At 42.9% G+C, this 70,465-nt stretch overlaps 2 protein-coding genes and 2 pseudogenes across 6 annotated transcripts; 3 read left to right on the top strand and 1 right to left on the bottom strand.

Moving 5' to 3' along the window:
* The first annotated feature begins 5,347 nt into the window (after positions 1-5,347).
* On the top strand, positions 5,348-15,694 carry LOC110301021 (vomeronasal type-2 receptor 116-like). 2 transcript variants are annotated; one of them, XM_021171230.1, is made up of 6 exons: positions 5,348-5,553; positions 9,925-10,207; positions 10,564-11,370; positions 12,465-12,684; positions 13,501-13,629; positions 14,787-15,694. In XM_021171230.1, exons 1-6 carry the CDS (start codon positions 5,348-5,350, stop codon positions 15,692-15,694), a joined length of 2,553 nt encoding a protein of 850 aa, XP_021026889.1. The 2 variants fall into 2 exon arrangements, with proteins under 2 accessions (XP_021026889.1, XP_029337570.1); XM_029481710.1 differs by having other exon boundaries at positions 14,790-15,694.
* A 3,220-nt stretch (positions 15,695-18,914) lies between these two features.
* Positions 18,915-28,155, top strand: LOC110301022 (serine/threonine-protein phosphatase 2A regulatory subunit B'' subunit delta). Of its 4 annotated transcripts, none has more exons than XR_003837587.2 (14): positions 18,915-19,922; positions 21,115-21,312; positions 21,607-21,710; positions 21,886-21,988; positions 22,619-22,693; positions 23,093-23,179; positions 23,583-23,739; positions 23,984-24,032; positions 24,310-24,399; positions 24,784-24,959; positions 25,231-25,349; positions 25,762-25,871; positions 26,104-26,231; positions 26,941-28,155. XR_003837587.2 is itself a non-coding variant. In XM_021171233.3 (13 exons), exons 1-13 carry the CDS (start codon positions 19,680-19,682, stop codon positions 26,165-26,167), a joined length of 1,575 nt encoding a protein of 524 aa, XP_021026892.1. In that variant the 5' UTR covers positions 18,922-19,679; the 3' UTR covers positions 26,168-26,361. The 4 variants fall into 4 exon arrangements, 2 of the variants coding, with proteins under 2 accessions (XP_021026892.1, XP_021026893.1); XR_003837588.2 differs by having other exon boundaries at positions 18,916-19,922; positions 27,064-28,154; XM_021171233.3 differs by lacking the exon at positions 26,941-28,155 and having other exon boundaries at positions 18,922-19,922; positions 26,104-26,361.
* Positions 27,681-33,163, bottom strand: LOC147002177 (uncharacterized; annotated as a pseudogene).
* Positions 33,164-54,026: 20,863 nt separating this feature from the next.
* On the top strand, positions 54,027-55,069 carry LOC147002178 (28S ribosomal RNA; annotated as a pseudogene).
* Positions 55,070-70,465: the final 15,396 nt, after the last annotated feature.

Below are 70,465 nucleotides of genomic sequence, written 5' to 3' on the forward strand. Positions count from 1 at the left end.
TCCTCATCAAAATAGAGTGGAATAGAGAAAAAAAATGTCAGATACATTTGATTTTGTGCAAAGATGATGAGCAGTATGAAACTGAATTCTTGCAGTTCACCAATGTCCTTCTATGACATATTTGTCTAACAGATGGGTATCTGTATATATGTATGATATGCATATGGTTATGTATTATATATGTGTGTATATATATGCATATCTATCTATCTATGTGTGTGTATAAATGTGTATGTGATATATATATGAAGGCTTCTTCAACACTCTTAAGTAGCATGGACTGTCAATAAAAATTTTGAACCTGCACTAGCAATACTTTCCTTTCTCCATCACATATGGATTAGTGTGTGAAGTCACCAATGGACAAGTATGCCAATATAGAGCACAAACATGCATTCACAAAACTGTTTTCTTTCTCACTCATGAAGATACTTTGGAGATGGCTTTGCCTTAATTACCCTGTGTTTATCTACATTCAAAATTGGGTCTCGTGGTATTTTTGATCACTACAGCATGGTACTTGTAAATTCTAGTTAACTGTTCATTAAACTACTTTGTCCTCACGTAAATAAAATTTTATATTTTGTTCTCCTTGCTCTTAATTGGCCATTCAAACTCTGGCTGCTGGAGCCTACAGTAAATCTTATTTTGAGTTAAATTTTCTTTTGCTGTTTATATTGTGCTGGTCAAAACAATTAGTATGTGACTTTCAATGTCATAGCCACTGGATTAAAAATGAAGTACCCACTGGTTTTACTTGTAGCTAACTCTATTATTCCCATTTGTTCCCTCATCATAATAATTCTCTATGCAACCTGGCTGGGGATTTCCATTCTCTCTGTTGATATTGATGTACACTTAGAATAGGCCCATATCATAATTTGTACCTAGTTTACTGCACTTTACTCTCTCTTGGGATACCAGATCTACCTTGCCTTAGTGACCTACACTGTGGCATTCTTGGCTAGGAATTTCCCTGACATATTCAATTAAGCCAATTTCTTGACTTTCAGCATGCTGGTGTTCTCACTGGCTGGGGTATATTCCTTAATGTCCAACATAACACCCAAGGCATGGATGTGGAGGCTGTTGAGGTGTTCAATATATTGGCATTTCACCCACACCTGAGAGGGTGCATCTTTATCCCCATGTGCTTTGCAATTTTGTTAAGGCCAGAGTTAAATCATCTTCAAGATTTATGGAAATTTTTCCCTCTGAACAAATATATTGTGAATTGTAAATGAGACATATAATATTGGTTTGGAAGCACCTATTAGCATTCAGTACATATCAAGATATGTACATTAGATAGTGTTTCTCAGTGTTTCTTTTAATGATTGTGTATAATGGAAAAAAACAAAGCAAAACAAAACAAAACATTAAAAATTCCTATACATTGTCTCATATTATCATCAACTGATTCACTGATTTTCAAGGCCCTGCTCTTGGATATTATTGCACATTGGAAGTGTTCTTTTCCTACTCTAATCCAGAATAACAGTTTACGTGAGCTCAGATACCTTATTCTGGTATCTGTGCGAATGTTTGGCTTTCTTGTTAGAGTTCTAGATAAAACACAGAAAGTGTGCGGATGAATGAATGTTGCAAATGACATGCCAATATCTTCCCCTTTGCAGGAAGGAAGATAAGCGACTCATTACTCATCCTAAGTGATAGAGGAGTAGAACTTAAGAGAGAGAAATATTTTAACTATCACACAGAATATTGCAGAGCATTGACAGAAATCTCAGTAATTATATCATGTATTACTTTTACAGAGGAACTGCTTGCAGTAGGCAGCCTCTGATTTATGAATTCACATACTTTCAAAAAAAGTTCCAAGGGATCAAGTAACCTATATTCCAATTCTTGATTCAGAGTTTACCTACATTTACATTCTCACATAACAACACACTCAAAAAAGCACACATACTTATAACTGAAATTACATAAAATTTTACTTGAGTTTTACAAAGAAACAACATTGGTACACTGATTTTCTTTTGTTCCATTTATTGGATATACATTTTCTCACCTGCTATACCCTGAATATGGATTGTTCTCTATAAAACTCCCAGCTCCTCTCAACATAGCTTTTCATCTGGGTCCACTCCAATTATATCTTTCATTAGAAAGTAATCAGGAGTCTATTGGATATAAATTAAATTTATATTTAAAATATATTGTTCATGTAAGATGAATGTAATGAGGAATATCAGGGATTTATTGTTGTTTTTATTTCCCTAACTAGGACTTTGAATGGTTAAGATCAAAATTCAAGTTATAGCACATACTGGTGAGGACTTGGAGAAAGAGGAACAGTCATCCATTGCTAGAGGGATTGCAAACTGGTACAAGGTCTCTGGAAATCAGTATGGAAATTCCTTAGAATATTGGAAATGGTTCTATCAGAAAGCCCAGCTATAACACTCCTGGGTGTATGCCCAAAACATGATACATCATACCACAAGGATATGTGCTCCACTATGTTCATAGCAGCTTTATTTGTAATAGCTAGAGGCTGGAAACAACAACCCAGCTGTCCCTCAATCAAAGAATGGATAGAGAAAATGTGGTTCATTTTCATAATGAAATACTATTCATCTACTGTAAATCATGAATTTTCAGGCAATTAGATGGAACATAAGAATATCAAACTGTGTGAGCTAACCCTGTCTCCCAAAAGACATGCATGGTTTGTACTCACTGCTAAGTGGATATTTGCCAAAAAGTACAGAATACTCAAGATACACTCCACAGACCTTAAAAGTTTAACATATAGGAAGGTCTAAGTGAGAATGCTTCAATCCCACTTAGAAGTGGGAACAAAAGAGTCACAGGACATAGAGTAAGATGGGGGAGACAGATGGGAAACAGAACTACCTCAGATAGCTGTGGACTGGGGTGCTGGAGAGAAGTCCAGAGAACCAGAGAGAATTGAAATGTACAGCCTCTGGGGGAGTGATGTGGGTGGACCCTCCAGAAAGTACTAGAGATCTGAGAGATGAGAGACTCCCAGGACTCAATGGAGGTAACCTTAGCCAAATTACCCAAAAGTTGGGAAAGGAAATTCAAAGAGTCCATCTCCAGTAGATAGACATGGCCTCAAGTGGAGGAACAGGCTTATCAACACAGAGTCAAAATGTCTGACTCAGAAATTTTCTGTCTAAAATAATTGCAGGGACAAAAATGGAGAAGAGACCAAAGGAAATGCAGTCCACTGACTGTCCCAATTTGTAATCTGTTTCATGGGGGTTCAGGGAGGGGCCAAGGCCTGACACTATTACTGATGCTATCAAGGGCTTTAAAAGAGCATTCTATCACTGATGCCAGCAGTCTCAACCAACTCAGTCCTCTGGGAACTCCCAAAGACTGAAATACCAACCAATCAACATATATGGGCAAGGACCCCAGGCACATATATAGACGAATACTGCCTGGACTGGCTGCAGTGGGAGAAGATGTGACTAATCATGAGATACTTGAGGCTCCAGGGAAGGGAGATGCCTTATATAAGGGCAGATGGGGAGGTTAGTGAGCACTCTAACAGAGGCAAGGGGGTGGAGGAATAGGATGAGGAATTCTGTGAGGGGGAACTGGGAACTTGTCCAATAGCTGGAATGTAAATTTTAAAAAATTAAAAAGAAAAAGACATTAAAGGAATAGACTGATGGCTTACCTGTTTAATAGTTCTTGCTTTTGAAGAAGATCTTAGTTTAGTTATAAAAACCAGTAAGGGTTTTTATAACTACACAACACTCTGTAACTGCCATTCCAGTGTAACTTCTGCCCTCTTTTGGCCTCCATAGGCAGTACATACATGTGGTGCATAGACACACACGTGGGGACATCCAAAACGACTGCCACAGTTCAGGATGGCATTTCAATAGAAATCACAATGGAGTAAAAGAGTCTGCCTCCATAATAGAAAGAATGCACATTCCCAAGTCATTTGACACAGTATACAAATAGAATAGAAAATCACAAGCATCAATATACTCAATGTATCCAATAAGTAGTTCTGCAAAAGTACTGAAAAAATATTTAAACTGACAAAGACATAATTCAACCAAAGTGTGAAACAAATTCTTATTCATGGTAACCAAGATAGTACAATGAACTCCATAGCAAAATTCTATTATAAGCCAATGCAGTATCAATCATCTCCAAAATGCATCTAATGGTGCTGGGTAGATGGAGTTCAAAACCCCAATTAATTTCTAATGGCAACAGAATTCAGTGTAGCCATTGTGGGCACAAATATAAAGTCCTTCAAAAATTAAAAATCAAATCCAACACTCTATCTGTGTCACTCATTGTAATCTAACGAAGTTACATAAATTAGCCTACCAAACATACATCTGGGTTATTGCAATGTAATCCAACACAGTGCAGTATCTACACAAATGCAATTTGAAGTAAATGGAAAATATAAGGTATATAGTAGCATAAGGACTAAATTTCTCATATAAATCACACTGAAATTCTCTCATCTCTTTGAGTAAAAACTATGAAATCATTCTCACTCATCTAAATGAGGTGTGAGCAAACATAAACTGAAGAAATGTTTCATCAAAAGACACAGATTGCCGGTGACCAGAAATCAGGCAAGAGATCAGCAGTATAACTCACTGAAAGTCTACACGGGTACTGATATTGGATAGAAAGGGTGTTGAATTTGTACAGTTCCAGACATTACTGGAAGTGGCATAATCACAGGTTCTCCAGATGACAGAAATCACAGGAAATTTGAGGAGATTTGACAAACATGAGTAGCATACAATAGTATATGTAAAACAGAGAATGCTCAACTCTTGGCTCAATGTTGCATGTGAGACTGGCCTTCCCTAGACCAGACAATGAAAGACATAATGTCCCATGATTCAATTCTAAATCTGATGATATGGAACTTTTATGACCTTCTCAACTCTTATCTTACTACGGAAGTTCTGATGAAATCCACTATCCTGATTTTTAATTGTGTCTTACAAATGGCTGCTGACATTTGGTTTGGCCCAAGATGCTCAGGAGATTGTTCCTGAAGTGTATACCATGGATACTGATGAAATAATGGAAGCTGGGGATGGTTAATGTGATCTTCACAACATGTTTTCAGAAATGTTTTGATCAAAAGTTTTCAGACCTCAGATGCAGAACTTAAGGCCAGGTTTGTCCAGATGTATCCAGGGAGTATGGCACAGGATGAGAGGCATGGAACTATGGAATATAATTAAATGGATCTCCAGACAGCAATAGCCTTTAAATAGACACATAGATGTAAGTGTGTGTATGTGATGTTTGCATAAGAAACGGATTTCACAACAACTCCATCTTAGATCCAACAGACATGAAGAAGCTGTGTGATTTCACTCTCTCCTTCTTGCTCCTGAAGTTTTCTCTCATCTTGTGCACTTCGACTGAACCTAGTTGTTTTTGGAGAATACAGAATAATGAAGATAATAATGGAGATTTGCGAGGTGACTGTGGTTTTGTTCTTCTCACACATGAGGGACCTATAGATGAAAAATTTTATAATTATGTTATCAATTTTAGGTAAGTCATTAAGTTTATTTCTTTCTTCAGTGTCATGAGTTAGAAATATGTAGCTATGTACACAAACTTTGAGATTCTATCCTTTTCTTCTCAGTGCAGCATTAGCAACCACTCAAAATTATATAACACATCACTCACTATTTTAATATTTTGAAATGTGTCACTGTTTAATTTGGTTTTAATACATTGGGCTCCAATTCACATAGCTAATAGTAACAAGTGTACTGGGAGAGTTTGCTGGGACAGATGAACACATTTCATATGAAGAAAAGATCTCAGTGCTCAGACTTCACTTAAAGTATTGGGAAGAATTAGGAAGACTGAGGTGTTAGGAGAAATCTGATAACTTTTTTAGTAGATTGGCATAGTAACATTCACACTAAAAGGTAACATCAAACTGATATGTAAATGAGCCTAAAGAATTATAATCTATTTTTGTGGTATATTTTATTATATTTTTGTATGGATACATAAATTTAAAAGAAATGCATCTTAAAATAATTATCATGTTTAATAAACATTAACATTTGAAAATTTTAAAAATATTCTACAAACATCATGGAAATATTATCACTGAAAGATGTTCTCAGTGCGTATGAAATTAGCATTTTAAAAATTATTTTATTCATTTACATTCTAAAAATTGCCCTTATCCCAGTGCCCAGAGCTCTTAACCCCACCCCCTCTTTTTGGTCTCTGAGAGGGTGCTCCCACCAACTCTTCCACCTCATTCTCACCCCTACAGATACTCCCATACCTCTTACCCCTATCCCCCTAGCATCGCTCTTCCCTGGCACTTCAAGTCTCTACATGATTAGGTACATCCTCTCCCTCTAAGGCCAGAAAAGGCATTCCTTTGCTGCATATATGCCATGGGGCCACCAACCAGCCCATGTATACTCTTTGTACTAAGGCTGGATGTCAATAATAATGAAATTAACATTTTCTTAGTGTTTGACTTCCAAGTTTTTCCTATTTTTATGTTTTAAATTTTTCTTACAGATTAAAAAAAAAATCTCTCATAGAAACATGGATAATTTTAAAGTGATATCATATAATGGCTTTTTATGTATTTCTTTTTTGTTTTATGTTTGTTTGTTTGTTTGTTTTTGTTTTTCAAGACAGGGTTTCTCTGTATAGCTCTGGCTGTCCTGGAACTCACTTTGTAGACCAGGCTGGCCTCGAACTCAGAAATCCACCTGCCTCTGCCTCCCAAGTGCTTTATGTATTTCCTAAAGATTCTGTCTGCAATATTTTATTTTTGTTCACTATGTTTAATTTCCAAAGATAATTTTGTATGTATTGAAGCATAATTTAGTACTCAAACATTAGAATTAGGATCCTGAGTTATGGATATTATTCAATATGTACTAATGATATTTTTAGGGTAGTAAATGATATGAATAGAAAAGTAGAATAAAATATTTTGATGTCCCCGTATTTCCTTTAGACAGGAGCATTTCTGGGTCAAAAGTTTGGAGGTGAGTGGTTGGCCCCATCCCTCAACCAGGGGCCTTGCCTAACCTCTGGATATAGGCTCTACAGGTTCTCTCTCCCCTTTGTTGGGAATTTCAGTTAATGTCATCCCCATTGGTCCTGGGAGCCTCAAAAAAGGGATAACTTTTGAAATGTAAATGAATAAAATATCCAATAAGGAAAAATATCTTGATGTATTATTTAATTCTTAAAGTACTCAATATGATTATGATATTGGTACATAAGACAAATTTCAAATAATAAAACATTTGAAGTAGTTATGAATTTCATATATAGTTCAAGGCATGTTTTTATTATGTTTCTGGGGAATTAGAACTTCAAGACTATTATACAGCAGTCTTACTCTCTAGGACTATAGTCTAGTTCATGCATGACTTTCAGAGGAAAAACAAGCTCTTTATAGATTTTCACAAATATAAAATTTATCATATCAGAGTTACTTATATTTGTTAGCTGAAATTATGTTCAACTGTAAAGATCTCCAATTTCCTGACCTTATTTTAAGAAAGCTAGCATTTATACAGAAATTTAGCATATCTTGTAGTACGAAGTTTAGTGTAATTTAATAGAAAATTTCATGTTTCGAGTAGGGTTAGTTTGAATATGCTTGGCCAACGGAATAGTATGAGTTATAGCCTTGTTGGAGTAGATGCAGCCTGTTGAAGGAAGTGTGTCACTATGAGACTGGGAAATGAGACCTTCTTCCTATCCACATGAAAGCCACTCTTCTAGTGGTCTTCAGATGAAGATACAGAACTCTCAGTTCTTCCTATACCATGCATTCCTTGATGCTGCCATGCTCTCACCATGATGTTAATGGTCTGAACCTCTGAATCTGTAAGCTAGACCCAACTAAATGTCCTTATAATTGTTGCCTTTCTTATGATGTCTGGTCACAGCAGTAAAACCCTAATGAATAAAGAAGTTGATACTAGGGACTATGGTATTGTGATGATAGGGCTGACCAGGCTTTTCTTTGGAAGAGTGTGTATTTGGAAAGCAGTGGAATGCTTTAAGTGTGGCTCAATGAGCTATACTAATAAGAATATGGAAGACTTTGTTGCTGAGAGTGATTTGAACAGAGGTTTCAGTAAAGTTCCAATATTTGGCCTAGAGACTGTTTCTGTGGTATACTGGTGAAGAATGTGACTATTTTATGCCATTGTCTGAAGAGACTACCTGAGGCTAAGGTAAAGAGATTTATATTAGTTGCACTGACGAAGGACTTCTCTAAAAAGCCCAGCAAAGTCTTTGTCTTCTTGATTAGTCCCATAAAGAGCATTCTGTTCAAGCATATCAAGCTTAAAAAAAAAACTAGTACAAAATATATCATTCATATAAAAATAAAGCGACTCTAGGAAGTAAAATAGAGCAGAAATTCTGTGTTCAAGGAAATAAAGAGATTAAAGGAATAATGATCTCAGGGCAAGATCAACCCAGATGAGCTTATTGTTTGTATTTGCAATTGAACAAAGAATGGTTTGGACTTTTAACCTTACAATTCAGAAATAGAGGCCCCATATGTGATCCAGATTTTGAGGCTAGAAGAAACATGCTTTTGGTCCAGATGCTGAGGAACAGTAGCTACAAAAATCTTAGATGCAGGTATGATACTACACAGATCTAATCCCAGGAAACAAAGCCAAGCAGATTTCTGAGTTCATGGCCAGCTTGGGACAGAAAAAATTCTAGATGAAGAAAAGCTGAAGCCCAGATGTGGTAGTACATGCCTTTAGTTCCAGCATTCAGGAGACAGAGCCATGAAAATCTTTCTATTTAAGGTCAGTCTACAGGGCAAACTCTAGGAATGAGGAAGTTGGAAAACAGAAAGCTAGTAATATAATAAGGTGGCAACATGTTCCAGCCTCAGCAAGCAGCAGGACTTGGCAGCATCAGCCATGTGGCTCTGACTTGAAAGTGAAGAATAGAAGGAATGTCTGGGCCAATTGACACAGGTTAGCAGGAAGTAAGATTTTAGCAGTGATTAAGAAGAGACCAGCATTACTAAGGTGAAATCTTCTGGGAGGTGTTTTCTAAGACCACAAAGATGCTGTGTTCTAGAGATACTAAGGTTGTATCCTGTGTGTCAGTTGGATGGCAATGTGTAAGAATCACCCAAGTTGTACTTGTTTTAAAGGTATGAAGTGGCCATAGAAAGAAGCCGAGGCTTGGCACTGTGAGATGCCAGGGAAGGCCATTAGTGAAGGTGCAGCCTCAGTTGTAGTAGATGGCCCAGGAGTAAAGGGGTTATGCAAAAAAAAGGTGAGCTTTGGCACCATAAAAAGTGCATGTGGGAGGCTATTTGGTGAAGTCTGGTTGCTGGAAAAGTCCTCAGAGTATTGGAGATGCCTGTACCATGGGATAACCATCAAGAACAGCAGCAACAGTGAGGTGGTGTCAACCAGAGTCTACAGTGGAAGAGAGAAGAGAGCTGGAGAAGTGACCCAAGGCCTTTGAAAGAGCTCAGAAGATCATGTGTGAATCCCAGACATTGGAACAAAGGCCTTGAAGTTGAAGTTGACTTGGAGACCCCAAGATATTAAAGATGCCTGATTCCGTGGGATTAGAACTCAGACTATTGTGCAGCTGTCTTACTCTCTAGGACTGTAAACTAGTTCATGGATGCCATTCAGAGATAAAACAGCTCTTTATGGATTTTCATGAATATTAAAATTATTATATCAGACTGACCTATTTGGGAGAATTCTTAAGCTGTATTCAACACTAAAGATCTCAAATTTCCCAAGCTTATTTCAAGAAAGATTGCATTTAGACAGAAATACAGCATGCCCTCTAGTACAAATCATACTGCAATTGGACAGAAAATTTAATGTTTTAAACATCCTCTTTAATCATCCATATGCCTTGTTTTAGAATACCAGCAAGAAGATATGAATATTTTTTGGTAATGTTTTTTGCTACTGATGAGATCAACAAGAATCCTTATCTTTTACCCAACATGTCTTTTGTATTCTCACTCATTGCTGGCATGTGTGAAGATACATTGGGATTTATTGATAAAAGGCATTCACCACAAAAATATGCTTCAAATTTTCTTAATTATAACTATGGATTACGGAAAAGATGTGATGTAGTACTTACAGGACCATCACAGACAATATCTGTAAAACTGGCAATTAATTATAGGAGACCAAAGGTGAGAATATGTGACACTGGATGAGTTAACAACCTTTTAATTCCATTCATAGGTGCCTAGGAAGAAAACTTGGTAAGCTTGTGTGTGTGTGTGTGTTGTTATAAATATATTATAAATGATTAAATTATCAGATTGGAAATGTACTGAACAAACACAAAAACTGTTTTCTAGAACATTCAGACTTGTAAGGAAAAGTCCAAAATCTAATAGGAAAATGCATATGATTTTCCTAGCATAATCCTAGCATCCGTAATAGGGGTTCTGAAAGATGAGTAAAATTACTTGTATATAAGTCAAAATTCCTGACAGTCACATTCCTCATGTGGATGTTTGATCCTCTCATTTATATCTTTTAGGTTTTCTTTGGACCATTTAATCCTAACCTGAGTGACCATGACCAGTTCCCATGTATCTATCAGGTAGCAACCAAGGACACACATTTGCCCCATGGCATGGTCTCCTTGATGCTTCATTTCAGATGGAATTGGATAGGACTGGTCATCTCAGATAATGACCAGGGTATTCAGTTTCTATCAGAATTGAGAGAAGAAATGCAAAGACGGGGAATCTGTTTAGCTTTTGTTAATATGATCCCAGAAACCATGCAGATATACATGACAAGGGCTAAGATATATGACAAACAAATTATGGAATCAACAGCAAAGGTTGTTGTCATTTATGGTGAAATGAACTCTACTCTAGAAATCAGCTTTAGAAGATGGCAAGATTTAGGTGCACAGAGAATCTGGATCACAACCTCACAATGGGATGTCATCATAAATAAAAAAGATTTCAGCCTTGATTTCTTCCATGGGACTGTCACTTTTGCACACCACAATGACAGGATTGCTAAATTTAGAAATTTTATGCAAACAATTAACACTGACAAATACCCACTAGATATTTCTCATACTATACTAGAGTGGAACTATTTTAATTGTTCGATCTCTAAGAATAGCATTAGCAAAATGGATCATTTTACACTCAACAACACTTTGGAGTGGTTAGCAAAGCACAAATTTGACATGGTGCTGAGTGAAGAAGGTTACAATTTGTATAATGCTGTGTATGCTGTGGCCCACACCTACCATGAGCTCATTCTTCAACACGTAGAGTCTCCAGAAATGGCAGAACCCAAAGGAATATTCTTTGACTGTCAGAAGGTACAATTTCTTACATTTCATTATGCTTAGATTTATCAATGTGTTCTTTTAAATGGCCCCTGAGAAACTAACATACATTTGTTAGAGATTATTCTTCTCTTCGTAGGAAGATTTCTACACTACAAAAATCCCTAAAGAATCCTTTCCATATATAGAATTATATTATTAATTACCCATGAGTTATATTGCATTTTCTTACATAGGATAACTTTAGTACAGCTTTGCATTCTAGAAGCCATTAGAAATATTATGGTATATTCTTATTTTACATTGCCTTAATTGATATGCATATGTAATCATCTAATGATGCATCTCACTTAGGTGGCTTCCTTGCTGAAGGCCACAGTCTTTAATCCTGTTGATATATATATATATATGTGTGTGTGTGTGTGTGTGTGTGTATAATATATATATCATGCACAAGGATAACATTTACTAAGAGACAATATTTTTGTATCATTATCAGTGAGTCTCATGAAAATGTGTCTAAAGATTTTACCAAATGAGTTGAATATTTGTAATAGGAGCCAAGAGTGTTCTCGTAAGAGGCTTAAATGAGGTCTAGATTAGAATAATTTCTCAAGAGCAATTTTCTCAAAACATGGTATATGTGCTGTGACTAATAGTTACTAATTTCAAGTAACAATTATTTATAAAAACATAAATGATGAAGATTGCATATTTCATTAAGTTTATGCTTGTTTCATGTATGTATACTGTGTGTACATAAATGACACACTACCGCTCTTAGTTTCCACAACTTACAAGTATTCAGACTTCCCACTCATTTTCACATACATGGCTACATTTTCAAAAGATATTTTGACAAATATGTGGACACACACAGATATACAAAAGAACACCAATACATACAACAACATTCTATTTGGTAAGCATTTGTTGTAGCACTTTTTATCATAGAACACTAATAGAAATTATATTAAGTATTAATTAACCATTACATTTTACTACCTAGGATAACTTTAGTACAGCTGTGTATTCTAGAAGCCATTAGAAAAATTAGGTGACATTCTTATTTCACATTGTCTTAATTGATATGCATATGTAATCATCTAATGATGAATCTCACTTAGGTGGCTTCCTTGCTGAAGACCATGGTCTTTACTAATCCCCTTGGAGAACTGGTGAACATGAAGCATAGGGAAAATCAGTGTGCTGAGTATGATATTTACAAAATTTGGAATTTTCCACAAGGCCTTGGATTAAAAGTGAAACTAGGAAGTTATTTTCCTTGTTTCCCATATAGCCAACACCTTCATATGTCTGAAGACCTCGAGTGGGCCACAGGAGGAATATCAATGGGTATACCACAATTTACATCCTTTTCAGTATAACCTAAAATTTAAAATATGAGGGGCTGAAGTGATATCTCTGTCTTTAAGACAAGTTGATGTTTTAAAAGGGACCCATCCTCAATTACCAGGATCAACATTTGATAACCCACAACTTTCTATAAATCTTGGTCTCTGGATTCCATGTTCAATGGCACCCACATGCCTATTTAACCCACAATACAGAAACACATTTACAAAATATATACATACAAACAGTGAATTTATGTCATACTGTGTGAACATGTTTATTTCCTAAAGAAGTACAGCTTATACTAATGAACTAAATATTTGTCAAAATTCAAGCTTCTATTTTAAACTTAGAAAAACTTTATTCTATGAGGTTTACATAGCATGTGTTTTTCATAATGATCAAACAACTCTTCGATCTACCATGACTTCTCTCACCACTCAATTCAGTATCCTTATTTTTTATTTATAAACAATGTGAGAAAAAGTGAAGCCACATAACTATCCCTTTTGGATTTAGTCAGTTTGAGAACGAAATTTCTCAAATCACTACAACCCATATGTTACACACATAATAAACATGAAGTAGTCAATATTGAGTGACTTTCAGGGCATTGCAGGCATATACAAAATGATAAAGTACCTGAAATTGATAAGTGATGCCTGTTAGCACAGATATATATATATATATATATATATATATATATATATATATATATATATCCACATCTGTTAATATGTCATATATGCACATATATGTAATTATGCATATGTTACACACACACACACTCACACATATATATATAATCCCAGGTTCCCTCCTCCATGTGTAGTGTAACATGCACTGCTGGACTCAGAAAAATTCATCAGAAAGAGACTGCAGACTGCTGTTTTGATTGTGCCCAGTGCCCAGAAAATGAGGTTTCCAATGAGACAGGTATATGTTTGCATGCAGAAGAGAAATTTACTGAATTTGAGTATCTTCCCTCTCAAAACTAGGAATGTGAAATGACCTAGATGGAACTGAAGACCTAAAAGTTCTGTGTTTTAGAATTTAATTATTTGAATAGTATCAACATTTTTTCACCCTGCATATAACTTACAATATCTTCTACAAACAACTATGTTCTCTGACAACATGTAGTTACTTATTTTATATTTTGCAGGAAACATTTAGGGGGACAAACATCTGTAAACACTTTTAAAACAACAACAACAACAAAAAAAAAAACAGGCTTAATCTATGTATTTGTTTCATCTTTGTTGATTTTTTTTTTTACAAAGTAACTTCCCAACATGATCAGTCTACAAGTTTTCCTTCTCACCATCCAACTTCGTCCTAACAAAGACCAGATGTTCTTTAATGAAACATTTTTAAGAGCTCACATGGCATAGAGGACGAAGCATTGCTGTCAAAGAATTAGAACATTAGTGAAGCTTTCTAGAGTGCACCCAGAGATGGGACACTTATCAACAATCACAGCCTAGCTAGGGAATGAGGATGCTTGTGATTATGCATAATCTTCATACCATCTAGGTTGGATTGTGTAGTTGTGAAGAAAGAGATCTTATCACAGTGAGGGTGACCTGCATAGGCCTATGAGGCATATAGCTTCATATTCTTTATGCAAACAGCATTTGCATGAGAAATTGGATGTTCTTGTGCCTATGCGAAGATACTAACAAAGGGCACAACCCTCAAAGCCAACAAAATGCATGATGCATTTTATCAACTAGATTTGAGAACTAAGTGCACACTGCACAGGTATGTGAGCAGTCAACTTAAGGTTTGAGGTATTAAATAATCTGAGTTGATTCATATTACTATTCATAATGCACTGAAAAACAAAACATTTTTCTTTCTTTTTGTTTAATAAGTATATTTTTCCTCCTACATTCTCCATGGTGTTTTGTTCCATCACAATGCATAGGTTAACACAGAGAACCCTTAAGTCAATGCTACCTACAGCAATAAGGAATGGAATGGATGCTCATCACCAAAATATTTATTGAGGAATCTTCAAAATAAAACAAATACTCAATTGTTAAGTACATAATGATGCTATCTTATGAGGACTTGTTGTTGTTTGCCAGCAGATATGGAGAAATGTGTGAGCTGTCCAGATGATAAGTTTGCCAACATAGAGAAAACCCACTGCCTCCCAAGAGCCGTGTCATTCCTGGCTTATGAAGATCCATTGGGGATGGCTCTAGGCTGCATGGCCCTGTCCTTCTCAGCCATCACAATTCTAGTACTAGTCACTTTTGTGAAGTACAAGGATACTCCCATTGTGAAGGCCAATAACCGCATTCTCAGCTACATCCTGCTCATTGCTCTAGTCTTCTGCTTTCTCTGCTCATTGCTCTTCATTGGACATCCCAACCAGATCACCTGCATCCTGCAGCAGACCACATTTGGAGTATTTTTCACTGTGGCTATTTCTACAGTGTTGGCCAAAACAATAACCGTGGTCATGGCTTTCAAGCTCACTACTCCAGGAAAAAGGATGAGAGGGATCATGATGACAGGGGCACCTAAGTTGGTCATTCCCATTTGTACCTTAATCCAACTTGTTCTCTGTGGAATTTGGTTGGTAACATCTCCTCCCTTTATTGAAAGAGATATAAAGTCTGAACATGGAAAGATTGTCATTCTTTGCAACAAAGGCTCTGTCATTGCCTTCCAAGTTGTCCTGGGGTATTTGGGCTCCTTGGCTCTGGGGAGCTTCATTGTGGCTTTCCTGGCTAGGAACCTTCCTGACAGATTCATTGAAGCCAAGTTCCTAACTTTCAGCATGCTGGTGTTCTGCAGAGTCTGGATCACCTTCCTCCCTGTCTACCACAGCACCAGGGGAACAGTTATGGTGGTTGTGGAGGTTTTCTCCATCTTGGCTTCTAGTGCCAGCTTACTAGGGTGCATCTTTGTCCCAAAATGTTGTGTTATTTTAGTTAGACCAGATTCAAATTTTATACAGAAGTACAAAGATAAATTGCTTTATTGAAACTTTCATAGTATGAAAATTTTAGGAGATATTCAAAATATTTCTTTTGTCTTAACAAAAGTAGTAATCATAAAAAATTTTAAGTAATATACAAATTTGAAGTTACAAACAGGACATCACTGTCCATTGTTATGCCAATTCCTAAAGTTCGGTGGAAATGGTTTCATTCATAAATACACAAACCTGAAGATGTTGAGAACCAGAAATCTCAATTGAGTAATGGCTACCATCATTTTGACCTGTAGTTTGTGTGTAAGCCATGTACCTAATTAATGATTAATATAAGATGACCCTACTGACTGTAGACAGTGTCACCTCTAAGCCAGTTGTTTTAGGAGTTATAAGAAAGACTAGATAGGATGGACATGAAGCCAGTAATCAGCATTATTCCATGGACTTTCATTGAGTTCCTGCATCCATGTTCTTGTCTTGGCTTCTTTCACTTAATTGTGACCAAGGTGCATAAGGAAATAACACTTTATCATATATCCCTTTTGACTGTGGTGTTTTCTTACAGCAACAGAAACTAAGACATCAGCAAATTGGTAAATTACATTGGTTGGGATTTGGAATATCATAGATTACTGATTCAGCAAAGTTATTGATTTGAAAAGAGAAACAAGATGGAATGTTTTTAGATTGTGGAGCAGAGTTACAACATTGTATATTGGTGATGGCCATCACAGAGGCCTGGAATATTGGAAAAATTTACAATGTTCTATAAAGATATTCAAAATATCAAATAATATAATAAGAAGAGTACAGTATATGAAAAGGATTATGGGGTTCAGTTTATGACTATTGTATAAGGCTCTTGAACCTTATATGAAAACACACCATTTCATTATGAAATATAAGTGTTTCATTCTGTGAGAAAAATCGCTAGTGGAAATAATGCAATACAAATACCTTTATCACAATTAGGTCAGTGAAGTTTGTGATCATATATCACTCTAGATGAAGGATCTCATTATAAATTTTGTTAAAATATTAGTAACTAAAGATAATTCAGTTTAATATCACACACATAACGACACAGATACAAACATACACTTTACTATTTCTGAATATCAGTTCATGAAAGTCAGTGATTTTTTTTCCCTCAGAGTATTATTTGTTGCTTTATTTTTAACTGTTATATGGTAGCTTATTTTTGAGAGTGTATTTTAATTGCTTTTTTCTTTATATTTCCTGATTCCAACACCACATTTGTAACCCTATACTCCTATAATGCACATATAATGCATGGCACTGTCCTTCTCAGCCATCACATGGCCCCTTATATCATTGTTACTGAATGCATATATGTATTTGTATATACATTTTGAAATATAAACTGTAGAGACCATGTAAAATTGCATAGTTTTATGTTCTGATGTCTCATTATTTGGTACTACATGGCTAATCTTTGTTCCCTTCTCTTGCAATGCCAACCTGTCCCATTCCCATATTTACAGTTTCCTGTAAATGACTGTGAGGGCTAGAAGCTTTGTGACCTTTCTTCCTTCCATACTAGCATGCATAGTATAGTGATCCTTCCTCTGATTGTAATTTTGGAGTCATATTCATAAGACATTTTGGTCTACCCATTCCCTTTCTAGAATATTTGTATTCCCAGCCAACTTCCTCATCCTTTGACTCTCAAGATCTTTCCTACCACCTCTTCACATTTCTTTTTGGCTTGGATGAGAGACAATTTTGTAAAAAAGATACATTAATCTTTATTCCCTTTACCTTTTCTTCTGGTACCATGTAGGGTACCTTCTAGCAACTTGAATTCTAGACATTAGAGGTAAAGCTTCTAGTTGGGGACCAGTACAAATTTTCCACACTGATGACATGAGTAAGGTTTGTCTTCAGGACAATCTTCTTTCTACCAGTTTATATAAAACAAAAGCAGCACTCGGGGTTCAGAAATCTTTGTGGAAAAGTGTCAAGAGTTATTGGGTGACTTCAACAAAATAGTATCATTAAGACACAAAATGACTGATAATCATATCAGGTGCGCGTCCGAGGGTTGCTTATGAGTAAAATCCTCCACCCCGGCCGCCTCCCCTCTGCGGGCCCCCGGACCTCGAGCACGCGAGTAAACCGTGAGGCCAGGGGATGACATCAAGTGCGCACAGGCCCCTTCCTCGTGGAACCCCTGACCCCGCCCCGGCCCGCTGGACCCGGGACAGGACCTGAGCGGCAGCGGAGTTGTGTGACGTCACAGGGACGTTATACACCCGCCCCGCGGCCCGGACTGACAGAGTGAGGCCTGGGAATAACCGGAAGGGCTGACGACTGACAAACAGCAGGGACGGGGGCCACGCCCACCCCGGCAGGAAGAAAGTGGTGAGGTCAACGCTTCGGGCCCCATACCCCGCCCCAATCCGGGTGATTGACGGGAAGCGGAAGCCAGGCCACGCCCATGTCGGTGACGTCACCGCGTCCGTTTATTGCCTTGGCCCTGCCCCGTCGCCCCGACCACCGTCGTCCTCCCCCTCCCCTTACCGTCCCCCCCCCCCCCGGGTTCCCGTTTTCAGCCCCGAGCGGCCTGGGCGGCCTCGGCTCGGACCGGACCGTCTGTCAATGACAGCGGCGTGCGTGGCCCCGCCGGCGACATGGCCTGGGAACTCGCGGTCGTCTTCCTGCCAGGAATCCCCGCAGCGCCGCCGGCAATGACGTCACGGAGTGAGGAGCGAGCTGGGGCGGGGCTTCATGCCAAACACCGCGGTGGGCGGGGCCCAAGCAATAATTGCACCACAGCTTTCTGTCCTCTCATGAATATGTAAATGAGAGCCCTGCCCTCCTAATATCGATCGTATCGCGTTCATTTGCATATTCATGATTCTTTTGCATATGCATGAGCCACTCTTCTCCCCCTCAACATGCTCTGTGCTTTCTCCACTCTGGATTATGCAAATAAACCGGGAGGCGGAGGCATGGTGTCGGTGGGCGGGGCCAAGTTCATGGTGGGCTACAGCCTCTACATGACTCTGTGACCCCGGGATCACTTCCTGTCTGGACCTCAGGCTGAGGTCACTTCCTGTTTTTGAATAATTCATGAACTCACAAATCATTTGCCTGTGTGTATGCAAATGTAATGCTAATGATGATGGAGGGGCAGAGCCTGAGGAGCATCCAGGCGTCACACGGTGGGTAACATCAGGGGTGACATCATCTTCTAATCCAGCTTAGGGGGTCGATAAACGAAAGCACCTTGAGAATATAAAAACGAGTTTCATGAATATGCAAACGAATAAGTAAATAGATGCCAATTAGGCACCAATGAGATTTTTTTTAAAGCGTGGGCGGGGCCAGAAAGGCGGTGGGCAGGGCTTCCAAGATGACTGATGGCACCAGGCCATGCTTGCTGTCACACGTCAGGATGCGCATGCGCGAAGTCAGGCTGCTTTGTACTCTCCAGACCAGCACTTCAGCGACGCGCATATGCAGCCTACTTGGAAGTAAACGCAATGCGCATGTGCGCTGCCTGCAGCAGAAACCCAGCGCGCATACGCACTGGGACCCCAAGCCGGCGCACACCCCTGCGCATGCGAGTCCGTGGCCGGAGGAAGTCACTGCGCATGCGCGCACGGCCTCCACGCGGCTACCAGGCTTACTGATACCATCAGCCCGCGCCCAGGCAAGGGATTTTTTTTTTTTCATTTTTTATTTTGGAACCGCGACTGCCAGGCGTTTTCGGCTGCAACCCCGCCCCTTCCGTCGTCGCGTAACCCGTGTCGCCATCACCCGGAGCGCCGCCTCATGGAAGTCACGGCCGACTGAGGTTCCCCGCCGCACGTTCTTCGGGGTTCGCCCGACTCCCCCCCCATCTGTCGCGTCGGTGACGCCATCACTCCCCGCGCCTTTATGTTGATTTTTATTTGGAATCCTCGGCTATCGGAAGTATCCCACCGCAGTTCTTCCGGTCTCTGCCGAGCTCCGCCCCTCTGCCATCAGTCTCTGCCCACTTCCGGCCCGGCACCTTCTGGTTGCCATGCCGCCGCTGACGCCGCGGCTACAGCTGAAGGTGGACGAGCTCTTCCGGCGCTGGCTCGGTGATCCTCACACGCAGCGCGCGCTCAGCCACGCCCTCCACCGCATCCGGGACCCAGGGGCGACCTCTGACCCCGCCGCCGCCGCGACCCCAGATGCGGACCCCGTAAACACGACCTCCGACCCTAACCCCGCCCCCCGACCGCTGCCGCGGCCCGCGCTGAGAACGACGGGACCCAGGACGGTGAGTGCGTGAGGGACAGCCCGCAGGGAGAAGGGCCAGTGCGGGTGAGCCCGGCCTACGTGTCTGCGTACGAAGCCGTAGGAAGTAGATCCTGTCAATCACGTCCGAAGGGGAGGGACTTCCTGTCGTAGAAAGGGAATTGTTTCAGTCAGTCCTAGGAGGCGGTACTTCCGACTGCAGACCGAAAGTCTCTTGTCAATCATTCTGTGGGGGCCCCGACTCCCTCTTGCAGACGTTATTCCCAAACTTGTCCCGGGCCACGCCCACAGCCACGCCCACCGCGGACAGCTGTCCGGCCATGGGCGGAGTCACGTGAACCACAGCGACCCCGTGGGAGAGAAAGGGAAAAGCACAGACCCGAGGGAGGACAGAACCGCGGGTGAACCCCACGGTGACCCAGGTGACGTCATGACTGCGCTTCGGGGTCGCGGATCGCGCTGAACGCGGCCCTCGCGAACTGCTCGGGTCGCCGGGGTCGCAGGCCACGCCCACGGATTCGCAGTCCAGGTCCTACCCTGCTCGAGCCACGCCCACCATGCCGGAGCGCCCGCCCTTGCGTGCCCTGCGCCGTGACCCTGACGACCCAGCCGTGCGTCAGGCGCTGGCGTCGTTGGCTCGGGGCAGTGATCTGGTGTTTCCGTCGCGCTTCCAGAAGTGGCTGCGGGACTTCCGGCAGGTGGGCGGGGTCGGCGACGGCCGCAGGGGTGCGTCAAGCACAGGCTTATGCAAGAGTCGGCCACGCCTCCTGTCTGTGTGAGAGTTAAGGCAGGAGGGGTGGCCGCGCCTCCAGGAAGGGTCTGGGGTAAGAGTGACCGGAGAGGGAGTGGTTGTGTGAGATCGACGGGAGGGGGCGGGGTTGTGGTGAGAGTGACTTCAGGGGGCGTGGTTGTGTGAGAGTGCCTGCAGAGGGCTGGCTTTGCCTGAGGGGCAGGGCTGGGGTGAGTGTGACAGGAAGAGCATGTCTCCGCCTCTGGTGGGCGTGGCTCTAGTTATAGTTATGGCTGTTGGCTTGGCTCTGGTGGGCGAGGATTGTGTGTGACTGACAGGACAGGGCTTGTCGGTAAGAGTGGCTCTGGTTAAGAGTGAGATGAGGGGCGTGTCCTAGCCCCTGGTGGGTGTGGCTTGGCAATGACTGACAGTTTTTCCTCTGCCCCACTCCCCAACCCTGTGACCCCGACCTCTGGCCCCGCAGGTTCATGCCCACAAGAAGGAGGAGCCCTCGCCCCAGTCCCCACCCCCTGGCCACAGCGTCCCTGCCTTCTACTTCCCATGCGGTCGGCCCCCGCTCCTTCCCCAGGACACGGAGGATGTCATCGCCCTCGTGGAGTGCGCGTTCGAGGGGCTGCCTCGTGGGAGGGCGGGTCTGGGCGACATGGCTGTGGTTGCCAAGGTACGTGGGCAGTGTCTCGCGTATTGGGCGGGGCCTTGAAGGTGGGCGGGGCTTCCCCGGGATATGGGCTTCAGGGGATAGGAAGTTGGTGTGTCCCCATCCAGGAAGTCACTAGATGATGTCACTGCTGTCCTTATGGGCCGGGCAGTTGAAAGTGGGCGGGGTTTGAATCTTTAGTGTCCTTCAAGGTGACAGTGACATCTGACCATGCTTCCTCCCTGTCTGTCCATCACCTGCCTGCCTGACCCGGCCCCTTCCTCCGGCCCTGCCTCCTTCCTCCGGCCCCGCCCCCAGGCCTGCGGCTGCCCTCTGTACTGGAAGGCCCCGCTGTTCTATGCTGCGGGCGGCGAACGCACAGGCTCTGTGTCCGTGCACACGTTCGTAGCCATGTGGCGCAAGTGAGTGATGGACAGGGTGGCAGGGGCCTTTGGGGACTTCCTGTGACATCATCTCCCGCTGTCCGCCCACCGGAAGTCACCGCAGCGGGCATGGGTCTCAGGGATGGGGGCGGGTCCAGTAGCCGGGATGAAGTAAGGCTGGCCCTGCCCACCCCTTACCCCACCCACCCCACAGAGTCCTGCTGACCTGCCACGATGATGCTGCGCGGTTCGTGCGGCTGCTGGGCCGCCCAGGGTGTAGCGGCCTCATCCAGGAGGACTTTGTGCCCTTCCTGCAGGTGGGCAGGGCCCCGGGGGACCCCGCCCAGTCTTTCTGGCCGTGCCCTCACACCCCCACAGTGGTTGCTCAGTGATGTTACTTCCTGTCCTCACCACTGTGTGACCTCTGTTTCCTGTGCTGTGTGGGGCCACACCCACCCCGCCGAGGCCCCGCCCTTACGTCTAGGCCAAGCCTCCCTCGCTTGCCACAGCCCTGCTTCACTTTGGGTCCCCACCATGCTGTGTCTTCTACTTCCTGTACTGTGTGTGCCCCCCCCCTTTCTCCTGACCCCGCCCACTCCACTGACCCTTACCTGACAGGTCAGTTACATCACCTGTCCCCGGCCCTGTGTGTCCTCTGCTTCTTGTCCTGTGAGGGGGCCCTGCCATTTAGGCCACGCCCCTGTGTCTATAAGTGATGTCACTTCCTGTCTTTTTCCCTATGTGTTCTCTGCTTCCTGTGCTCTCTGCAGGCCCCGCCCTAATGCCTGGGCCACGCCCCATGCACTGTTGGTGCCCCTATATGTCAGTGACATCACTTCCTGTCCCTTACCCTGTGTGTCCGTCCTCTGCTTCCTGTCCAGTCAATGGCTCTGCCCACCCTGCCCATGACCCCTCTCCCTGACCTCTGACCCCCTCCGACCCGGCAGGATGTGGTGAACTCGCACCCAGGCCTGGCCTTCCTGAGGGCAGCGAAGGAGTTCCACTCACGTTACATCACCACAGTGAGCAAATACTTCCCTGAACACGCCCCCAACCCTGGGACTCGCTCACCCCTCCAAAACTCCGCCCACAGCCCTCTGCCACAACCACAGGGCCTTCAGCCACGCCCACAGCCATCAGATTCCTTGTGAATCCCTCTGACTGCCCTGACCACGCCCCCAGCGTCAGCCATACCCCTGTCTCCGCCCATAGCTGTTAGGTTCACTATGAATCCCTCTGACCCTGCCTCGACTCCGCCCACAGCCCTTGGCCACTCACACACATCCTGTACATTAACTGTGATTCCCGCCCTAGCCCCGCCCCATTCCCCCACGGCCTCGCCCCTGACATCAGGCCATACAGCCCTCACATTAACTAAAGTGATTCCTGCCATGGCTCTACCTCCGACCCCGCCCCTCCAGGTGATTCAGAGGATCTTCTACACAGTGAACCGGTCGTGGTCAGGGATGATCTCACGTGAGGAGCTGAGGCGCAGCAGCTTCCTGCAGGTGTGGGCGGGGCCGGGGTGTGGGCGTGGTCGTTGTTGCGGAATTCCTGTAGGAGGAGCTTCCTTTCTGTGGACAGAACCTCCCAGGGATTGGCAGGGCCTGGGTGTGGGCATGTCCAACACAGGAAGTGGTCTTTCATGAGTCCATGTCCATTAACCAGGCAGTGAGTGTGTCTTATACAGGAAGTAGACATGTCTTAGGGGGGGCATGTCTTAGGTGTGTGTGTTGTAGACAGGAAGTGGGCGTGTTATACAAGGAAGTAGCTGCATCTCAAGTGTCCTGCACAGGAATTGACCACAATTAGGTGGGCGTGACTTAGGCCGGATGTGGGTGTGTCCCACACCGGAAGTGCTCCACCCCTGGGTCGGTGGGTGTGTCCTGACCCTAGCACCCTCCCCTGCAGGCTGTGTCACAGTTGGAGGCAGAGCCTGACATCAACCGCATGACATCGTTCTTCTCTTATGAGCATTTCTATGTCATCTATTGCAAGTTCTGGGAGCTAGACCTTGACCGTGACCTCACCATTGACAGGAGCGATCTCGCACGCCATGGGGATGGGGGTGAGCTGTGGGGGCGGGGTCAGAGGGCGTGTTGAGGAGGCAGGGACTGTGACCCACCACTTCATGATTGGCATGTGGGTGGGGCTTTGTGTTGGTGGGGCCCAGGGGCGGGGACTGGGAGGTCGACCTAGGGCCTCAACCTCGTGATTGGCATGCACACCAACAGCGTGGGGGGGAGTTTGTGCATAGCCTCGGCCTCAGTGGGTGTGGCCACTACCACCCTGACCCTGCCCTGCTTCCGCAGCCATCTCCTCCAGAATGATTGACCGCATCTTCTCAGGGGCCGTCACCAGGTGAGCGTCCCTGGCGGTGGGCAGGGCCTGGGGAGGAAGTGATGTCACCTCTGGCCCCTCCCATCACCAAACCTCAATTCCTGTGATATCATTACTGCCCCCACTTGTCTGATGTCATCACTTCCTGTATGACCCCTTCCATTTCCTTGTGACATCATCTGCAGGCCCTTCCCACCCCTGACCCCTCTCCCTGTGACATCATCACTGCCCCCACACCCTGTGCAACCCTGGCAACTTCCTTGTGATGACCCTGCCACCTGACTCTGTGACCCCGCAGGGCGAGGCTGCCACGCAAGGTCGGGAAGCTGGGCTATGCAGACTTTGTGTGGTTCCTGCTCTCCGAGGAGGACAAGACCACGCCCACCAGGTGAGGGGCGGTGCCCCGGTTGGCCATGCTTGCTCTCTCCTGACTCCGCACCTTGCTGTTCTGTGGCCACACCCACTGACTGGCCACTTGCCAACACAGCCACACCCACATGATGCTGTGACTCCATCCCTGCTCAATCCTGGCTCTGCCCCTCTCTGACTGCAATCACTGATGCCATGACCCCACCCCATGAACTCTGACCCTGATCGTGTCACCCCACCCCGTGACCCTGTTGACCCCCGACCCCTCTAACCCCTGATGCCACCCACAGATGTCATGTTGTCTGACCCTTACCCTGTGACCCCACCTCTTGACTGTGAACCCCCCCACACACTGACCCCGCCCCTGTGACCTCTGACCCCTGACCCTCCCCCCACCCCACAGCACCGAGTACTGGTTCCGTTGCATGGACCTGGACGGCGATGGCGCTCTCTCCATGTTCGAGCTAGAGTTCTTCTATGAGGAGCAGGCCCAGCGCATGGCCGCCCGGGGCGTGGAGCCCCTCCCCTTCCACGACCTTGCGCGCCAGGTGCTCGACCTTGTCGCCCCACGCTGCCCTGGTGAGCAGGCGGCTGGAACGCCGACCAAGGGCAACCTCCAACCCCATGTGGGACTCCTGATCCCTGGGTTAGCCTGTGACCTCCATGGTGACCTCTGATCCTACCTCCCCAATGTGACCTCAGATTGCCTTGGGTGTGACCCTTGACCCCCGGTGACATCACAGGTGACCACATGTGCGACCCCAGTTTGACCCTTTACCCCGGGTGACATCACGGGCAACCCTGGTAGGGGCGGCCCCGTGCGTGACCCCACGTGACCCCCATCCCCCAGGCCGGATCACGCTGCGCGACCTGAAGCAGTGCGGCCTGGCGGGCGAGTTCTTCGACGCCTTCTTCAACGTGGACAAGTACCTGGCACGGGAGCAGCGCGAGCAGGCAGGGTCCCCGCAGGTGGGTGTGGCCTAGGGGGCGGGGCCTGGGGTGCGGGTGATGTCGCAGTGGGCGTGGTCCAAACGGATGGGGTAAGAGCGGGCACCAGGTGGGTGGGATTCGGGGGCAGGGCTGGAACGGGGTCAGAAGAGGAAGTTGGATAGACAGAAAGTAATGTGGGAAGTAGGGAGAGGGGAACAGGAAGTGACTCTGTCGGGACAGGAAATGCAGTCATAGTGCGTGTGGCTTGCATGGTTGTGAGCGGGACCCTGGTTTTACAGGGAGGTGAGGAATGTCAGGCACCTTGGGTGACAGGATGTGAGCTGGGTCATACATGGGGTCTCGGATCGAGGGGCGGGGCCTGAGTCCAGGCATTTTGGGAAGTGGGTGGAGTCAGGCGACCAGGGTCACCACATCCTGTCCTCTCCCACAGGACACTGACTCCGACCCAGCAGCATCCGCCTGGGACAGGTATGCGGCCGAGGAGTACGACTTCCTTGTGGCCGAGGAGGCGATGGCAGGGGACGACAATGATGACGAAGGGTTAGCATGCAGCAGGGGTGTGTGGGGAAGGTGGGGCCTACGGGGCCTGGAGTGGGGCCTGGGTGGGTGGGGCCTGTCAGCAGTCAGCTATGTCTACTGCCCAAGGACTTGCCCATTTTACCTATTCCACGGAGCCCCGCCCACTGTTACCTAGGCCCTGCCCCTCTAATCCAAGCCCCGCCCACCATTTCTCTGACCCTGCCCACTCTGACCATGGCCCCGCCCACCCCAGGTCCGACCCTGTAGATCTCTACGGCCTTGCTGACGAGGAGGGCGATGACCTGGAGCCTCTATGACGCCCTACTGTGCGCCCAGGAACTGCGCACTTGTGCCTCCCAGTGCTCCCTCCCAAGGCAGCAGGTGACATCGGGGGCTCGGGGTGTGGCCTCCTCCCCGTGGCTTGCAGCCCTTCTGTGTGCAGGGTGCCGCACACATGACATTTGTGGGTTTTTGTTTTTTTTTTTAATAAAAAGTTTGATTTGTTTTTTCACCCCGGGTGCACAGTCAGGCTCTCAGGGATGGGCAACATGGTGGGCAGTGGGCAGTCAGGCCAACCTCCTGTGATCCCTTCAGGACAGTGACACGCCCACTTCCTGTTTAGGACACACCCCACTTCCAGTGTGAGACACGCCCATTTCCACACTTTTCCTCTTGTTCTCATTGACATGCATGTCCCGCCCACTCATTAGCATGAAGCAGTTCTCTGTGGTCCAGCTTCTCATTAGCGTAGCCCTGTCCACCTGTTATGTTTTAGGTTTTCTCTGCAGGAAGGCACCTCAGTAGCATAAAGCTCATTCGCATGCGCAGGTCCATTTGCACGCACACCCTGTCCCCTCATTAGCATACTCATTAGTATGCATAAATGGCATGAACATAACAGGGTCGGGGTCAGGTAGGGTTGAGTTAGGGTTAGTGGTACATGTGTACATGTGTGTTCTGTGTGTACGTGTCCACATGTTTGCCACGTATGTAAATAGAGCATTGTACGATAGAACATGGCCCATTGTCAACTTTTAATTCCTACGAATGACAGAACTTAAAACATCACCTTTCTCCATTCTGACCACAGCAGTGTGTTTTCCAGAAGAATGGTCGACACTTAGTAGGGCTCAGTGGTCACACTCAGCAAATAGATGAGCGGTATGACCCCTTCCGACCAAAGGTGGTCACGTGTTTGTCCTGATGCAATTAGGACACAGAGGCCAGGTGTGCAGTGCCACCTTGCGGAAGAAAGAAGTCAGCGCATCTGAGCCGTCCTCTCCCACGGTAGCCGTGGGGGCTTCGTGTCCATGAGTGGGAGGAGACCTGAGTCACCCACACCATATGGCTCCTTTCTCAACAGAAACCCAGCCTCAGTTTTAAAGGAAATGGACACTTGATTTCCTGTAAGACTCGTGCGCATCCCTCAATCCGGCAAAAGTCCATAGGACTCTCAGTCTCGTGAAAATGGTTGGCAACCCCGGGTGCTGAACACCATTAGACAACTTGGGCCAGCGTCTTCCATCTAATCCAATGGAACAATATCTCGAAATATCCACCTAAAATTCACCTTAGTTATGGGCCTTTGGCTTGATACAGTCACAACACCAAGCAACTCAATCGTTCAAATCATAACACCCTGGACAAACTCCAAGCCAAGGACAACTGAGTGAAGCTTAGGAAAAGTTGGAAACAAAATGGTAGCAGGCATGGAGGAAAACAAACTAGAGTGCTCAGAAGATGCAACAAGTCCTCTGATCTTCCAGTGGGCAGTCACTATTCACCAAATGCTGAGAAGGAACACAATGCCTTAGCCTGCCTTTTTGACTCTCAGGTACATGGATTTGGCAGAGAAGCCTCCTCCTTGCTTCTAGGCACCACAATCCTTTGTTTTCCTACAAATAAAATCAATACAGATAAGTGCTTTTCGATCTATAAACTTTGGAATATTGGACTTTACACCATTTTTTGTCTTCTTTTGTTCTAGTGAGCTAGGTGGACACGCATGATGATGGGCTATTATGTTTGAGATTTTTCCAATGCAATATGAAATGACAAAGTACTTTTTTCTTTAAAGGTTTCCTCTATTACCATTTAATATGTTTGATGACCAAGCGAATTTATGAATATATATAGCCACAATTATATACATATGTGTACAGAGACACACAAATGCATCCCTTCACACACACACATGCACACACAAAAAGAATACATGAGTACACACTTGTATAAACAGGTACTTTCCAGAAGTACCTACCATTACTCAAATTCAAAACACACATGCTCAAACACCCCTGGGTAAAAGCACAAACACTCTCTCATGCACACACACACACACAGAGAGAGAGAGAGAGAGAGAGAAAGAAAGAAAGAGAGAGAGAGAGAGATCTATGGAAAGGCTGCTATGTTTCAGCACATATCCTGTCACTTGAGGAACTAGTGGACCTAAGATGTGTAAAAGGCTCTTAGATTAACCCAGCCTTTGCTGCCCTGGCCTGTACTTATTTCCTTATCAGGAACTTTTCCATGAAGTACTTGCTGATCCTACAAGTATTGTATAAGGTCTGCACAAACAAGCTAGTCCACACCAGACTCAAGGTCCTAAGAAAGAGGGTTCCAAGAACATCTTCCAGCAAGCTCGAAGTTGAAATATATTCCGCTCTATAAACCTACCTTGGCTACTTCTCAGAAGACCCTGGTAGCACCAATAAAAAGAGTTAACAATGGTTATTATCCAGGAACTTTACAACACATTGCAGTTCATGTGATATGAAAACATCCCTAACGTCAGTCAAAAGGAGGCTAGTGAATTTACATGCAATGTTTATTTCTAGAATGCAGTACTCTGAAAAATTATCAGGTGAATCTGTACTGAATCAAAGCCAAGCTCATTATATACTAAGCAAAACAATGTCAGGATGAGGATGCACTGTGCAATTCCATGAATCCTCTTGGTGAAGCCAGTAAGACACACCGTGAATTTCTAGGAGGTTAACTTAGTACAAGAAAGGCAAAGAAGTTTAACTTTTTTTTTTTTTTTTTTTTTTTTTTGGTTTTTCGAGACAGGGTTTCTCTTTATAGCTCTGGCTGTCCTGGAGCTCACTTTGTAGACCAGGCTGGCCTCGAACTCAGAAATCCGCCTGCCTCTGCCTCCCGAGTGCTGGGATTAAAGGCGTGCGCCACCACGCCCGGCTAACTTTTATTTTTAAAATAAGTATATTGTGTAACTTTCTGTGTCTTACTAAAGACTTTAATTATAAAACTATAAAATTGGAGCCTGCCCTACTGTCCTAGGAGGGGACTGGGCCAAAGCCCCTCTGAGTGAGTTTCCATAGAGCTGAACAGAGGACCTGGTTCCTAGATAATTCCAGAAGTGGAAACCTGAGGCACCTCTCCATACCATAGAGCTGAAAGGGTGTGCTATCAGGGGTCCAGGAACTCCTCTGCCTAGAGTGGCAAGCTAGAGGTGGCCAACTGGGAGGGGGAGCAGAGGGAATGGCAGAAATCAAGTTCCTTCAAAAGAGGATAACTCCACAAAAAGTCTTGGAAATGATCACAAAAGTGTACAACTGGATGAGACATAGGAGAGAGCCTGGATAAGGTGCAGGATGGTTACATAGGTTTGACTGTGTTTATGCTTAGATATTAGGGCAACCTGCCCCTGATGCATCATTCATCCTACCTGCTGCTGCTTGGTATATAGGTCTTTGATCTTCTAGCTGCCTTCTTTACATAGTAAATTTGTTTCTTTGTTGCATTCTTCCAATGCAATCTGCTCCCCTAGCAACTGTCTGTTCTCCTTCCAAAACATCCTGACTTTGTGCTGGATGTGGTTACATTAACTCAGCAGGTGGCAGTTCCTGAAGCTGAGCCACAAATAAAACATGGTGACTCCAGGCAGTATCCATCTTCCTCCCACTCCTCCAAAGACCATTTCCCCAGCATGGGCCCTGATCCCCAGACAGCCCCAGACAACTATCCAGATTGGCCATGAAACATAACATAGAGGGAGGTCAAATTCAGAGGACAGCCACATTCCAGAAGACTCAAGGTACTTCTGGAAACCCTGACACCAACAGGGACTCACGTATCTCTCAAAAGAGAACATGGGGTCCATGTGTGCTTATATGTCCATGGTATAAAAACAAAACAAAACAACAACAAAAAAAAAACAACCAACCAACCAAACAAACAAATAAACAAAAAAAACATCTGTAGGTATAAGGCAAAACTTCTCTAGGAGAGAAGAGACCCAAGCAACACACAGTCATTCTATATTTCTCATGGAAACCTCATCTATGAATCTACTTTCAGAGCCCAAGAGGCTCAAGGTTGATTGATATTTCCATTATGGTGTAAACCTTTTCTATCTGGAGGATACTTAGTTGGAAAGGACAATGACTTGAGGGGCTCAGAGACTATTCACACTTGGTCAAAATTAATCCATGATGTTAAAATCTTAGAGCCTTACTTCGAACAAGGCAGATTTTCAATTTAGAGGCAAACAGTATAGAACCTCAGCCCTCACTTTAGTTCAAAGACAAGGATGGGCAGACACATCCTATACCTAGTTCTTGGGTCATGACCCTCTTAGTCACTCATCAGTAGAATAGATTTTCTTTAGTCAACTCCTTGTCGTGGGGCATACTCTTCAGGTCAGTCATCACCTGGCCAAGTTGCATTTCAAGCATGAATACCTCAAAGTTAATCCTGTGACAGGGTATGGCCCAAGGAGCAAATAATCCTGTGAACTAAGGATACAAGTTTCATGTCAATTCAAATTGAATCATGGAAAACCGCAACTCATATATTCCATGGCATAGCTCCTTGTTACTGGTTCCACTTTGTGCTTATTAAACTGATTACTCTTGGCCTGGGGCCATTAAATCCAAGGAAGTAAAGGCAGGGAGGTGTCCTGCTTGAGTTCCCTGAAGGGGATCAAAAGATTAGACTAGCTCTCCAAGAACTTTCTAGGAACCTGCACTATAGGCCTGGGTCCACATTAAATCTTTATAACTCTCCTCCTGTTTTTAGACAAGAAATTGTCCATCCTTGGTTCTATTGCTGCATAAATTTCCAAAGGACATAATCATATCTACAGGGAAAAACCTTTATAATATACAAAAGGAGATTCCAATGTGCATCCAATGTGAGCACAGAGGTCAAAAGTCCTGTGCTGCTCAAAATGAACCTTCCTGGATTCCTCACGGTTATTGCCTGGAAACTGAGTCAGGCAAAGCTAAGGATCCAACACATTACAGAGACTTTCCAGATGTTAACCAAACACACACACACACACACACACACACACACTGAATCTCAATCAAAATGTTAAATAAATACAATGATGTGGCTTGATATGATAGTATAATGAACAAAATTTGAGAAAAGAAGTCATGAACTGCAGCCAATCCAGTTATACTGAGAGGCAGTATGTTAGACCAGGCCCCTCCAGCTGATGACATGATCAATTGGACCCTAAATACCTCCAGGTCAGTTATAAAACTGATTGGCCATAAACACACGGTACCAAACAACTCTCACAAACCATCACCTGTGCAAGCTTCTTAAAGGTAGGATGAGAGCTTACACATTACTACACTTATACCCTGACTGTGATTCATGCCACAGGCTCTGAATTACTTTTGGAGGAATCAAAAGTGCCTGTGACACCTATCTCACTCCTATTTGAACATCAAGTTCTGTGTTGAAACTCCTATCAGCCAAAGGAATTTGGATATTCCAACCGTCCGGAGTTGTAGCCTCCCATAATATGAGGGAATCTAGGCTAAACAGGGAGGGTCCAAGATAGTCAGCAAAGAACTGGCCATAATGACTACCTGTTGTTCAAATCCTTCTTAGTGTAATTGGCCAGGATTTCCTGGAGTTCGTCTCTCTCATTTGTGATGCTCTGGAGATCTCTTTTGAGCTTCCCCAGCATCTTCATTCTCTCTCTCCTCCTGCTCATTGATGGCAGAGAATTTGGGTGATGCCTTACCAACAGACCCTGTAGGTTGTTAAAAATTAGTAAACTTGTAGAGATAATAGAGCTAGGAAAGGAGAAACCATGCTTTATCCCACACAGAAACCCAAGGAAGAAGAAAATCTAGAGACACCAAGAATCCCTGAATGACCAGGAAAGCTATCTTCAAGCTGATCTCCTCAACTAGGTCCCTGTTCCCAACCACCATCACTAAACATATGCCTGACTCTCTATTGCAATCCCCCAAGCCCTGAACTGCATAAGCTGCCCCAGGCAAGAAAAAAATGGAGGGCATTATCAGCTCATATCTGACAACATAGTCTGTACTTATTAGCACAAAAAAGATTGACCATAAACACCAGCAACTAACATCTCCCACAAGCCAACTCTTTTCTGGGCTGCTTAAAATGTGTGATGAGAGCTTATACACTACTACAATATCCCCAGACTGTGAATCAGTCCACATCATATGTTTTCAATAACAAAGTGTCTAAGACTGTCGCGTCCCTCTTGACCAGCAAGCAAGACGCAACCACAGGTTCTTCTTAAAGCAGTTTACTCAGGCAGCTACTCTTTACAAAATCCCCTTCCAATTCCCCCGAGCCTCTCTGGGTATCTCCACTTTGTTTTTCCCCACTCAAGCCACAACCATGCCCCCACCAATCACCACAGGTCACAGCACCTCACCAGGCAGGTTTGCTCAGCCAATCAGGGATTAGGGGCGTGCCATCCACCAAATATGGGCTTGTTTACTACCTGGAACAGACTTCCATCTGTCCGCTGGCCAGGGAGTCCAGAATGGCTCCCCACATAAGACCTTGACTCATGAGCAGGGGAATATACTTCTCTGTTCTTAGCATCACATGCTCATGTAACTTAGAGAAAACTATATCAGGATGAAGTGCTTCAACACTCTGTCCTGAGATCAACACTTTGTTATTCTCACAGAGGTTGCTCTTTGTATAATTTGCCATTCAGGGGAAATCAAGATCACTCAGCAAAACAACTGCAGTCTTGTCAATTCCAGGCTGTCTGTAAAACGAATCATCAGACATTCTTGACTCTGGTTCTACCATTGAGGAATCTAAAGGATACAGATCATAAACTCTATTCCTGGAAGGACCAGCCCAAGCCCACATCCTCCAGGTAGCTCAACAAACATTGCCTAGGATTCACTGTGCCTTCCCCATGACCAGTTCTTTCTTGTCGTTCCCCAACATGACAGAAGGCCAGCCTCCTTCTGCCTTGGTCTGGTCTCTGTGTATATTCTATTCTCTCTCCAAAATACCCTGAGGAGCATGGACAACATGCCTACTTTTGAGCACATTAGGATCTGAAGGAATACCACACAGGCAGCTCTTGTTCCCACAACACTGGAAACATCACAGAAGATTCCAGGGTTCTCCTAGATAGAAGAGATTGTCCAGGGAAGTGACTACTGATGATGTCACTGGGAATTTCCATGGCCTACCTGCTTATCAGCTTGCCCCATCTTGAGCAGCTTCTGAGGTGCTCTTTCCTGGAGTTTCTCTTTTGACCCAGGGGATACCCCTTGACATCTTCAGAAGCTAGAGATTTCTCTCTGATTCACTACAAGTCAAGTGCTTTGAACGGGGAGAGTTTGTTAGTGGCCTGGCATGGGTAGCTCATCTTTGTTAGGATCTAAAGCTCTAGGATTCTTGGATGAGGGAGATTCTTCCCCAGTATAAATCTACTTCTGGGCTCCTTTCATGTAACATACAATCCAATTCCCCAGGTGGACCTGTTTCCCAGAGGCCAAAAGTCATTCTCCTGCACCTTTCCTTTAATGCAAGTTGGATTATAGTTTTTAGTGTGCACATGCTTTGGGAGGAGACATTGTTTCAATATACTGAGCCAAGTGTTTTCACAAAATCTCTGTTTTACAACCCCATTTATTTGCAATGAAAACACCCTTGTACTTGGCAATAGAGGAAGTAAGGTACAGAAAAAAACATCAAATTGTAATGTTTTTGTCCCTTCTTCAAAACTAAAATCCCACATACTCCCTTACTCCAAAAAAACAGACAAAATAGGCATCTGTTTGCTAAGGCCAACAGAGACGTTGATTTGCTGATCTGTAGACCCATTAGCTCTCACTTCTCTAGTAACTACCTTTTTGAGTTCCCAGTTCCAGGCCTGAGGCTGCTGGGGGTTGGACTATGATCCTGTATTCCTAAGATACCTAAGGTTAAATGGGATGGGTAGGGAATGCAAAGGCATCAGGTCCACTGAAACCTCAATTTTAATGGGTCCATAATTTCAGGAGAGACTCTGTTTGGTATTGACATGAGTGCCTTCTACCTTCTTAACCTGGGTGTGCTGAGTCCATGGTAAAATGCCATCTAACCTTCAGAGTGGAAAAATCATGTAAAGCCTTTCCAAATTGATTGTGTTGTCTTTAACACCTTCAGATATGTAATATCACTATGGCAAGGCCCTAAGATGTCTGGGGAGATGGTGGGGAAGTCAGAAGTCCACTCTGTTTCTCAAGTAGTCTGATGAATAGCCTTTATGGAGAACTGGAGGACCTGGGTAAGGAAAAAACAGTTATAATTTGTCTAGATGATGATCTCTGAGCCTGGAAAGCAATGGGGCAGGCATTGCAATCAATTTTTTTTTGTTTGTTTGTTTTGTTTTTTGAGACAGGGTTTCTCTGTATAGCCCTGGCTGTCCTGGAACTCACTTTGTAGACCAGGCTGGCCTTGAACTCAGAAATTCGCCTGCCTCTGCCTCCCAAGTGCTGGGATTAAAGGCAAGCGCCACCATGGCCTGGCTTTTTTGTTTGTTTGTTTTGTTTTTTGTTTTGGGGGGTTTTTTTTGTTGTTTTTGTTTTTTTGCCAATCAAATATTATAGGGATAAATCCCACCCCGGATTGGGTACAGTAGGCCCAAAGTAAGAAGGAGGCCCATTTAACCTTTCCCTGAACTCTACTAAGTGTTTTGTAGTGTTTCCATTAATGAACTCTTCTTTAATCGCATGAGACTAGAACTCTTAGGCCTGCATGCACCATAAAGTTTCCATCTATTCATAGATCATTCAGTGTTTATTGACCAGTTTTGGCTATGAATACTCTGCTATAGTCAGTATTTTCAGACTAGTGGATAAAGTTTCTACCCACCCATACAAGGTATCATTAAAATCAAGCATGGACTTTTATCCTCACCTAACAGACCACATATCAGTGAAGTTAGTTTTCCACAAGTGACCATAGTTTGGCCCCTCATATATGCCAACTTCTGGGAGAAGTATTTTTCTTTACATTTATTGTAGTATAAACCTGACATATTTCTTAGAGGAATTGAGCCAGGCTGTTAAGTTCAGTTAGACCGTACCTTGTTATGAGCAATTCAGAAAGTAATGTGGACCCCAGCCAAGTAGCCTGGTGAAAGTTTGTTTCCAGGACCCTGCCAATATTTCCTGGCAATGTGATCCTTCCCTCTGGTGTCCACCACCAACCTTTGGGTTCAACTACCCTTTGCATATTTTTCCATTCCCTAATTCCCCTTACTTCTACTATGGAGTCTCAGGCAGCAGTGGTTCACAGTATGTCACCAGAATGTCAGTAGACTCCACTGGTCTTCGGGCCAATTTTTTTTCTTTTTTTTTTATTAGATGTTTTCTTTGTTTACATTTGAAATGCTATCCCCAAAGGCCCCTATACCCTCCCCCGACCCTGCTCCCAAACCCACCCACTCCTGCTTCCTGGCCCTGGCATTCCCCTGTACTGGAGCATATGATCTTCACAATACCAAGGGCCTCTCCTTCCATTGATGGCGGACTAGGCCATCCTCTGCTACATATGCAACTAGAGACACAGCTCAGTGGATACTGGTTAGTTCATATTGTTGTTCCTCCTATAGGGTTGCAGACCCCTTTAGCTCCTTGGGTACTTTCTCTAGCTCCTTCATTGGGGACCTGTGTTCCATTCAATATATGACTGTGAGCATCCACTTCTGTATTTTCCAGGCATTGGCATAGCCTCACAAGAGAGAGCTATGTCAGGATTCTGTCAGCAAAATCTTTCTGGCGTATGCAATAGTATCTGGGTTTGGTGGTTGTATATGGGATGGATCCCCGGGTGGGGCAGTGTCTGGATGGTCTTTCCTTTCGTGTTAGCTCCGAACTTTGTCTCTGTAAGTCCTTCCATGAGTATTTTGTTCCCCATTCTAAGAAGGAGCGAAGTATCCACACTTTGGTCTTCCTTCTTCTTGAGTTTCATGTGTTTTGAAAATTGTATCTTGGATAGTCTAAGTTCCTGGGCTATATCTGCTTATCAGTGAGTGCATACCATGTGTGTTCTTTTGGGATTGGGTTACCTCACTCAGGATGATATCCTCCAGATGCATCCATTTGTCTAAGAATTTCATGAATTCATTTTTTTTTAATTGCTGAGTGTAAATGTACCATATTTTCTGTATCCGTTCCTCTATTGAGGGACATCTGGGTTCTTTCCAGCTTCTGGCTATTATAAGTAAGGCTGCTATAAACATAGTGGAGCATGTGTTGGAACCAGTTGGAACATCTTCTGCATATATGCCCAGGAGAGGTATTACTGGATCTTCCAGTAGTACTATGTCCAATTTTCTGAGGAACTGCCATACTGATTTCCAGAGTGTTTGTACCAGCTTGCAATCCCACCAGCAATGGAAGAATGTACCTCTTTCTCCACATCCTCGCCAGCATCTGCTGTCACCTGAATTTTTGATCTTAGCCATTCTGACTGTTGTGAGATGGAATCTCAGGGCTGTTTTGATTTGCATTTCCCTGATGATTAAGGATGTTGAACATTTTTTTCATGTGTTTCTCAGCCATTCGGTATTCCTCAGTTGAGAATTCTTTATTTAACTCTGTACCCCATTTTTTAAATAGGGTTATTTGATTTTCTGGAGTCCATCTGCTTGAGTTCTTTATATATTGGATATTAGTCCCCTATCTGATTTAGGATTGGTAAAGATCCTTTCCCAATCTGTTGGTGGCTTTTTTGTCTTATTGACAATGTCTTTTGCCATACAGAAGCTTTGCAATTTTATGAGGTCCCATTTGTCGATTCTCGATCTTACAGCACAAGCCATTGCTGTTCTGTTCAGGAATTTTTACCCCTGTGCCCATATCTCCAAGGCTTTCCCCCGGTTTCTCCTCTATAAGTTTCAGTGTCTCTGGTTTTATGTGGAGTTTCTTGATCCATGTAGACCTGACCTTAGTACCAGGAGATAAGAATGGATCAATTCGCATTCTTCTACATGATAACCGCCAGCTGTGCCAGCACCATTTGTTGAAAATGCTGTCTTTTTTCCACTGGATGGTTTTAGATCCCTTGTCATAGATCAAGTGACCATAGGTGTGTGGGTTCATTTCTGGGTCTTCAATTCTTTTTTTTTTTTTTTTTTTTTAGATATTTTCTTCATTTACATTTCAAATGCTATCCCAAAAGCCCCCTATACCCTCCCCCTGCCCTGCTCCTCTACCCACTCACTCCCACTTTTTGGCCCTGGCTTTCCCCTGTACTGGGGCATATAAAGTTTGCAAGACCAAGGGGCCTCTCTTCCCAGTGATGACCTATAAGGCCATCTTCTACTACATATGCAACTAGAGACACGAACTCTAGGGGTACGGGGTAGTTTGTATTGTTGTTCCACCTATAGGGTTACAGACCCCTTCAGCTCCTTGGGTACTCTCTCTAGCTCCTCCATTGGGGGCCCTGTGTTCCATCCTATAGATTACTGTGAGCATCCACTTCTGTATTTGCCAGGCACTGGCATAGCCTCACAAGAGACAGCTATATCAGGGTTCTTTCAGCAAAACCTTGCTGGCATATGCAATATTGTCCATGTTTGGTGGCTGAATATGGGATGGGTTCCCAGGTGGGGCAGTCTCTGGATGGTCCTTCCTTTCATCTCAGCTCCAAACTTTGTCTCTGTAACTCCTTCCATGAGTATTTTGTTTCCTATTATAAGGAGGAATGAAATATCCACATGTTGGTCTTCCTTCCTCTTGATTTTCTTGTGTTTTACAATTTGTATCTTGGGTATTCTGTTTCTGGGCTAATATCCACTTATCAGGGAGTGCATATCAAGTGAGTTCTTTTGTGATTGGGTAACCTCACTCAGGATGATATCCTCTAGATCCATCCATTTGCCTAAGAATTTCATAAATTCATTTAATTTTCTGTCTTTATTTGGTGCATTTGTTGTTCTGATTATTATGTGTCCGGAGGAATTTCTTTTCTGGTCCAGTCAATTTGGAGTTCTGTAGGCTTCTTATATGTTCATTGGCATTTCTCTCTTTAGGTATGGGAAGTTTTCTTCTATAATTTTCTTGAAGATATTTGCTGGCCCTTTAAGTTGAAAAATCTTCATTCTCATCTACTCCTATTATCTGTAGGTTTGGACTTCTCATTGTGTCCTGGATTTCCTGGATGTTTTGATTTAGGATCTTTTTGCATTTTGCATTTTCTTTGATTGTTTTGTCCATGTTCCCTATGGAATCTTCTGCACCTGAGATTCTCTCTTCCATCTCTTGTATTCTGTGGGTGATGCTCACATCTATGTTTCCTGATTTCTTTCCTAGGGTTTCTATTTCCAGAGTTGTCTCCCTTTGGGTTTTCTTCATTGTTTTTACTTCCATTTTTAGATCTTGGATCGTTTTATTCAATTCCATCACCTGTTTGGTTGTGATTTCCTGTAATTCTTTAAGGATTTTTTGTGTTTTCTCTTTAAGGTCTTCTACCTGTTTAGCAGTGTTTTCCTGTAATTCCTTGAGGGATTTTGTACTTCCTCCTTAAGGGCTTCTACCTTTTTAGCAATGTTCTCCTGTATTTCTTTAAGTGAATTAATAATGCCCTTCTTAAAATCTTCTACCACCATCATGAGATATGATTTTAAATCTGCATCTTGCTTTTTGGGTGTGTTGGGGTATCCAGGACTCACTGTGGTGGGCATACTGGGTTCTGATGATGCTGAGTGTTCTTGGTTTCTGTTAGTAAGATTCTTACATTTGCCTTTCGCCATCTGGTAATCTCTGGTGTTATATGTTCTAGCTGTCTCTGGCTGGAGCTTGTTCCTCCTGTGATTCTGTTAGCCTCTGTCAGCACTCTGGGAGTCCAACTCTCTCCTGTGTCCCAGTGGTCAGAACACTCTCTGCAGGCAAGCTTTCCTCTTGCAGCAAAGGTGCACAGAAGTCTAAAGCTCAGATCCACCTCCTGATTCCTGGGGTCAGAGCCCTCCCTGGAGGCCAACTCTCCTCTGGCAGGGAAGGTGTCCAGGGATCTGGGCCACAGCTCTGTCTCCCGGCTGATGATGAAGGCCTGAAGCTGTCCAAGAAGCTCTGTTGCTTTTGCCACCCTCATGCTCTCCTGGGTAGACTGGTCTCAGTGATCCCAATAGTCTGGGTGTGCTAGGGCTTGCCTTTATCCTTTGACCCTGTTGCTGCTAGCACAAGACCCTCTAGTTTTTTGGAACCAATGTTGCATTCCACACAGGTTTGCTAGGGTGCCTGCAGCATGGAGAGTCCTCTGGGGAACTTGGGGCCCTCTGCTGAGATTGCGATGAAGATGGCACAGGCAGTGTGCTTCTTTCTTTCTCTCTTTTTTCTTCTCTTTTCTTTTCTTCTCCTTTCTTTTCTCTTTCTTTCTTTCTTTCTTTCTTTCTTTCTTTCTTTCTTTCTTTCTTTCTCCCTCCCCACTCTTTCTCTCCCTCTTTCTCTGAAATTGCCAAGAGTCATGACCTTTTTGCCCGAGAATAGTCAAGAGAAAATTAAATTGCCAGAAGCCCCCAGAACAGTGAGAGTTAAATTTCCAGAAGCCATCAGCTTCTCACCTCCAGAACAGTAAGAAAGAATTAAAGGCCGGCGAACATCAGTCTTTGGCCTTGTTTGGATGCTCTGTCCCACTTCAGTACCTGACCTTGTTGGGGCAGGATCCATGGCAAAAGAAATCTTAACCAGGCATGGTAGTATACACCTTTAATCCTGTGGTCTCACTATGTATCTTTGGCTGTCTTTGAATACATTATGTAGACTAGGTCATCCTCACAGAGTTTTGCCTGCCTCTGCCTCCTGAGTGTTGAGCCCACACCATCACACCTGCAGTTCTCACTTTTTAAAGTGATAGTTTAAAGGGGATAATATTTGAAAGCAAAAAATTGAGAGCAAAAAAAAAGCAAAATAAAGTGTATTTGAAAATAATATTTAAGACAATTACAATTGGTAGAGCTAAGGGTTTTTTTGTTTGTTTGTGTTTTGGTTTTTGTTTTTTTGTTTTTTGAGACAGGGTTTCTCTGTGTAGCCCTGGCTGTCCTTGAACTCACTCTGTAGACCAGGCTGGGAGAGCTAAGGTTTTATGTTCCTCTTAAAATGGTAAAGTAAATCATACTATGAGATATTAATAAGTAATAAAACTATATAATGAAGACCATTATAGATAAAGTGAAATAAAATATAAAACATCCAAACAAACCACAGGTAGATAGGAAATGGAAACCAAAAGGTAAAAAGGAACAGGAAAGTAATGAAGTGTCAGGCATAACTTCTGCTATTAATAAGTATATGGTATGTAATATAGTCTAAAGAAGGATTAGACAAAGACTGTAGGAATGGACTTTAAAAACCCAATTATAACGCAGTCTGTGAGAAAATAATTTTGAGTATAGTGTTCCTGGTAAGTTAAGAAGTAAAAGGTAGTTGAAGGCTCCTGGTAAAAACAAACTCATTTATTGAATGAGGACAATAACTTTCCAAATACATGACCACTAGAAATTCGTTGTGTTTTGCCATTCTCAGAAACAACTGGTTTTTGATGAATCTTTCCTGCTGAGGTTCTCCCAGTGCCTTGCTGTGTAAGGAATAAGCGTTTCCATTTTTTCTACCACCAAATCCTGTCCCCTTGAGGCTTGCTGGGATGGTTAGAGTGCCACTGCTCTGTCAATGGCCACAACTTATTTTTGTAGAACTTTTAGATTTTCATTCCAACAATAGTTCACATAGAACTGCTCTTGTCAGTGTGTTTGCTTTTGTGCATGCCTTTTAGTAACAAAATTTGCATTCATCTACATCCTTTGAGGTGCCATAGAGCAAGAGACATTTTATTCCTCTTTTTGCCTAGAGACAATATAATAAACCTAGAATACTGCTTAGCTACATGGTTGAGGTTCATTAAAGTGTATGTTAAATTCGGGATTTTGATTTGACAAATGCCAGTGGGATCCTCATTTTAAAATCCCAGCATTACAGTAATGTTGCATTACCAGAAGTGGAGAGTAATTTCTGCTTGCCTTTGTCCATATTCCTCTACCCATAAGTACATGCCAATCCACTCCATGCCCCAGGCAAGCAGGAAAAAAGAAGGGAGGTGTCATGCCCTGTGTGGCCAGCAGATGTCAGAAGGGAAGCATTGATTATGGGAGGAGTAAATTTGGGAGAGCAGTCAGTCCAGACGGAGCAAACAACTTCTGGGACAGAGGTTACCACACACTTTCACCTGTGGAACAAAGTGCTTTGCCACTATGCTCACAGCATGGCAAGAAGTTCAAAACACATGGAGTAAAAGAAAGATTTTTCCATGGCTCTTACACTTTTTTTTTCCTGATCTCACATTCCTTTTGTGTTTGAGGGCTATCCTACTTTGGTAATACAGCCTCCTTTACTAATCTCTTCTTGCTGTTTTCTATGGAATCCACTCCATGAGTTACCGGTTTCAGATATGGTGCTTCCTAGTTTTGTATATATATTTGCTTTTTTTTGAAGATTCCAAGAGTCAAAATTCTTAATTTTGTCCATGCATTTACCTATCTTCTCTTTTGATTATTGAATGTTCCTGTGAACAAAGGCATCAAATGTTCTATGTAGGGCCCTCTTTCAGTTCTCTGGGTTATAAACTTAGGAGTGGAATTTCTGGGTCTTAGGTCAGTGGTCATCCCATGTTCCTATGCTCTCCCAAGATTCAGGATGGGTGTCAGTGGATCTGAGCTTGCTTCTCAGTGTCTGCTCTTCGGTCTAGGAGCCTTTTCTCAGCAAATCACTGATATTTGAATCCTTGAATCAGGCTCTGCTCCAGAGACCTCCAAATTCAGGGCACTGCTGGGTGCAGAGAGATCTCCAGTAGAGTCTGGAACGAGGTCGGTCTTACTGGAGTTTTAGCAATATTTACTTAGTATGCCACTTTTCTCTCATTTCATGGTCTGTAATAAGACTTGTACTTAAAAGCCATGCTGTACTTATGCATAGGGATTGGATACTATCAGAACCCCTTTCAAAGGAAGGGAATACTCATGTGTTCTCCATGCCCTACAGTATTTTTTTCCTTAGTAGTCTGTTTTTATGAATGATTATTAGTCTTCTTAAAAAGACTTTTTCTCTCCCAGTGTTTCTTTGGTACAAGGCACTACCTGCTTCATTTTTAGAAAATGAAAGGAAGGATGAGAAGAAAAGAGAGGCTAGAGAGAAGGCTCCATGGTTATGAGCACTTGCCTTTTTAGAGTAATGGAGTTTACGTCCCAGCACCTACATCAGGTGGCTTACAACTACCTATAATAGCTGCTCCTCAGGATCTGATACCTTCTTCTGGCCACAGCAGGGAACCACAGCTATGCACTTATACTGCTCCCTCCAATATACACAGAGAATCAAAAACAAAACAAAAAATAAACCTTTTTATTTTAAAGAGGACAAAGAAATGAGAAAAGATCTCCAAGAACGCACTAGGCCAGTGGGATAGCCTGGCCTCCTATGTCCCATTAAAGATGTCTTTAGTTTCCTTCCACACAGAACTGTCTGTAATTTATTGTTAAGGAACACTGTTAAGTAAAACTAAGGGAAACAACTTTGAGTACACATAATGTATCATAGGAGTTTTCAGGCAATGTTTTCTTATGCTGGGCTTGCTGTAGTTTCTTTAGTTGTCAAGTCCTGTATTGTCCCTCTATCCACTTACAGCATAGGATTTTGCTCCTCAAACATCTTTCCATTCCCTAAGGGATTAGAGCTGAAGGCTTGCCTACTTGTCCATCACACTTATAGCAGGAACTCAGAAACCATGTTTGTAACATTAGAGATGAAGTTCTGGAAGTGGGAGCCAACCTTGACAAAGCACCTGCAGCAAGTCAGGGACATACCAGGTGCTTTCCTGCCCAGGGGCACTTTGTTCCCTGATAACTGAAATGGCTCAGAGTCACCAGCTATTTGACAGTCAAAATGACTTTAAAGTATTTTCTCTGTCTTAAAATGGTAGATTTTGCAGTATCTTTGTGGTCTGTGTTTAGCCTTAATGAGAAAAATATACTTTGAAACTGGCTCTGCGGTCATTTCCTCAACTTTCTGAATGGGTGCATTTCCATGAGACTACCATTGCTAAGATATGGAAGGAAACACAGCACACAGGTCACGTGCTCTTGCCGTATCTATGGAACCTTGGGACTTAGTGGAAGGTTTCACAGATTCCAGGTCATTTTAGATGTCTATTTGCATTTTACGATTAACTTCAACATTAAGATGGGAGTATATTTCTGATTATCACTTCTTTCCATGGTGTGTTTAATACTGCTTTTGCCATCATTTATGTACTATGGAAAGCCTAGGATTTTCACTGGCTCTGTAGGATTTTCATTTCAATGGAGCAAGGATGTGAGAACATAGAGTCTTTGTTGACAACAGCCAAACAACATAGGCATATTTGAACTGTCCTTGGTGTGTTCACACAGCAAATGGTACTAAAGATAGATTTAGCTTTGAATAGAATTTAAAGGGGCTCCTAACATTTCGTAACAAAAAATAAGCGTACAATAAAATCTTATCACTAAGGGAATTTTAAAAATAAATATTAAGGATTATATTAATACATTATCTGGAATATCTAGAAATGAATTGGTGATTATAGAGAAGGCTCTGGGGATGGGCCTTTAGCACTTGGACTGTGGTGCCCTTGGTGTGGCTTCCCACAGCACTGTCCTCTGAGCACACTGAGATCTTTCAGTTTCATAAGTTCCCACACCTCTCTTCATAGTGCACCGATTACATTTGCCTTTCCATGTGGGCTTCAGGTATAAGAATGTTCACCTGTATGGCTCCTCCATCTCTCACAGTCTTTTCTGGCCTTTCATTACCTTTTCTGTTAAAACCTCTTCTAATTTGGTACCCAGAGTCCTTCACTTATTTCTTCTCCTCCTGTTCTGTTGAATCCATTTTATGAGTTCCTACTTTCAGATCTTGTAGTTTCTGATTCTTGTGTATACATTAGTGTATGTGGGCTTTTTAAAGATTTAAATAGTTAAAATCTCCATTATTTTCATCCATTTCCCTATTTTCTTTCAAAAATTAAAATTAATTCAGTTCCTTTATGAATTATCTGTGGATGTCTTTCTATTGCCTGTTTGTCTTTGGGGTTTTAGTAATTTGATAATTTTCAAATCATGCCACCTGACACATTTAAAATTTTCCTGTAGTTAAAGTTGAGTTAAAGAACCTGAACTTAGGTGGCCCAGAAGATTGCTCAGCAGTTAAGAGCACTGACTGCCTTTCCAGAGGTCCTGAGTTCAATTCCTAGCACCCACACAATGACTTACCACCATCTTTATTGGGATCTGATGCTCTCTTCTGGTGTGTCTGAAGACAGCGACAGTGTACTTACATATGTAAAATAAATAAATCTGAAAGGAAATACTGTTAAACTATAGAAACTGAAATTAGTCTGGATAGCTTCGGGGAGTGATGCCTGCAGGCACCATAGTTGGGAAATGAGAAGTTTGAAGGTACTGGAAGTGAGTTCAGTTAGAGCATGAGAAGAGCCAGCCAATATGAACAGAGGGTCTGTGGGACATCTCCTCATGCATCTGTAAGAGTACTGTGCTATCACACTGGTCTTCCTTCTTTAACACCTCCAGGGACCCAGTGGCTTTTCAGCTCCATGCCACCAATATACAGATTAGATGTCTCTCCTATTTCTCTATTGCTCCTTGATTTGTAAGTTTGAAAATTCAAGGGTTACCAGGAAAATCGTAATTTTACTAGGATTTACCCACTTATCCAGGTACTCACTGAGTAGACACTGGTGTCTCCTGTGTGCTAGGCCCATATGCTCATAATCCAAAGGAGTATGTTCTGTTATATCATCTCCATTGTTTTTACAAACACAACAACAGAGGTAGAGCTAGAGGGCTCAGTGAGAGGTATCAGGGCTCAGGTCTGGATTCAGGATGTTTTTGAAACACCGCAGCCTCCAAAACCACTTCCTCCCTCAGTGACTGACAACATGGAGGGATGCAGTCCTACTCAGTTCCTTACTATTCTACATATAGATTCTACAATCTACCTTTCCATTTTGCTTGCTGCAAGCTCTGCCTTACATGCCTGTTGACTTTCTTTAAATTTTTCAAAATGGATTATTATTCTTGAAATTAGAACAGTGAATAATGGTTGAGATGAACTGAAATGATTCAATATAAATCAATGAAAGACAAACAATAGTAGTGATGAATCATATTACATTAGGTTCTACCTTCTCATAGCATTAAGAATTTGAAAATTTGATTTTTGATTCTGACTTACATGTTAGAAATATTGAAAATGAGCAGCTAAAGCATGAAAGAATTTTCAGAGTTTGCATCTCTACACCTTTAGCTACTCCAAGGTCTTTTCTTTGAAATGGAGCAATTAAAAGTGACTATTAGGTATTTGCACTTCACTGTGATTTTCTTAAATTCATTTTTATAAGAAGTGACATTTTGGTGCCTACAGCCAGGCAGATAAGTGCTACAAATTCCAATGAACCAGATTAAAAGAACACTTAGATTTTAGGGATTTTCCTGAAAAAATGATGTCAGAGTTTCTTTCAATCTTCTTATATTTAAAGATGTTGTGATAGAGTGGTAGTTATTGCCAGAGTAGTTAGTTGATTTCCCTCATCCATGGCTTAGGGAAAAGTAAAGAAGATGATGGTATAGATCTTGCCAGTCAAAGGATGAGGAAACTGGCTGTGAACATAAATCTTCTAGAACTAGCATAGGTAGACCATGAAGTTTTACCAATATGACCCCCAAAATATGATCTGAAGAAGGATCATTGAACTATGCATGACAGCATGGAAGGAAGAAAGCTTGCAAAGCTTCTAGCCTACACAACCATTTACAGGAGAGTGTAAATCTGGGAATGGAGGAGGTTGTCATAGCCAGGGAAGGGAACAAATATTGGCCAGGTAATACCAAATAATGAGCCATAAGAACTCAAAAACATGTAATTTTACAAGGTCTCTACAATTTATATTTCAAAATGTATATATAAATATATATATGCATTCAGTAAGAATTAGTGAAATAAGAGGCCATGTGCAATTTTGGAGTGTGTGGAGTGGCTATAAGTGGTGTTCTTGAGACAGAAAATATAAAGAAAAAAACAAATAACTTATACCATCAAAAATAAACTACAAAATAAGTTAAAAATAAAAGCAACAAACAATACTTTGAGAGAAAATAACACTGATCTTCAACAACTGATGTTCAGAAATAATAATGTGCATGTGTTTGTAAGTGTGTCTTTGTGTGTGTAACAGTAAAACAAATAACCCTTAGTTACTCCTATTTTGATAACATTTGTGAAGTCAGTCATCTAGAGTGCTTTATATATTCACAGATTTCACTGACCTTATTGTGATATAAGTCTCGTGTGTGACTTTTTTCCACTACCATTTCCCCCTGAATGAAACACATTAATTTCATAATGAAATGGTAATGATTTCACATAAATTTCAAGAGCATTATACAGTATGCACAATCTGAACCCCACAGATTGTACTCTTCTTAGTATGTTACCTGATATTCTGAATATTTTCATAGTACATTATGAAGCTATTACAAAATCTCAGGCCTCTGTGATGGCCATCAACAATATGCAACACTGTAAGCATGCTCCACACTCTCCTAATATTCAATCTTGTTTCTCTTTCAAATCAGTGCCTTCAATTGCATCATTAATCTATGATATTCCAAATCCCAAACAAAGCAGTTTAACATTTAGCTGATGTCTTAGATTCTATTGCTGTAACAAAACACCATGGTCCAAGGAACCATGTGAGAAAAGTCCTATTTCCCTATGTACCTTGGTCACCGTTAACTGAATGAAGTCAAGACAGGAACTTGGATGCAGACATTCAATGAGAGCACATGGAATAATGCTGATTACTGGCTTCATGTCCATGCTATCTACAGTCCTCTTTCTTATAACTCCCAGAACAATTTGACCAGAGGTGGCACTGTCACAAGCAGTAGGGTCACCTTATATTAAACATTAATTAGGAACATGGCTTACACACAGACCTACAGGTCAAAGTGATGGTAGCCATTCATCAACTAAGATTCCCTATTCTCAATGTTTAGGTTTATGTACACATGAATGAGACCATTTTCCATGAAAATTTAGTAGTTGGCATTGCATAAGGCAGTGCTGTGCTGCCATACATTATAAGTACCAACTTTGTATATTACTTAAAATTTTTTTATGATTTAGTGGCACTTTTGTTAAGACAAAGCAAAGAGATATGTTGAGTACCATCTAATATTTTTAAATTACTAAAGATTCAAGAAGGCAATTTATCTTTGTACTTCTGCAGAAAGTTTGAATCTGGTCTAAGTAAAATAACACAACATTTTGGGAGAAAGATGCACCCTAGCAAGCCTGCACTAGAAGCCAAGATGGAGAAAACCTCCACAACCACCATGACCGTTCCCCTGGTGCTATGGTAGACAGGGAGGAAGGTGATCCAGACTCTGCAGAACACCAGCATGCTGAAAGTTAGGAACTTGACTTCATTGAATCTGTCAGGAAGGTTCCTAGCCAAGAAAGCCACAGTGAAGCTCCCCAGAGCCAAGGAGCCCAAGTATCCCAGAACAATGTGGAAAGCAATGACTGAGCCTTTGTTGCAAATAATGATGGTCTTTCCATATTCAGATTGTGTATCTCTGTCAATAAAGGGAGGAGATGTTGCCAACCAGATTCCACAGAGAACAAGTTGTATTAGGGTACAAATGGGAATGACCAACGTAGATGCCCCTGATGCCAGCATCCCTCTCATCCTTCTTCCTGGAGTAGTGAGCTTGAAAGCCATGAGCACAGTTATTGTTTTGGCCAACACTGTAGAAACAGCCATAGTGAAAAATACTCCAAATGTGGTCTGCTGCAGGATGCAGGTGGCCTGCTTGGGATGTCCAATGAAGAGCAATGAGCAGAGAAATCAGAAGACTAGAGAGATGAGTAGGATGCAGCTGAGAATGCGGTTATTGGCCTTCACAATGGGAGTGTACTTGTACTTCACAAAAGTGACTAGTACTAGAATTGTGATGGCTGAGAAGGACAGTGTCATGCTTCCTAGAGCCATCCCCAATGGATCTTCATAAGCCAGGAATGACACAGCTCTTTGACACAGTGGGTTCTCTCTAAGTTGGCATACTTATCATCTGGACAGATCACACATTTCTCCATATCTGCTGGCAAACAACATTAGACCCTTATAAGAAATCATAATTATGTAGTTAATAATTGTGTATTTGTATTATTCAGAGCATATATCAATAAATAATTTGGTGTTGAGAATCCATTCTTTATTATTGTAGGGGCCACTAAGTCCAGATTGCTCTCTATTAACCTATGCTTTGTGATGGGACAAAACACCATCATCAGGAATTGAATAGCCAAAATTATTTATTAAACAAAAATAATGAAAAGATGAATATTTATATGTATAATCTCAGATTATTTCATTCCTCAAGCCATAAATTCACTACTCACATATAAGCGTAGTGTGCAGACATAGTTACTGATGCCAGTTGATGAAATACATTATGTACTTTGTTTTTTTGAGAGTTGTGTCCTTGTCTGTATCTACACATATGCACCAAAACATACAATTCCTCATGTAAATATTTACATAAAGGAATATTTTCATTCTTGAAGCTGTATGCCTCATAGACATATGCATTTCCTCTCATTATGGTAAGATCTTTCTTCCCAATTACATATTCTAAACTGTATGGCATGAAGGTTATGGATATTCACATTCACCCATCTTTCCTCAGGTAGTCTTTGATTGATAATAAGCACTCTCCCATCTCTTGTTGCATTCTTGAAATCTTCACTCTTGTTCTAATTCTTTGACAGGAAATGTGTAATCCATCTTTTCATTCAATTAGACAAATGTCCAGTCACATGTTAGACTTGTTATCAGTGTCAGATTAATGGCCAATATTTCTATTAATTATTGAATAAATATTGAAATAACATTAGAAAAAATCTAGGAGAACAAATGGACTTCTTGTAGATGAGAACCTGTTCTCAAAGTGACTACTTAGTTCTAAGATCTGAAATGTGAGATGTTACTATTGGTGGCTGTGTATAAGTCCAAACATCCTAACAATCTTATTCCTCATGTGGATATTTTATCCTCTCTTCTACATCCTTTAGGTTTTCTTTGGACCATTTACTCCTAACCTGAGTGACCATGACCAGTTTCCCTATGTCCATCAGGTAGCCACCAAGGACACACATTTGCCCCATGGCATGGTCCCCTTGATGCTTCATTTTAGATGGACTTGGATAGGACTAGTCATCTCAGATGATGACCAGAGTATTCAGTTTCTATCAGACTTGAGAGAAGAAACGCAAAGACATGGAATCTGTTTAGCTTTTGTTAATATGATCCCAGAAGAGATGCAGTTATACATGACAAGAGCTAATATATATTACAAACAAATTATGGAATCAACAGCAAAGGTTGTTATCATTTATGGTGAAATGAACTCTACCCTAGAAGTCAGCTTTAGAAGGTGGGAAGATTTAGGTGTAAGGAAAATCTGGATCACAACCTCCCAATGGGACGTTATCAGAAATAAAAAAAGATTTCAGCCTTGATTTCTTCCAAGGGACTGTCACTTTTGCACACCATGTAGGTGAAATTGTTAAACTTGGGAATTTCACAGAAACAATGAACAGTGACAAATACCCAGTAAACTTTTCTGAGTCTATACTGGGGTGGAATTATTTTAATTGTTCCATCTCTAAGAACAGCTATAAAAAGGAACATTTTACATTCAACAACACATTGGAATGGACAACAGTGCACAAATTTGACATGGTCCTGAGTGAGGAAGGCTACAATTTGTATAATGCTGTGTATGCTGTGGCCCACACCACCATGAGCTCATTCTTCAACAAGTAGAATCTCAGCAAATGGCAGTACCCAAAGGAATATTCCCTGACTGTCAGCCGGTAAAGTTTCTTACATTTCATTTTGCTTAGATATATCAATGGGATCTTTTAAATGGACCCACCCAGAGAAACAACTGTACATTTGTTAGAGGTTATTCTCACAGCGGAAATATTTCCACACTGCAAATCTCCCTTATGAATCTTTCACATGAATAAATATCATGCACAAGGATAACAGTTGATAGGAGACAATACATTTTTATGATATCAGTGAGTTTTGTGAAAACGTGTCTCAACATTTCACCAAATGAGTTCAAAATTTAAAATAGCAGCCAAGAGTTTTATCTTAAAACCCTTAGGTGATGACTTGAATAGAATATTTTTTTAAACAACAATTTCTCAAGAACTGGTACATGAGCTATGATCAATAGTTATTTATTTAAATTAATTATTTTCAAAACCATAATGATTATGACTGCATACTTTATTAGGTTTATGTGTGTCTCATATTTGGATATTGTATGTACATGAAAGACCCACAACTTATAGACATTCAGACTTCCATTTCATTTGCACACACATGGCTTCATGTTTTTAAAACTACCATTTTTGAGGAACATGCTCATACACACACATAGTGTTACTTGTTATCTGGTAATCATTTTTTCTAGCACATTTTACCATGGAACATTAATATGAAGTATTTTAATTTTAATCATCCATGAGGCATATTACATTTTACTACAAGGGATTATTTTAATACAACTGTCTTTTCTGAAATTCATTAAGAAATTATGGGAAATTCTCAATTTGGCATTCCCTTAATTGATGGAAACATCTAGTGGTTTATCTCAATTAGGTGTCTTCCATGCTGAAATCCAGGATATTCACTAACCCTGTTGGAGAACTGGTGAACATGAACCATAGGGGAAATCGGTATGCAGAGTATGACATTTTCATGATTTGGAATTTTCTACAAGGCCTTGGATTGAAAGTGAAAATAGGAAGCTATTTGCCTTGTTTCCAACAGAGCCAACAACTTCATATATCTAAAGATTTGGAGTGGGCCACAGGAGGATCATCAGTGGGTATACCACAATTTTAATTTTTTTCAGGATATGTAATTTTAAAATATGAGGCAGAGAAGTAATAGCTCTGTGGTTAAGACCAATTGCTACTCTTGCAAAAGACCATCCTCAGTTACAAGTACCAAAATTTGGTGACTCTCAACATCATATAAATCTGGTTAAAGGTATCAAAGACCTCTAGATTTCAAGTTCAATAGCGCCCACATGCCTATTCACCCACAGTACAAGAATATATTTATTAAATATATATATGTAATTATATATAAAACATGGAATTTTCTGATTCCTTGTGAACATATTTACAGACTAATTAAGTACATCATGTATTCATTAACAGAAATCTTTCTCCAGAAACAAGTTTTTTTTTTAATTTTTATATGTTTTATTGGCTATTTTAGTTATTTACATTTCAAATGCTATCCCCCTTCCTGGTTTACCCTCCTCTGTGGAGGGTTGTCTTATTTGACATTAGTGGGAGGGAAGGCCCATGGTCTTGTGGAGAATTGATGCCCCAGCATGGAGGAATGCTAAGGTACTGAAGTGGCAGTAGGTGGGTGGTTGTGGTAGATTCCTTATAGAAAGAAGCAGGAGGATATGGGGATGGAATGGGGGTTCCAGGTTTAATTTTAAACTTAAGAAAATTTAATTGATTTAATGAGAGTCTTATATAACTTATTTTGTTCATATTCATTAAACAGCTCTTTCTTGATTTACCCTACCTTCTCTCTCCATACAACTCAGTGTTCTTATTTTTTCCTTTTTTTGTCCAGATTTTTTATTAGATATTTTCTTTATTTACATTTCAAATGTTATCTCCTTTCCTACTTTCCCCTCTGAAAATCCCCTATTCCCTCTCCCCTCCCCCTGCTCCCCAACCCACCACTCCCATTCCTGGTCCCGGCATTCCCCTATACTAGGGCATAGAGCCTTCACAGGACCAAGGGCCTCTCCTCCCATTATTGACTATCTAGGCCATCCTCTGCTACATCTATAGCTAGAGTCACAAGTTCCACCATGTGTTTTCTTTGATTGATGGTATAATTCCAAGCAGCTCTGGGAGTACTGGTTCGTTCATATTGATGTTCCTTCTATGGGGCTTCAGTCCCCTTCAGCTCCTTGGGTATTTCTCTGGCTCCTTCATTGGGGACCTTGTACTCTGTCCAATGGATGACTGTGAGCATCCACTTCTGTATTTGCCAGGCACTGGCAGAGCCTCGCAGGAGACAGCTATATCATGTTCCTGTCAGCAGGCTTTTGTTGGCATCTGCCTAGTGTCTGGTTTTAGTGGTTGTTTGTGGGATGGATCCCCAAGTGGGGCAGTCTCTGGATGGTCTTTCCTTCAGGCTCTGCTCCAAACTTCGTCTCTGTAACTCCTTCCATGGGTATTTTGTTCCATATTCTAAGGAGGAACAAAGTATCCACACTTTGGTCTTCCTTCTTCTTGAGTTTCATGTGTTTTGCAAATTGTATCTTGGATATTCTAAGTTTCTGGGCTATATCCGCTTATCAGTGAGTGCATACCATGTGTGTTCTTTTGGGATTGGGTTACCTCACTCAGGATGATATCCTCCAGATGCATCCATTTGCCTAAGAATTCCATAAATTCATTGTTTTTAATAGCTGAGTAGTACTCCATTGTGTAAATGTACCTCATTTTCTGTATACATTCTTCTGTTGAGGGACATCTAGGTTCTTTCCACCTTCTGGCTATTATAAATAAGGTTGCTATGAACATAGTGGAGCATGTGTCCTTATTACAAGCTAGAACATCTTCTGGGTATATGCCCAGGAAAGGAATTGCTGGATCTTCCTGTAGTACTATGTCCAATTATTGAGGAACCACCAGACTGATTTCCAGAGTGTTTGTACCAGCTTGAAATCCCATCAACAATGGAGGAGTGTCCCTCATTCTTCACATCCTCATCAGCATCTGCTGTCACTTGAATTTTTGATCTTATCCATTCTGACTGTTGTGAGATGGAATCTCAGGGTTGTTTTGATTTGCATTTCCCTAATGATTAAGGATGTTGGACATTTTTTCAGGTGCTTTTCAGCATTTCGGTATTCCTCAGTTGAGAATTCTTTGTTTAGCTCGGTACCCCATTTATTATTATTATTATTTAAGACCTTTATTAACATGTGCTTGCAGTTTGTTGACTTTTTTGAAAAAAATCAAGTTGTATACTTTATTACAAATTAAAAATGAAGTTCTTAAAAATCTCAACTTGACCAGATATGAAATGATTTAAAAACCGTTAAAGGTGTATTGAGAAAAACTAGGCCCTTTTTTTTTTTTTCTTAAAAAACACGTTTGTCATTACCAAAAAGAGACATCTTTAGGTTAAAAATAATAAAAACCCCATGCTGCATACACAATGCAGATAGTTCTAATGTTATCTGGTCAGGAGGCAAAAAGCAAGCACTTAAGGTCTTCAACTCCAATCTTTGTTCATTTCTTATTGCTTGAATTTCATATTCATTTCACCTCAGCTGCGGTGGGTGCCCGGGGGCCTCGCTCCTCTCCCATCCCCCCCCTCCCGAGGTGCTGTTGGCGTTGGCGGGGGTGTGGCGGCATCCCGGGGAAACCTCCACATCGGTGTGTCCCCCCCCCCCGCCAGGTCCGCCCCTCCGTCCCCCCCACACACACGGTTTTTCACGCTGCCTCGGCTAGGCCGGCGCCTAGCAGCCTACTTAGAACTGGTGCGGACCAGGGGAATCTGTTTAATTAAAACAAAGCATCTCGAAGGCCCGCGGTGGGTGTTGACAGAGTAACTAAGACTCTCTTAAGGTAGCCAAATGCCTTGTCATCTAATTAGTGACGCGCATCAGTGGATGAACGAGATTCCCACTGTCCCTACCTACTATCCAGCGAAACCACAGCCAAGGGAACAGGCTTGGTGGAATGGGGCGTGGGGAGAAGACCCTGTTGGCTTGACTCTAGTCTGGCAAGGTGAAGAGACATGAGAGGTGTAGAATAAATGGGAGGACCCTGGCGCCCGGCCCGTACTCGTGTCAGGGTCCGGGTACACTGGCCTTGCGGGCCTCCAGTGAAATACCACTGACCCGGTGAGTCGTTGGTGGGGGGGAGGAAGGGCGAGCCCCGAGGGGCTCTCGCTTCTGGCGCCAAGCGTCAGTCCCGCGTGTGCGGGCGGGCACGATCTGCTCTGGGGACAGTGCCAGGTGGGGAGTCTGACTGGGGCAGTACACCTGTCAAACGGTAAACGCAGGTGTCCTAAGGCGAGCTCAGGGAGGACAGAAACCTCCGTGGAGCAGAAGGGCAAAAGCTCGCTTGATCTTGATTTTCAGTATGAATACAGACCGTGAAAGCGGGCCTCACGATCCTTCTGACCTTTTGGGTTTTAAGCAGGAGGTGTCAGAAAAGTTACCACAGGGATAACTGGCTTGTGGTGGCCAAGCATTGACGTCGCTTTTTGATCCTTCGATGTCTGCTCTTCCTATCATTGTGAAGCAGAATTCACCAAGCGTTGGATTGTTCGCCCACTAATAGGGAACGTTAGCTGGGTTTAGATTTTACCCTACTGATGATGTGTTGTTGCCATGGTAATCCTGCTCAGTACAAGAGGAACCGCAGGTTCAGACATTTGGTGTATGTGCTTGGCTGAGGAGCCAATTGGGCCAAGCTACCATCTGTGGGATTATGACTGAATGCCTCTAAGTCAGAATCCCGCCCAGGCAGAACGATATGGCAGCGCCGAAGGAGCCTCGGTTGGCCCCAGATAGTCGGGGGAAACGGGCGTGGCCAGAAAGGGGGCTGCCCTCTCGCCCGTCATGCTCAATGCATGTTCTTGTGGAACCTGGCGCTAAACCATTCGTAGACAACCTGCTTCTGGGTCGGGGTTTCATACGTAGCAGAGCAACTCCCTCGCTGTGATCAACTCCCTCGCTGCGATCTACTGAAAGTCAGCCCTCGACACAAGGGTTTGTCTCTGCGGGCTTTCCTGTCGACCCCAGGGCGTGGTGTGGCCACACATGGTAGGGCCAGTTGGACGAGGCTTTTCTGTAACCACCAGACCTCTGTAGGTGGGGGGGGTTGCTCTCTCCGCCCAAGCATCCCAATTCCCACCCCTCCTCTTTGCGCACCGCAGCGGAGCATGTACAAGAGGAGACTTTTGGGGTGTGGAGGTGGAGAGGGTCCAGCGTGGCGCCTCTTCCTTTTTTCCCCCAACTTCGGAGGTCGACCAGTACTCCAGGTGACACTTTTTTTTTTTCTTTTGATCCTGAAGGTCGACCAGATGTCCGAAAGTTTTCGCCCGCGCTTTCTGTCCCCTTCCTCCCAGTGCAGTCAACCAGATGCTCGCTCTGAACTTTTTAATATATATATATATATATATATATATATATATATATATATATATATTTTGTATATAGGTTGACCAGTTGTCCTTCTTTTACGCATTCATATAGGTCGACCAGTACTCCAGGTGGCACTTTGTCTTTTTCTCTAAATCCCGGAAGTTGACCAGATGTCAGAAAGTCCTCTCTCCTGTCCCCCTCCCCACAGTGTGGTCCAACAGACACCTGATCTGGACTTTTTTTTTAATATTATATAATTGCACACATATACATAGACAAATAGTTGTGCCTCTTTTACTTTTTTATAATATATATATATATATATATATATATATATATATATATATATTTTTTTTTTTTTAATGAACTAGGAGGTCGACCAGTACTCTGGGTGACACTTTGTCTTTTTCTCCAAACCCTGGAGGTCGACCAGATGTCAGAAAGTTCTCTCTCCCGCCCCCATCCCCACAGTGTGGTCGACTAGATGTCTGGTCTGGACACTTTTTTAAAAATATATTTATATATATACCTATATGTTTTATTTTTTATTTATAATATATATATGTATGCATATACATACCATACACTCACACACACAGAGACAGGCAAAAATGCATACATACATTCTCCAGCAGTCGATAGAATGTCTGATCTAGATTTCTTTTTTGTTTTTCATTTTGTTTTGTTTTATGGAATAAGTTGAAATTCGACCAGTTGTCCCTACTCAAGTTTTTTTTTATTTTTTTTTCAAATATGTATATATGCATGCACACCTTTTTTTCAAAGTAAATATGAAGTCGACGAGTTGTCCCTTTTCTTCTCTCTTTTTTTTAACTTTTTTATTTATATGTGTGTGTGTGTTATATATAAATACTTATTAATAAATACTAGGTTGCCGGGCAGTGGTAGCTGTAATCCCAGCACTCCAGAGGCAGAGGCAGAGGCAGGCGGACTTCTGAGTTCGAGGTCAGCCTGGTCTACAGAGTGAGTTCCAGGACACCCAGTGCTACACAGAGAAACCCTGTCTCTAAAAACCAAAATAAATAAATAAATACGAGGTCGACCAGTTGTCAATCCTTTAGGTTTTTTTTTTTAAATCTGTCTATCTATCTAGATAGGTAGATAAATAGATACAGATAGAGATGATAGATAGATAGATAGATAGATAGATAGATAGATAGATAGATAGAGATTTTTTTCAATAAATATGAGGTTGATTGACCACTTTTCTCTTTTTTAGCTTTGTTTTTTGTTTTCCATGTGGTTGCTGGGATTTGAAATCAGGACCTTTGGAAGAGCAATCGGTGCTCTTAACCACTAAGCCATCTCTCCAGCCCATCTTTAAATTCTTAAGCAGTAGGTTGATGATCTGACTTTTCTGTTTTCTTCCTTTAACAAAACTGGAAGGTCAACTGGCAAAAAGGGTTTTCTTTTCATATATTCAAAAAATGAGTAACTTGTAAATAGTGGTCTGTCTGCTGCTTGTTTGTTTGCTTGCTTGCTTTTTTCTTTTTTCCGAGACAGTGTTTCTCTGTGTAGCCTTGGCTGCCCTGGAACTCATTCTGTAGACCAGCCTGGCCTCAATTGAACTCAGAAATCCTCCTGCCTCTGTCTGCCTCCCAATTGCTGGGAGTAAAGGTGTGCTGTACCACTGCCTTGTGGGAAACCACATGTGCCGTTGCAGGGTGGCACTGGCTACTGCTGGCCACCACGCATACATAGGCAGTAAAGTTCTTTTGCCAAGATGAGGTTTTGACAATTAAGCAAAATTAACCAATCAGATGAGAGACAAGTTAACCAATCAGATGTAGGCATGCAAATGAGGTCATAAGCATAACCCAAGCACAACCAATCTGGATGTGAGACATGCCTCTCCTAGGCCTATATAAGCAGCACCAGTTCTGGTCTTGGGGTCTTTTCGCCTCTGCAATCAAGCTCTCCCAATAAACATGTGCAGAAGGATCCTGTTGCGGCGTCTGCTTTGCTGGCTAGCCAGGGCACGCGCAAGAAGTGGTGCCGAAACCCGGGACCCGGGAAAAGAAACAAGAAGTGGTGTCGAAACCAAGGAAAAGAAACATCTTCAGGCACTAGCAAAGACCCCCTGCTACAGGGAGGATTCAGAACTGCATCGCGGGGAAGGAGCGGTTAATAAAGTGTTCCCGTAAAACAGACTGCTGAGAAGGATCCGGCGTGGATTCAGAACTCTTCAGCTGGGGAATGGTGGTAATGAAGTGTTCCTGTAAAACAGACTGCTGAGAAGGATCCGGCGTGGATTCAGAACTCTTCAGCTGGGGAACGGTGGTACCCGTAAGTATAAAGAAATTAATGTGAGTTTCTGAGAGGCATGTTCTCCTAAGAAATAGATCCTATAATTGTCACTGGGGTTGTGCTGCTTGCTATCTTTCTTGCCTTGATTTTATGTCATTGCCTTAATTGTCATCACCCAAAATGTAAAGATACAAAAGATAGCATAAAAAAATAAAGAACAGAAAATTAAGTCAATTTACCCTCCTCTTGAGGACTCTGAGTTGTTAGAATTGTCTAGCTCAGAGGATTCAGAATTATCAGCAGGGGAGGAGGCTGCTGCGGAGTATGAGGCAGAAAGATCTGGTCCAATAGGGAGGAGTTTTGGTGCTCCCCCACCTACTCCGCCTTATGCAGATAAGAAAGCAATTGGCAATGGCCACTCTTTCTGCACTCCTAGAGGGTTGTGAAAAATATGTCAGGCTTTTCCTGTTTTTCAGGATCATGCTCAACAGCGATATTATGAGCCAATATCGCATAAACAGGTGAAAGAGTTAGCAGAGTCAGTAAGGACCTATGGAGTTAATGCCTCATTTACTCAGTCCCAAATTGATAGACTGGCTCACAATGCCATGACTCCTTTTGATTGGATGAGTGTGGTAAAGGCATGTCTTACGATGGGACAGTATCTAGATTGGAAGTCTATATGGCATGATCTGTGTTTGAGTCAGGCCCGTGCTAATGCTACTGCAAGGCAACCAGCATGGAGCTTTGAAATGCTTACAGGTCAGGGTATATGGACAAACAATCAATTAGCATACCCAGTGCAGGTCTATGATCAAATCAATCAGGCAGCAGTGAAAGCTTGGAAAGCATTGCCTAATCGAGGAGAGGTATCTGGTAACTTGACAAAAATTATTCAGAGAATTAATGAACCGTTCTCTGAATTTGTGGCTCGCATGATGGAAGCAGCAGGACACATATTTGGTGATTCTGAGGCCGCAATGCCATTAATTGAACAATTAGTTTATGAGCAATGTACCAAAGAATACAGAAATGCTATCATTCCATGGAAAGGGAAAGGACTACAAGCATGGATGAAAGCCTGTAGAGAAATAGGAGGACCCCTTTCAAATGCAGGGCTGGCTACCGCAGTTTTGATGGTGCAAACAAAAGAAATAACCTGCTATAATTGTGGACAAACAGGTCATATGTAAAAGCAGTGTACAAAGGGTAGAAAGAGTAGGTTTGAAAAGACAGTACCAGGTATTTGCCCAAAATGTGGGAAAGGAAGACATTGGGCAAATGAATGTAGATCAGTCAGAGATATAAAAGGAAGGCCAATACCTCAGTTTAAAGTGCAACAGCCAAAAAACGGAGTGAGGGGCCCCTGTCCCCAGGGCCCCCAAATGTATGGGGCACTCCAGACCACATTGTCTATGAGCCCACCCAGAGACCGAGGAGAGTCACTCCAGGTTCAGCAGGATTGGACATCTGTGCCACCTCCAGAGTAATTCTTACACCTCAAATGGGGTGCCGACCTATTTCATCAGATTTTAGAGGTCCCTTACCAAAGGATACAGTGGGCCTACTGTTGGGTAGGTCCTCTTCTGCTTTGAAAGGATTGATGATATATCCCGGAGTTATAGACTCAGATTATGAAGGACAAGTTAAGATTATGTGTTCTGCACCCCGAGGTATCGTAGCCATTTCTCCTGGAGATCGCATTGCTCAATTGCTGATTCTTCCTAGTTTGCATAAAATGTTCCCTAGTAGCCAGGATTCCCGAGGAGATAAGGGACTTGGTTCTACAGGAACTAATGTGGCATACATATCTTTAGATTTGGATAATCGTCCCACTTTACAATTACAAATAGAAGGAAAAACCTTTCAAGGTATAATGGATACAGGAGCAGATAAAAGCATCATATCCAGTAATTGGTGGCCTGCTTCTTGGCCTGTTAATCAATCGTCACATAGCTTACAAGGATTAGGATATGAGGCTACCCCAACTATAAGTGCAAAATCCTTACAATGGAAAGATAAAGAAGGAAGGACAGGGCTTTTTCAACCTTATGAACTCCCTTTACCTGTAAACTTATAGGGAAGAGATGTGTTGTCAGCAATGAACTTTATACTGACTAATGATTACTCTCAGAAAAGCAAGGAAATGATGAAAGGAATGGGATATATACCTGGACTAGGTCTTGGAAAAAACTTACAAGGTAGAATTTCACCAGTTAAAGCCACAGAAAAAGCAGATAAGAAAGGGCTGGGTTTTTTCTAGGGGCCGCTGAGGAGCCTTTGCCCTTTCCGTGGCGTACAGAGGACACGGTGTGAGTGCCTCAGTGGCCTTTACCCCCTGAGAAGTTAAAAGCAGCTAAAGAATTAGTACAAGAACAATTAGACCTGGGACATGTGGAACCCACACAATCACCCTGGAATACCCCTATTTTTGTTGTAAAGAAGAAGTCAGGTAAATGGAGATTGTTACATGACCTAAGAGCCATTAATGCACAAATGCAAGTTATGGGTCCTGTACAAAGAGGACTCCCCCTACTCTCAGCTCTACCTAAGGATTGGAGAATTATAATAGTAGATATTAAAGATTGTTTCTTTTCCATTCCATTGAATAAGAAAGATCAACCTAGATTTGCATTTACCCTGCCTTCTATTAATCATATGGAGCCTGACAAAAGGTATCAATGGCAGATATTGCCCCAAGGAATGGCAAATAGACCTCCCATATGTCAGTTATATGTAGGAAAAGCTTTGCAACCAGTTAGAGATGGTTTCCCCTCCTTAAAAATTTGTCATTGCATGGATGATATTGTGATTTGTGGACCTGAAGAAGAAAGTATACAGCAAGCTTATGGCTTGCTTAATGAAACTTTAAAGAATAATGGCTTGATTATTGCACCAGAAAAAGTACAGCAGTCTAATGTTAGTCATTTTTTAGGAGCCACTATTAGTTTACGGTGTGTCACCCCACAAAAGATTAGTATAAGAAAAGATCATCTAAAGACATTAAATGATTTTCAAAAATTATTAGGAGATATAAATTGGATTAGACCTTATTTAAGGATCCCTACTTCCGAATTAAAACCTTTATTTCAAATTTTAGAAGGAGAATCATATATTACCTCATTGAGACAATTAACACCTGAGGCTTCTAATGTTCTTAGGAAGGTGGAAAGAGCTATCCAAAAAGCACAGTTAAATCGTATAAATGAGCAAGAACCTTTGTACCTATGCATATCAAGAACCATAAATTTGCCAACTGCTGTGTTATGGCAAGATGGTCCTTTAGTATGGATACATCCACATATATCCCCTAATAAGACTATAGAGCATTATCCCACCATGGTGGCAAATATGGCCCATAAATGTATAAAAAGTTCAATTGCTCACTTTGGAAAAATGCCTGGTAGCATAATTGTTCCCTATACTGCCGCACAAATGCAAATATTGTGTACGACTATAGATGAATGGGCCATTCTTAGATGCAGTTATTCTGGTTTAATTGATAATCATTATCCTAAACATCCTTTATTACATTTTATGCTATTGCATTCAGTGATATTTCCAAAGGTAACGGCTAGTACTCCTATAAAGGGAGCCGTTGATATTTATACCGATGGATCCAAAACAGGAATTGGAAGTTATGTGATAAATGAAAAGGCTGTAAGGTTGCAATTTACACCAGGAGCCCCTCAATTAGTAGAATGTTTGGTGGTTTTAGAAGTCTTTAAAAGATTTCTTATGCCCATAAATATTATCTCTGATTCTGTTTATGTGGTTAATGCTGTACTAGCATTAGAGACTGCCGGAAATTTTAAGCAGTCTAGTCCAGTATCTGAAATTTTGATGAAAATACAAGATTGTATTTTGATGCGTGAGCACCCCTTTTATATTCAACATATATAGAGCACATACATCATTACCTGGACCTATGGTTAAGGGAAATGCAATTGCTGATTCAGCCACCAGAGACACGGTTTTCCTATCACAAAGTTCTATAGAAAGTGCAAAGAATTTTCATCAACTTTATCATGTCCCTGCTTCTACATTACAACAAAAGTTTAAGCTCACATGAACAGAAGCTCGAGATATTGTCCTACAGTGTGGTAAATGTGTAGAATTTATTAATGCACCTTCCGTGGGCGTTAATCCTCGTGGATTGCGACCCCTAGATGTTTGGCAAATGGACGTCACTCATATCCCAGCTTTTGGGAAATTACAATATGTACATGTGTCCATCGATACCAGTTCTGGTGTCCTACATGCCTCTCCATTGACAGGGGAAAAAGCAGTTCATGTCATATCTCACTGCTTGGAGGCTTGGGCTGCATGGGGTAAAGACAGATAATGCTAAAGACAGATAATGGTCCTGCGTATACTTCTTCTAAATTTAGCCAATTTTGCAAACAAATGCAAGTGAAACATATTACTGGGTTGCCCTATAATCCACAGGGCCAAGGCATCATTGAGAGAGCCCATCGTACTTTGAAACAATATTTGCAAAAAACAAAAAGGGGGGATAGATGCTATGACGCCAAAGATGGCTCTATCCCTTAAATTTACTCTTAATTTTTTTTAATTGGATGATGCTGGAAGATTACCAGCCGAAAGGCACGGACAATGGCCTCAATCACCCAATGAAATGGTCAAATGGAAAAACGTCCTTGATAATAAATGGTATGGCCCGGACCCTATATTAATCAGATCCCGGGAAGCTATTTGTGTTTTTCCACAGGGTGAAGAAAATCCACTTTGGGTTCCGACATGACTGACAAGGACCGTGAAAGATCAAGATGAATCCCAAGATGATCCTGCTATTCTTACTCCTGATGATTGAGACCGGGATAAGTATACCTTTGTGGGCCATAGTAAGATCATGGCCAGTACCTTTACCAGTACATTCCAATTCTTCTACCTAGCCTTTGTTTTTTGCAAAGGAATGTTTTTTGGATGTGCCTTGTGCACGGCAAACTCCTCAAGCGCCATGGGTGTATAAGAGTACGAGTTTTCATTTAATTTATACACTATGCTTTGTGCATAATGTGGATAAACCTTTTACACCCTGTATATTTTTTAAAGAAAAAAATTATCTCTAATTGGACACATCAAATTAAAACTGCTGACACCATAAGTCAAATAGCAGAAAAATCGTCTGAGGCATTGCTTACCCTGAAAAGGGCAGATTCTCATATCACCTCAGGGTTAATGTTAGTGAATCAGAGAGTGGATATTTTACAAAATAACATGGAACAGATGATGGATGTCATACAAATGAGTTGTGTGGCATCCACTCCGCATGTGTGCATTACTCCCATTAGGTATATTAATGATTCTTTTATTAGAAGTATAGACCTATCGAATTATCTGAAGGGGAACTGGTTGCAGGAGCTGGAAAGGTTACAGACGAGGCTGCAGATACAGATCCTGAACCTTAATGGAACCAGAGTTGTGGGACGCCTGACTCGCCAGCAAGAAAGACACCACAATAGGATCCTTCTGCAACACGTTTATTGGGCTGCGCATTGACTGTGTAGGTGAAAGACCCCGAGCCCTGGGCCTCTCACTCTTATATACTATAAGTTCCCATCCACTCACAGCAGGCCACATCACCTCACCAGGTACACAGCTTCAGTTAATCAGGGCAGCAGGGGCATATCTCCACCAAAATGGCTTCGCCAGTAACCTGGTACACCTGCGCAGCTCTCACGATGTTTGTGGCTTATATGAGGAAGTCAGGTGCAAGTCATATGACTTAGCTGCAGTCCCTGGCGCCTTCTTGGGACTGCTGCCACATCTGCTCCCCACACAGAGTGGAACCAGTGACCTTTGGAGACTTTACCTATTGGCTTACCTCTGCTTTTTCTTACTTTAAGGAATGGGTGGGCGTGATTTTGTTTGGTGCTGCCATATGCTGTGGACTGGTGTTCATGCTCTGGTTGGTATGCAAATTCAGAACCCAACAAAAACGTGACAAGGTGATTATAACTCAGGCACTTTTAGCTATTGAAAACGACGCCTCCCCTGTAGTTTGGTTATCTATGCTCAAGAATTAGTCGGCATCTGAGTTCTCTGCTCTTGCACCCCACAGATTTATGGATCCATTGCACTGGGATGAGAGAGACTCAATGATCATTGATCAGCCCTTGCACATCGCTGAGGTTTCCTCATTGCACGCGATAGGGTGGTCATGATTTCTCCGCTAATTCATTCCTTAAAAAACTTGGCTGGCCTCCTTTGTAGAGTTCGCCCTAGGTCATTTAGCAGTTACTGTCACACAGCACTGCAGTATCCAGAGACAGGCAACTTTCCTCATGCACAGACCAACCTAAGACACGGGGCCTGGTGACGATAGGGTAACCCTATGATGGGTAAGGCTGTGACATTAGAGAAACGACCTAAAACAGGAGCCACGGCGGATGGACATAATTGCACAGGCCTAGTCCAGCCTCATTTTATTAAAACAAAAAGGGAGAGATGTGGGAAGCCACATGTGCCGTTGCAGGGTGGCACTGGCTACCACTGGCCACCACACATACATAGGCAGTAAAGTTTTTCTGCCCAAGATGAGGTTTTGAGAATTAACCAATCAGATGAGAGACAAGTAAACCATGCAAATGAGGTGGTAAGCATAGCCCATGCATAACCAATCCGGGTGTGAGACACGCCTCTCCTAGGCCTATATAAGCAGCACCAGTTCTGGTCTTGGGGTCTTTTCGCCTCTGCAATCAAGCTCTCCCAATAAACGTGTGCAGAAGGATCCTGTTGCAGCATCGTTCTTGCTGGCGATCGGGTGCATGCAAGACTGCCTGGCATTATTATTATTATTATTATTCATAATGAGATCAACTAGTTGGCCTGGTTTCTTTTATTCATTTGAAATTAGTTGGACCAATTAGTTGGCTGGTTTGGGAGGTTTCTTTTGTTTCTGATTTGGGTGTTTGTGGGGCTGGGGATCAAGTATCTCTTGGGTATCTCAATGGAATGGATGAAGGTTACAGTGAGATGGCTAGATTTTTGTAAAGATTACTTTTCTTAGTCTGAGAAAAAAATAAAATATTGGGCTACGTCTATATTGCTTCATTTCTATTTCTCTTTTCTTTCTTTCAGATAAGGAGGTCGGCCAGTTCCTCCTGCCTTCTGTTTTCATAACCCATGCACACACGCATGCTCCATCCACAGTGGGGAACGACCATGGAGGAAGAGGTAGGCATTGCATTGGGAAGCATTGTCTGAGAGATGTGCTAGTGAACCAGAGAGTTTGGATGTCAAGCCGTATAATGTTTCTTAAAATATAGAAAAGTTCTAACAAAGTGATCTATAACTTTTTTTCTCCTTCTACTTGTTCTCACTCTGCCACCAAGGTGGCAGGCAGGCTATCAGCCTTTGTACAATGAATGTGAGCTTGCTTTGCTTTGTTTTGCATTGCTTTGCTTTGCTTTGTTTTGCTTTGCTTTGCTTTGCTTTGCTTTGCTTTGCTTTGCTTTGTGTTGGGAGCTATTAAGACAACGCTATTGTCCTGATCTCTGAATTGGGCCTCTCCCCCCAAGAAGAAAAGGGGGTCAAAAGTGGGCCACCGACACACCATTCTGAGAACAACCACAGAATGTTCCAGCCCTAAGTCAGCGCCAGATGTCTTGACCACACCCTGATACCACCAAGTTCCTGCTTCCCAGTGTAGCTGCCAAAAGAAAAATTTCTACTGCCCCACCCCTCCTGCTGATAAGTACTTGTACTTCCCCCTTTGCTTGTGCATTTCTGCTGCCCCACCCCTACTGCTGAAAGGCACTTCCTCTTTTGCTTGTGCATTTAAGCCTTGGGCCTTTCTCAATACAGTGAGACCTTGATGTTACTCAGACTGCTTCCATGTGTCGTTCATTGCACAAGGTTCTCGTCTCTCTCTACCCCCCCCCCCATTTGGTTCTTGGGAGAAGGTCCCCTCGAGACCCTCGAATAACTGGACCTGCTGGACGGGTCAAGTGGCGCCCAACGTGGGGCACGAGATACGACCACCCTCCGGACAACAGATTCAAGAGGTACCGCATAGACAGTGAGACAGTTCCCCGCCACTTCGCTCGAGTGTCGCGGACGTCAAGAGGTAAGCCTGGGCATTCAGTTGTTGTCCCATTAACCATGGGGAAGGTTCTGTCCAAAGAGGCAGTTTTTATTCAAGAGATGAAGGGGTCTCTTAAGGAGAGAGGGATAAGAGTTTAAAAAAAAGATTTAATAAAATTTGGTTTGTGGACGAGAGATGTCCATGGCTGGTATTGAATGGTCCTGAAATACACCCTTTAACCTGGAATAAAGTAGGCAAAGAAATCAATAGTTTAATAAAACAAGGAGAAGATGTCCCTGAGTCCTTTTTTAGCTATTGGGGAATCGTCAGAGATCTCCTTAAACCAGCAGAAGAGGGCAGAGAGGGCACTCGCCTCCTAGCCCTTACTGAGGATTTTTTTTAGAAAACTCCCAATCGCCATCTCGCAAAAGTGAAACTGAGCCGCCAGCGAATCATCAGTCTCGGCTGTCATTGATTATCAATGCCCCGGCCCCTAAGGACTCCCTGCCTTCTCCTCTTTCTCCCCAAATTACATTAGATTCTAGAAAAGGGACTACTGCTCAACACCCTGTTAGACCAAAAAGGATTTACCCCATTTTGTATAAGGAGTTGTCAGATGAACCCCTCGATCCTGCCTTGGAGGCAGAATTGGATGAGAAAGCCTTTAAATATGAACAAGACCACTATGGTCCTGGGCCCGGTGCCTATCTTACCATCAAGCCCTTCAATTTCCACCCTCCTCCTTATTTGCCCCCCTTTCCCCCTAATCCTCAGCCTAATCCTCGGCCTGTATGGCTGGCCCCTCCATCCGTTCAGCGATTACTTCAAACTAAAAGAGAACTTCAGACTCAGATCACCAATCTTAAAGATGTTCTAGGGCTTCAAAAGGAGCTACAAGACCACAGTCTAGAGACTCAGAGTCTACAAAGAGCCCTCATGGGGAACCTTCAAGTTCCCATCTCAAAAAATCCTCAAACTGGCCGCAAGGGTCCCTCTCAGAAACAAGGGAATGAAATATTGACCTTCCCTGTCCTCACCTGATCTCGAGCCCATCAGGCTGCTTCAGGTCATGAGGACCCCCCCACACTGGATCCTCCGATAAAGATCAGAGGGAACCAGAGAGTGATGAGGAGGGAGATCAAGCAACTCTTATTCCTATGAGGGTGGCATGTCCCCCGATGAAGGGTTGGACACCAACAGCCAACCAGTCTACAAAAAGCTAAAACTGAGACATGTAAAAGATCTTCACTCAGCAGTCAAAAATTATGGGGTTAATGCCCCATCCACAGTATCTATATTAGAAGGTTTAGCAGGAGAAGGCTACTTGATACCCAATGAATGGAATAAAGTTGTTCTATATTAGAAGGTTTAGCAGGAGAAGGCTACTTGATACCCAATGAATGGAATAAAGTTGTTCAGTCTGTCCTCACTAGAGGCCAATATTTAACTTGGAAGTCAGAATTTGTGGACAGAGGAGAAAATTTGGCTGCAAATAATAGAAAGAATCCTACTAGTAAGACAGCCTCCTGGACTGCCGATAAAATCTGCGGTAAAGGCAATTTTGCTGCAGACAAAAAACAATTAGGGCTCTCCCCTGGTGTCCTCGCCCAGATGGCACAGGCGGCCCTGGGAGCTTGGCACGCTGTCCCTGCTGCAGGGGCGCTAACTACACCCCTAGCCAAGATTATACAAGGGCCCCAAGAGTCCTATACACAGTTCGTTGCCAGATTGCAGGAAGCAGCTGAGAGAATTTTGGGACCTGAGGAAAGTGAGGGTCTGTTAGTCTGACAACTTGCTCTTGAAAACGCCAATTCAGCATGTAGGGCTGCCCTGAGAGGTAAAACCAAGAGTCTAGATATAAATGGTATGATCAAGCTTTGTAATGAGGTAGATGTGTTTTCTCAACAAGTTTCTAAGTCTATTAACCTGGCCATTGGGGCTGCTCTACAACTAAATAAAGGAGAAAAAACTTGCTATAGATGCAACCAACTTGGACATTTTGCTAGAGAATGCCCTACACAAAGACAGAGCACCCTAGTCTCAACTATGTCTGCTACCCAACAAAAGTCCCCCCCCCCATCGCGTCTTTGCCCTAAGTGCAAGAGAGGCCGCCATTGGGCATGAGATTGCCGATCTAAGACTGATATCAACGGCCACCCACTACCTGCGGTCCAGGGAAAAGGCCAGAGGGCCCCCCTGCGGGGCCCGTCTCCCCTGATGACAACTGCAGACAACCCCCTAGCCCCCACGGGAGATTGTGCAGGGTTCCAGCAGAGAAGGCAGCAAGCTCGGGAGTGTGGCCTTCTTCATACTGGGCCCCTCACGGCCTCAGCCCATGCCAGATGAGCCCAAGGGGCCCGGGAGCAGGCTCGGTTCCTACCCTGCGGACGCCAGGAGCCCTCGCCCTCGAGGCAGCCACCAGCTAGGCCTGAAGGCCAAGGCTGGGCCTTCCTGGCTTCTGCGGCCTGAGGCGGTGGGTCTGAGCAAGAGCACTCTGCCATCGCTGGCACAGGACGGGAGACCCATCCGTGGCCAAGCACGTAGACCTGGATAAACCAAAGCCTTGATGGGCCTGGACGAAGGTGAGTGGGGGCCCCCCTCTTCCACTGATTTACTGTGGTCTATATTGAATGCTTCTGCTTTAGCCTTGTTGGATAAGACAAAGAGATAATGCATCAGAAGATTGTTGGATGTGCTTTTCTGCTTCCCCACCCTTTTATAAGGGCATAGCCTTATTTGGAAATTTTACCCGGCTTTCAGATGCTAGGCAGCTTCCCTTCAAGTCAGTTAAGCTTACCTTTACAGAATTCTCTGGGGTAGGAAGCTGTGTGTTGGGCCTAGGCATGCTTCTGCTGCGGCCCTTGCTAGAGATTTGCAATAACACGTTTAGAGTAAATAAAAATAGGTATTCTTATCTTCTTGCCCCAAATGATACCTTTTTGGCACGTTCCACGGGCCTTACACGGTACATTATTATACAAGATTTTATAAATAATAGAGATTATTGTGTCTTGGTTCAGCTTTTTCCAAATTTTAGTATTCATAAGTCAGATGACTTATTAAAGTTTTGGGACTGAGGTGCCTCCTTGCTATCCCGCCACAAAAGAGAGCCTATCTCAGTGGTGACCCTTGCAGTCCTTCTTGGCCTGGGTGCTGCTGGGACTGGGACCGGAATTGCAGCCCTTATGTTGTCTCAACAGAATGCACGCAATTACCATCTGCTCAATGAGGCTATTAGCCAAGATATAGAGAATATAAAAAGGGGCCTAGATGATCTTACTGATTCCTTGGTCTCCCTTTCAAAAGTTGCCCTTCAAAATAGAAGGGGATTAGATTTGCTCTTTCTACAACAAGGAGGCTTATGCGCTGCACTTAAGGAAGAATGCTGCGTATATGTTGATAAAACTGGATTAGTTAAAGATAGCATTGCCAAGGTTACTGCCAGTTTAGAAAAAAGAAAGAGAGAGAAAACAACAAGAGTCATGGTACCAAATTTGGTTTTCAACCTCCCCCTGGCTTTTGACCTTCTTGTCCTCCCTTTTGGGGCCCCTATTATTGATTTGGGACTCCTATTATTGATTTCCTTCGGTCCTTGGGCATTTCAGAAATTGACCCCATTTGTTAAATCTCAAATTGATTCATCTCTTTCAAGCGCTTCTGTTTCAGTTCATTACCATCAGCTGGACGTTGGCGATAACAAGCAGGTTACTGGAGAAGAGTCAGATGTGGATACCACTTCATCACCCTAGTCTCGGGGAGAGAGACTCAACATCCATAAAATGCTTAAGTATTCCCCTTTCCCTAAATTTGGCCATCAGTCTCATGCCACAAATCATTTATAGATTGCCTTAGTCTGTGCTTCCGACATGGTAATATACATTCTCACCACATTGGAAACTAAACAGTCATCCCAGGCTAGACACATCGAAAAATTAGAACTTGAAGCCGTCACCCGTGAGAGTTGTGAGACTAAGTACTACACAGAGATTAGTCTGGAAGCTGTTAGACAGTCTCTGAGAGGCATGTCTGATTGCATGAAGGTTGAGTGCCCTAGGGTCCTTGAGTGCCAGGAAAAACGGCACGGGAGCAGGTCAGGGTTACTCTGGGTAAAAATTTGTGGGCCTGAGTGTCAATCCTGTACATAGCCCCTAACATTACACACTGGGGATCAGACCTCTACCTCTACCCACGGAGCTTGCTTCGTTCCTAAATCCCTTGGCTAGCCCAAATTATACCCAACAGACTGGAACTGTTAATTCAAGCCTCATAGATGACTTGTCCTTGTGTCCTTCGTGGTTTTAGAGAATCACCCAGTGAGCAAACAGACGTTTAGGCGGTCATTAGAAACGTGGCTACAAATTTATTATACAATATGTCTTTATAAAAATATTAAAATGGGGGAGATGTTGGGAGCTATTAAGACAACGCTATTGTCCTGATCTCTGAATTGGGCCTCTCCCCCCGAGAAGAAAAGGGGGTCAAAAGTGGGTCACTGACACACCGTTCCAAGAACAACCACAGAATGTTCCAGCCCTAAGTCAGTGCCAGATGTCCTGACCACACCCTGATACTACCAAGTTCCTGCTTCCCAGTGTAGCTGCCAAAAGAAAAATTTCTACTGCCCCACCCCTCCCGCTAATAAGTACTTGTACTTCCCCTTTTGCTTGTGCATTTAAGCCTTGGGCCTTTCTCAATACAGCGAGACCT

Source organism: Mus caroli, unplaced genomic scaffold (assembly GCF_978045245.1).
Source record: "Mus caroli unplaced genomic scaffold, Mus_caroli_1 scaffold_11, whole genome shotgun sequence".
Taxonomy (NCBI): domain Eukaryota; kingdom Metazoa; phylum Chordata; class Mammalia; order Rodentia; family Muridae; genus Mus; species Mus caroli.

Coding starts and splice junctions, on each gene's coding strand:
- LOC110301021 (XM_021171230.1), top strand. CDS start 5,348: ATGAAGAAGCTGTGTGATTTCACTCTCTCCTTCTTGCTCCTGAAGTTT. Junction 11,371..12,464: donor TATTCTTTGACTGTCAGAAG/GTACAATTTCTT, acceptor AATCTCACTTAG/GTGGCTTCCTTGCTGAAGAC. Junction 13,630..14,786: donor TGAGGTTTCCAATGAGACAG/GTATATGTTTGC, acceptor GTTGTTTGCCAG/CAGATATGGAGAAATGTGTG.
- LOC110301022 (XM_021171233.3), top strand. CDS start 19,680: ATGCCGCCGCTGACGCCGCGGCTACAGCTGAAGGTGGACGAGCTCTTC. Junction 21,711..21,885: donor TTCGTAGCCATGTGGCGCAA/GTGAGTGATGGA, acceptor CCCACCCCACAG/AGTCCTGCTGACCTGCCACG. Junction 23,740..23,983: donor CGCACGCCATGGGGATGGGG/GTGAGCTGTGGG, acceptor CTGCTTCCGCAG/CCATCTCCTCCAGAATGATT.